Source organism: Rhinolophus sinicus, linkage group LG03, assembly GCF_036562045.2.
Source record: "Rhinolophus sinicus isolate RSC01 linkage group LG03, ASM3656204v1, whole genome shotgun sequence".
Lineage (NCBI taxonomy): Eukaryota > Metazoa > Chordata > Mammalia > Chiroptera > Rhinolophidae > Rhinolophus > Rhinolophus sinicus.
Genome location: NC_133753.1, coordinates 22256675 through 22327671, shown reverse-complemented (window position 1 = coordinate 22327671; position 70997 = coordinate 22256675). Strand labels below are relative to the sequence as shown.

The window sequence follows — 70997 nt, the reverse complement described above, 5'->3', positions numbered from 1 at the left end:
CTCCAGTTCTGCCTTCCTTCTCCTTCCCGCCTAATTCTCCTTTCTCTCCCACATTCTCCCTAGTCTTCTCTCTCTGTCTCCTCTTCACCTACTGGAGACACTTTGAGTCCCCAAACAAACAAAGCCAGGTCAAGGTCATCCATCAAGTCCTCACCAGCCCTGGTCTGGGAGGTTGGGGTCCAGAAACCAAGGTCAGAGCTGAGCTGAGAAAAATCAGAATGGCTTGGGAAGAGTTTCTCTCTGTGCCCAGAGAATCTCTACCAGCACCTGGAACCCTCTCGCTAGCTGGAGATTCCTATGCGAGTTCACCTACTTTGTACAAACACCCTGCCTGACTTCCAGCTCCCTGACGCATGAAAGCTCCCAGTGGATCTGGGAATGTCTGAATCCTGACCCTCCCTTGTTTTGCTTACCTCCTTCCTCTCTGTCCCAGTGCAGTGAGAAGAAGGCAAGAAAGCAACCAGCAGCAAAAATAACCTGCTTTGAACTGGAAGGAAAATGGCTGGGGGTGGGTTGTACATGCATGAGGTACGCATTGTGGTAGAAACAGCAGGCAGCTTTGAAACCAGACAGGCTGAGCTTAAATCTTGACCTTGCTTCGTATTAGCCAATGACCTTGAGCAAGACACTCACTGCACCTTAGTGCCCATCTCTGTAAAATGGGCATAAGAAGAGCGCCTCCCTCCAGAGGCTATTTGGAGAATGCAGCGAGAAAATGCGTGGGAAGCACTTGGCACAGAGTGGCTGATCCTAAGTGCGGACTCCACCCTCCTTAGAGAAAGAAAGGTTTTGTGGAGGAGACGTGGTTTGTTTTAGAGGAATGGATAATAATAGTAATCACACTTCTGTTTTTGTTGACACCAGGCGCTATGCTAAGCACTTTGAATGCATTGTCTCATTTAATCTCCCAGCAACCCTATGTGACAGTTATTATTCCTGTTTCATGGAAGAAGCCGTTGAGGCACAGCAAGGCTAGACCATTTACCCCAAGTCACAGAGCAAAGTAGAGGAGCAAAACTCTTAACTTCTCTGCTATCGATTGGAACCGGCGTGGGAGACACAGCAAGAGTAACCACAGGCAGGCAAGATCAAAATCAGTGCCACCTAAACCAGGCGTGAGCCCGGGACAGCGAGGACTTGGGTGAGTTTGAGGAAATTCTCACCAATGCAAACCCACCTCTCACCCTCGGTCCGACTCAGAGCTTTCGTGTTGCCAGCGTCAGCACTCTACCCTGCCTGAACCCTTGCTATTGAACCATGGTAGGGAGAAGAGGGGTGGGGTCCAGGATCCCATCTCTGGAACACTGTATCCCCGCTGCCCTCCTTCCCCCCCACACACCCTGCAATCCTGATAACCCCTGAGGTTCTGTCCCGCTACTTGTATGGCACAAATGATCTCGCTTGGTTTTTTTGTCACCCTGTGTTGTATAACAGGGATAATTGCTCCTTCTCTGGGGAATCAGGGCAGGACCTGTGGGGCTACTGCCTGAGACTACAAGCTGGTGCAGGGAAAGAGGGCAGTAGCTGTGGGACCACGGGAGGCAGGTAATTTATGGGAAATATAGGTGGTGCGGCCTTAAAACAGATGGCTTCTGGTGGGAAGAGGTAAGCTAGGAGGACACAAGACAAACAGGTGTAGTCGTGCCACCTCTGTGTCCCAGCCCCAGCACCCTTCCCCCAGCCAGCTCAGATTACACTCGTGCTTTGCTTTCAAATAGAACTCCACAGTTTCCATGGCAACTCACCACGTGGTTTCTGCCTTAGAGGCTGAAAGGGGGAGTGGTGAAGGGCAGCTGACAGGAGGTCTGAGGTGCTCCTGGAAGGTGAGGGCAGAAGAATCCCACCCTCCCAATCCCCTGTCATCCCTCCTGCCGTTCACCCCCACCTCCAGCACACACACAACCCACCTTCCACCCCCTGCTGAGGCCACACAAAGTCCCCAAGGAAAACAGTGATGGCGCTCCAGGACAAAGGCAGCAAGATCATTTCCCCAAAACGTGTCCTTGACCTGCAACATTCTGTGCCACTGCCCTGGGGCAGCATTTTGTCAAGCTCACCTTGGTCTGTTCAAGGAGAGGCCAGGAGCATCCAGGGCAGGAACACGCCTTCTGTTGTGTCTCCTTTTCCCTTCCTGTGAAACAGGGTTAGCATCCGCTTCTGGAGCTGGGGTTGGAATTCTTGTTTGGCTGCTTTGATCAGTATGACCTTGGGCAAGGGGCCTAACCTCTGAGACTGTGTCCTCATCTTTATGCTGGGGATGTGCACATTTGTTTCTCGGTGTTGTCAGAGGGGAGCAAAAGAGATGACATTTGGGAAAGTGCTTTGGGAAAGAAGAACCATATGAAAGAGATAAAAGCAGAGATGCTCCTGGTGAAATGAGAGGGCACACAGAGGCCACACTTTGCCTCCTCTCTCTGGCCAAGGGCCCAGCTCTACTGCATGGAACCCTGCAGTTCAGAAACCCTGCATTAAAGCCCTCTTTATTTTAAGCCCTAACCTTCCTGTACGAACTGTGTCTTGATTGATATCAGATTTGACCCCTACCAAGAGCATCTCCTGGCCAAATATCTAGTCAAGAAGTAAGTGTCCTGTGGACTTGCCTTACTGTCCCACCTCCACCAGGCTGATGTGTTACGCAGGTGAGACTTTCCCTGGAGAAGGCAGACAGCTTTCTCTGGGCGTTTCCCACCCTTCTCACCTCTCCTGTCTTTAGACTGGGAGGCTTCCACGTGGTTGCTGGCTGACAATTTTCTCCAGCCCTGCTCTGGGGACTCATCTGGGCTTGGTCCCCTGAGAGACAGCCAAACTCTGGGAAGCCAAGCTCAGCAGAGGGGTGGAGTAAAGGGAGGGGAAGAAAGAGGCCAAGACACCTGCCACGTTCCTCACTCCAGTAAAGGGGCTTGAACTTGGCCATTTGTCTCACTCTTCCTTCCCAATGTCCATGCACTGGCTCCTGAAGACGCCCATAGGCTGCATTCAGCCATCCTATAGAACCAGCGTGTCCCTTCCTTTCTCTCGAAAACCCCTGGGTTTCCCTGAGCTGCTTCCTCCTGCCCTGGGACCCTGAGTGAGGTGCCTGTCCTCGGCCTCCCTCCCTCATCCATCAAGTGGGGGTGATCTCCGAGGCCCCTTGGCTCTACAACACTGACTCAACAATTCTCTGCAGCAGGCAGAAGCACCTGGCCATGCAGCCTCTTCCCCACAGCCCACCCCCTTCTGTCCTTTGTCACCTCACTCAGCAGTGCCCCTGAGTCCTAGAGAGGGTGGCTTTCATTATTTTTTCTTTATTTTTATCAAAGGATTTTTTTTTGTAAAAAATTGTGTCTCCCCTGAGACAGCACAGACTCTGAGCAGGCTCCCCTTGTTTCCATAGCAACAGCAGCTGGCTCACATGTGTGGTTGCTATGGATACAAGGCTGGTTCTCCTCCCCTCTCACTTTCCCTTCCTTCCTCACCATCTCACCACCCACCCACCCCCCTCTTTCCCATCACTTGGGATGCAAGAAAGGCCAATGGGAGGCCCTGGGCACTGTGGCAGCAGCAAACTGGGTCTTGGCCCCTGGCTGGGCCATCGCCCTGTGGGTCAACCCCTATGACCAGACCTTTCTCTGGGGCCAGGGGGCCCATCCTTCCACACACTGGGATGTGGCTTTTCTGATACAAGGCATGGGGCACACGCAGCCTTGAGCACTCTAGACAAGAACCCAAGCAAATCCTACCTCTGACAGGTGGAGGCTGTCTTCTCCCCCCCAACCCCCACAACCCACACTCAGCACAGAGCCCACCCCAGATACGTGCCCAGCACCTTTGAATTGCACATGAAGCCTTTTTTATACCTCGGCGTGAATGTGCAAAAGAAAAGGAAGGCTTCTTGGGGAGGAAATCAATGGTAGCAGAGCTAGAGACAGAGGGGAAAGGGAACATAAAGGGAGAGCGCTGCCTTGTTGTCTGTCAGTGGATGTTATATAGATGATGCGTAGTTTCTACCACTGACATGTGAGCACCTAAATGGTAGGAACCCTGCCTGACTTGTCGCTGATGAATCCTCAGTGTCTGGGGAAGAGAGAAAAAACAATGCACAGCAAAATGCTCACAGCGATTGTTTCTTCAGTGGTGATTCCAACTATAGCCTTTTCGCTGCTCTTCTTCAGCAAACATGTATTAAATGTATAAAAAGAATACACAACGTGTTTATTTGTTTGCTCTTAGCGAACAAGGGAAGGGAACGGAAAAGAGGTCAGAGAGCAGAGCGAGCCAGAGGCTCCTCTCCCCCAGCACTGGAGCAGGTGGTGTGACTGTCTGACCTGGTCTCTCCTGTCACACACTGGGGCCCAGACGGGTGAGGTGATGCTCAACTGCGGCACGAAAGAGGCACCCGGGATCTTAAGGCAGAGCAGGAGGGAAAGGCTGTCAGGCCAAGTAAGGAAAGCCAAGAGTGCGACTCTGGCATCTGCTGGACATTGAGGTGACAGCAATGGTGCTGAGAGGCCCACAGACACACGCCAGCACCAGGACTCTCCCCTTTTGTACCGCAGCCCAGTCCCCGTGTAGCTGGGGACTGGCGTCCACTTCCCGACACCCCACCGGCACCCTGTCTCTCAGGCCTGAGCCTGGGAGCATCGCTCCACTGTGCTAGAGAATCCGTGACAGCTGCAGAAGGGCCGACAGTGCCACAGGGGCAAGTTCCTGCTCCCTGTCTCCCCTGAGTGGCAGGGCAGGAAGAAGGCATGCTCAAGGTCAAAGAAAACAGTCGTGCACATTCTTGGCCTCAGTCAAGGGCACTCTGCTCTGTGTCCTCCCCCTCCGCCTGCTGTCAGCACACTGAGATTGGACCCAGACACCTCAGAAATCTGGAAATCCAAGCCACCTGGATTGTGGGGGTGCAGAGGCCTGTGAGATCATGCTAATGTGCCCACCATCCCCCCATTTGATGGACAGACAACAGGGGAGGTGAGGGCTCGTTCTGCTCATCCCCAGCCAGCTAATGCTGCCAGCTATGGAGAGAGAGAGAGAGAGAGAGAGAGAGAGAGAGAGAGAGAGAGAGAGAACAAAGAGGAGAGGCAGAGGAGGGAGAAACATGAGGAGAAGTGGGAAACTGCTCTCCCTGCTGTCACCCCCACCCAGGAGAGGCCTTGCTCCTCTTTGCAACTCTGCAGTGAGGCCACTGAGGATGAAAGCAGAGGCCCTACAGGTCAGGGGTGAGGGGAGGCCAAAGATGGCTAGGTGGGCATGAAATGGGGGAGGGTCAAGAGATTTGATCATGAGGTGTGGCATTCAGGGCTTGGTAATAAAAAAAAAGCTAAAAAGTTCAGTTAAGTTAGGTTTGTCCTTTTAAGGTCACGAAAACTTCGTGGTGAGAAAACCGCCACATCACGAGATTCTGATTTGTCCGGTCTGCCCAGTCTAAACCTAAGTCCTGAAGCAGTGCTGTCTTTCTACTGCCTCCTCACCAAAGCACAGCAAGAATGCCTCTAGGGTATCGTCTGGCTTCTCTTCACTAAGGTGGAGGAGAACCCAGGGTTAGGGCGCCAAGCAATGAGTAGTAGGTCGTGTTCACTATAAAGTCTCAGAGGAATCACCTCTACGACACCCCTGATGAGAGGTTCCTCACCCTCTACTTGAAGGCCTCCTGTGACAGGGATCTCACCCCTTTACAGATGCCTCATCTCCCCAATCCTAGGTTTCAATTCTCTCTTGCTAATATTTGTGCTACCCTTTCGAGTTTTTGACAAAAGAATTGTGCTTGCTGCCCAGTCCATTATCTTTACAGAGAAGACGAATGACAAATAGCATCTGAGTATATCTGTCAGCCGTGAAGACTAACTTAGCACCCACCCCAAGCTGGTCTTCCTGATTCTAGCAAAACTTGAAGCACTCCCTACTTTTCCTTCCCCCACTTTCCAGAACAGGGCTTTGCTCTTGTCCCCTTCTGCAAGCCTCAGCCCCAAGTGGGGTGCAGCGGACCGGCACTGTGGCTCCTTTATTCTTGCCCTTGGCTCTGCATCCTTCCTCCAGCTTTGAATATGTCTTTCTCCGGTCTGAGCTCATCTGCCAACTCTGCGATGATGCATGTCATCTCTTAGGCTCCTCCCCTTGTCCTTCTCATCAAGACCTTTCATGATGACCCAGGCAGAATTTCGTTTTCGAGAGCCTCCCAGGCCATCTCAACGTTTTTCTTTTAAGGCTCCTCTATTGAATGGTACCTGCCTTTTCCTTCTGTGTTTTGAATGTTACCTGACCATGTTAGAAATGCTACCATGCTCCTCTCTGAGTCTGTTTCTTTCAAGTGGGGTGAGTATATTAGCTTCCTAAGGCTAGCCTAACGAATTGCCACAAACTGGGTGGCTTCAAACAACAGACTTTGATCCTTTCCCGATTCTGGAGCCTGTGAGTCTGAGATTAAGGGGTCAGCAAGGCCATACTCCTTGTGAAGGCTCTAAGGAAGGACCCTTCCTTTCCTCCTCCAGCTTCTGACGTTTGCCAGAGTCCTTGGCATTGTACACTGATTACTCCAGCCCGAGCCTCCATGGTCACGTGACTTTCCCCCTGTGTGTCTCTCTGTGCCTGTGTCCAAATTTCCTTCATCTTATAAGGAGACTGGTCTTTGGACGTAGGGCCGACTCTACTCCAGGATGACCTCATCTTAACTGATCACTTCTGCAAAGACCCTATTTCCAAATAAGGTCACATTCACAGGTTGCCAGTGCACATGAATTTTGGCGGGATACTTTCTGACCCAGGACACTCCCTCGTCTGTGATTTCTCCCTCTCCTTTACCCCCCCTCCCAAGAAGCTTTCAAGTTAGCCTGACTCCTCCTCTTTAATATCCTGCCAGTCTGAGCCATCTTTGCCAGCCTGACAGCCAGGCTCTTTCTATTCCGTGCAGACTCTGGGCCCAGACTGAGTCCTGGCTTCCCTGCTTAGATATGGGAACTTGAGAATGTTACTTTACCCCTCTGGGCCTCAGTTGCCTGGCCTGCAAAATGGGGATAACAGTAGTACCTACTTTATAGGACTGTTGTGATGATTAAGTGAATTATTCTTTGTAAAGAGAAGAACAATACCCGGCACAGACAAGGCGACAGAAGTGTGAAGTGTCATTTCAGGCCGGCATAATTTCAAGCATGGATTACTGCCATGGAGTCCTAACCAGCTGTTTCCCAGCTCCAGTCTCCAGCACCCCTGTCTGTCTTCAAAACACAAATCTTACCATGTCACTCCATGTGCTCTACTGCATTCAAGTTAAGGCACAAAAATTTGCAGCAGAGAACACCAGGCCTTTGGCAAGGTAGCTCTTACTTATTTGTACAGCCTTAGCTCATGTCTTACCTTTCTATGCACATAGGTGCACACGCATGCATGCGTGTACACACATACACACACACACACACAAACACACAAACACACGAACCACTCTCAAGGCACAACGCTGGGATCTAACCATAGCTCTCAGGAAATACCAGGCCATTTCCTGCCTCTGGGCCTTTGCACAACTGCTCCTCTTCCGGATGTCTGTTACTTCTCCCTCAACATAGACTCGGCTGGGTCCGTCACCTCCAGGACACTGACCCCTACCCCCACAGCTTTCTGCGCATCTTCAGAACATTCCCTGTAGCACAGCAGGTGTGGGCACAAATGAACTATGTGTAAATAAATGATGCTTTATTTTCTACACACCATGGAGACTCCTTTGATCCACACTCCTCTATTTCGCATTTGACTTGACACCCACCTGTCTTCACCAGGTTCCTAGGACCCCCTCTGCCTCCTGCCAGCACCAAAGCCTTCTCCTCTCTGACTGCCCTCTGTTCTGGGCCTTTTCCTGCATTCTGGGCCTCTGCAAAGAGCCTGCTCTCTCCCCGTCCCCCCCAATCTCAGCTGAACTTGTTTCCTTTCATCCCCCTTGGGCAGCTCAGGGCTGCCCTTCTCTCTGGACGGCTACTGCTCCTGTAATTGGATTATTTTTGTGCACATGCAGTTTGAGAACATGATTGTGGGAAATCCTTTCCATGGTGCAGTTGTGCGGAGTTGGGCGTCAGCAGGAAAGTAGCCCAGGAGCGCCTGGGGCTGCGAGGCAACATAGAGCATAAACACTCACCCTGAAGGATGGGTGCTCAAGCCCACCACCCAGGGCACCCCTCAGGGTTTGCCAGGGCACCCGAGCCCCCAGGGCTTTTTGTTAATAGAGAAGGAGGTGTGTGGCGGGGAGGAAGACTTTCTCCTGGGGGGTTGCCTGCAGGAAAGAGCCTTATGCGGCTGCTCCAGGGCCCAAACGCAGGCACAGAGAAGAAAGGCCTCAGGGTGCCCTGGGCTTCAGAGTTTGGAGGAGCAAAGGCAGTAGAGGGTCCCCTACTGGCAGGGAGGCTGTGCTAGGTGACCAAATTACCCATAGCCCTAGGCCTTTAACAGTGGACTAGAGGGACTTTCACAGGATCCTAACCTCACCCCTTCCTTCTTGGGGGCTGGGGGAGGCAGGAGTAGGTCACAGCACCCACGGCCTGTCTGTACTCAGGACCCACTGCAGCCACAAGGCCCTGCCTCCTACTCCTAACCCCATTGCCCACTGCCAGCTGGTGGTCTCACAGGGATTTCAGAAACAGCGTCTTCCCTCCATGCCCCAGCTCCAAAGCCTAAGTGTTTCTCTTCTGGATGACAGCCAACCCCACCCATCCAATCACCCAAGCCAGAAAATGGGGGTCTCCTTTGACACCTCTCTCCCACCCTGACCAATCCAGTCACCCAGAGTGGTCACCTCCACTTCTGCACACTGCTCCAGCCTCACACTGTACTGCTTTGACAGTCCCTTAACTCATCCCTGCTTTCCCTCTTTCCCAAATCACAGTGCGACCACCAAGTCAGGAAGCAGAAGTGAGTACAGTATAAATGGCGTGTTGATTTAGCATAATACACGATACAATATTATCCATGTTGCCAGATTTTCTGGCCACCCTGCAGTCTCCACCTAGCAGCCTGAGTGGATTTGCTCACTCAAATCTGATCTTGTCTCTGTCCTATTAAAATCCTCAGTAGATTCCCACTGAACTCAGGAAAAAAGTCCAGAGGGATACCTTTGAGGTCTCCTGGGGCAAGTTGGCTCTGCCTGTAAGGAGAGGTGAGTAACTTTTCTACCCAGATCTCCTGATGGGACTGACTCCTTTGACTCTTAAGCAACACCCCTCCTTTAGAATGGCCCAAATCTCAAACTGCTAGAAGTGTTTCCCCCTTAACTCTGGAATCTCCCTCAGTTTCCCTGAGAAAGTTCATCTCCAAACCTTCCTTCCACCCTGCTTGCCTGCCAGCTCCTCTAAAAACATCTTGACAGGTGGGCACTGCCTCCTACAACCCTAATGAGGTCAAAGGCCAGGCCTGGGGCAAGGCCCAATAGTTGGGCATGGTCTGCTCTGGATGTAACAAGAGGCCAGTGTCGGGACCTGGGCCCAACAGAGGGACAATGGGTCCCGCAGCCCAGAGGCCGAGGGCAGCACTGAGTTCTCCCTCCCGCACCAGCCCCCCGTCTCTCCTCCATTTGTATTCAGGGCCTGTCCCCAGCTTCGATGAAACAGTAACCATTTTCTAGCTGCCCTGTGCTTCTTTCCGCATTATTCATGGGCTCCGCTGTCTGCTATAGGCATGAGCTGATCTCATGCTCCATTCAGAGAGTGAGAAAGTGAAGGCCCCGGGGAAAGGGTGCCCCTCCCTGCCTCTCCCACTGTCCCTTTTCCCCTTGCCCCTTTCTTAAGTCAAGAAGGCCCGTGTCTGCCCACTCTCTGTACCTGCTCCGTTGTCCATTCTTCCCCGATCCGTCCCTGGGCTGCCTCCCCAGCCCCAGCTTGAGCGCTGGGGACACCAGGCAAGTGTGTCAGGGCTTCCTCCTGGAGCAACGAGGCAAGAGAGGTGCCACCTCGTCTGAGGCTCCCCAGTGGCCTGCCTCAGGGACCCACACTGCTTCCCTGGAGGACACACACACACACACACACACACACACACACACACACAGCAGGGTCCAGAGGGCCCCAACTGTGCGGGTGGGGGCAGGGAGTTCAACTCTTCCAGTCCCTGTGCTCTGAGTGTTCTGTTCATATAATTACCACATTTACTCTTAAGCTACTCTTTGAGGCAGGAGATATTTATTTCTCTTATAGATAAAGAAAGAGGCTCAGAGAAGTTAATGTGACCAGTCACATAGCCAGCAAATGGCAGGGCCCAGAATCTCTGGCTCCAAAGCATCCCTTTGAGCCAACTCCTGGCAAGGGGGTGTCCTTTTGTAAGCATTCCCCACGCCACCCCCAAATCCTCCGGTGCCACCTTTCCAAGAGGCAATTCAGGAAGACCTGAGCATGCCACGCCCAGCTGGCTGGGGATGCCGCAGCTCTGCCTGCCCCAGAAGGACCCAACTGCTAATCAGAAGCACTGGTAACCAGGCAACCAGCCTCCCTGGCTTCAGATAAGCAGAAACAGCTGGGAGCTGCAGGCTGGGACGCTGTCAGTGGGGAGGGAGGAGGGGGAGCCAGCCAGCCAGTCAGCGGGTTATTTTGAGCCTGGTATTCTCGCCTTCCCAGACCTCAACTTGAGCTCGGGCCTTTCCCAAAAGCTTGTCCTTGCCACTGCCTCAGGGAGGGGGTCTCCTGGGGCTCTGCCCAGCCCTGAGCATGGCACAACTTGGGGGAAGTAGCAGGAGAACTGCTGAGCCTCCCTCTTTCTGTGAGCAAGGACCAGAAGGGAAGTCGGTCACAGGCTGCCAAGGTGCAGGGGCCCTGGGATCATTTGATAAACTGAAGTAGTAGAGATTCACCTTTCCGGGCCTTCAGGTCTCAATGAAGGGGTTTCCTCTTCCCCCACATCAGGCCAGCCATGAGGACAGGTTCGGCTGAGAACCCCACCCCACCCCACGATGGCAGCAGTAACTGGGCAATGTGGGGACATGGACTGTCAGGCCAGCTACGCTGGGCTCAGTCCCACCTCTGCCCATTACAAGCTCGGCCACACCTCTCTGAGCCACGTTTCCTCCTCTGTGAGAGGGAGATGATAATACCTACCCCGCAGGCAGGAGGTGGGACATAAGTGAGAGAAAGCACTGAAATGCCCAGCAGCGTCTGGTGCGATTGGTGCTGGCATGGGTCTCCTCTCTCGCTCCTGTTTGGGCCTGCCCTGCCCAGCCTGGACATCTCTCCCACAGGTTCTGTCCTCCCCCAGGCTATTTCTGTCTCTGGTTCTAAAGGTCACTGCCTTCCCGGGATATGGCAGCAGCTGCCTCTTCTCCACCTCTAAGCAGTGTTCGTCCCATGCCCTGGGGACAGTGGCCCCAAATGGTTCCCCCCTCCCTTACCTTCACCCAGGACTGGCCTCAGCATGCCCAACCCTTCCCCCTTTATACATGGTTTCCCAAGGCTGTCACTAGGCCTGGAGCAGAGCTGTTTCTTGACTGACTCACTGACCGCAGCTAGTGGCCAGAATGTTCTTGCCACTCGTCCAGCAGCAGGACTAGCAAGGCGCACCGCTGGACACCTAGTCCTCTCTGCCTGTGTTCCAGCCCCAGGTGACCCCTGGCCCTCCTAGGGGCTGATGGGCTTTTCCTGTAAGGAGGTTTAAAGGAAAGGACCCGGGGAGAAGCGTGCTCACGCCCGACAGGAACTCATCACAGTGAGCTTCAGGCCTATGGTCCCCATGCCTCCCCCTCCAGCCGCTGCCCCATCTCCTCTGCTGGTCCTGAGAGCTAAGGTCTGTGATTGGGCCTGGCCTTGCACCAAAAGTGCCCCTCCCCCTCAGCATCAGTGACCAGCACCCCCGTGTTGGGTGGAGGAAAGAGAGGAGTCCGTGAGTGACACCCCCCTGTACCAAGAGCTTCAGTGGCCTCGTGGCAGTGACTGAGGGAGGCTGTGAGGACCGGTGTGGCTTTTTCTAATTTCTGCTAAAAAGATTCCAGGAGACTCAAGCCCCATCAATACCCCACAAGCACCCTTGTGGGATGTGACTGACCCATCAAGCCCTAATAGCACTGGCTGACATTTACTGAACACCTTCCGCATGTCAATAGTGCTTTATATTCACATCTCATGTGGTCCTAAGAGCAGTTCCCTCCTTGAGAGGAATTAGTGTCATTCCCATTTTATACAGAAAAAAACTGAGGCCCAGAGGGACCGAATCAATCTCCGACTTCACACCAACCCTTTGTCCCCAGTCCCGCTGCTCTGTTGTTCATTTTCACATAGGAGTTCCTTCAAAGGACCGACCCGCAGCGCATCAGGACCCAGGGGCCAGGTCCAGGGCTGATCGTTCCTGCCCACCCCACCGTAAGTATGACCTCTCCTGAGGTCCCAGAAGGACAGGTGAGAGGATGGGGCCACCCCAGGCCTGGGCTGACAAGCACAATAGAGACCTTATTAGTGGTGGTGGAGAGGGACGCAGGGATAACCTGGAAGCCCCAAACCCAGGAAATACAGAAAAGAGGAAAAGGGGGCCTCTGGAGCTGGGGGTGGGGCAAGGGAGCAACGCCCACTCTTCCCCCAGCCCAGCCCCAGCCAATTTCTCCTATACTTTCTGGCACCCCTCATCTCCTCCCACCCCCATTTATCCCACTCCTGCTGCAGAATTTCCTGGAGAGAAACAGAGACACAAAAGCAAGATAAACAGAACTGAAGGGGGTTTGAGAGGAACATTCCAGAGCTAAAAATAACAAGGTCAGCTGGCTAGAAGAAATAGAGGCCCCCAGCCTCTGCCCACCCCACCCCTGCAGGGTGGCTCCAAGCTCTCCACTGAGCCTCCAATCCAATCAGACAAGTCTGGATGCTAATCTGCTATTTCCAAACCCAGGGTCCCTTCCCAGACCCCACTCCACCACTACCCCCGGGTGGGGCCACAGCCAAGGGAGGTGGGGCGGCACCACTGCTGGGCCCACCCCCGCATGGCATCCACAGGAAAGTCTGGGCCACTTCAGCGGGTCCACAGCTGCCCCTCCCTCCTGCCTTCTCTATTATTATCATTTGTGACAAACTCAAGTTTGCAACCCTATCAACAAAGGCAGGGTTCCTTCAGATCAAGATGGTTCTGTTCTCCCCTCCCTCCATTGGTGAGCAATCCTACTCCTATAGATGGTAAGGGAGGGAAGAGCATGGAGAAAAACAGACAATTCCAGGAGAAAACTCATTAGCAAGCACCTCGTCTGTGTCAGGACAGTGCTGGGCTTGTCCGGACTGTCATTTCACTCTGTTCTCACAGGAAACGGACCTTATTATATCCCTACTTTTCAGTTAGCTAAAATGGAGGATCAGAGATGCAAAGAAAGAACTGAAGTCATCAGAGTGGTGGCCCGGTGGCCTGGGCCTGCTTCCCACATGGGCCGGGGTCTCCCTCACTGGAGTTGCACTAAAGGCCATCTCTCTCCCTCCAACAGCTGGAGAAATCCACTGCAGCAGCTGAGGCGAGCCCCAGAGCACAGCATTCATGCCTGCCGCCGTTCAGAGCCTTCTGGAAGTGTTAGCCTACTCCCCATCTGCAGCTGGGACCAGGCAGCCTGTGCCTTGGCGTTGTGCGTCTCTGTCACTGGGGACTCCCAGGGGTAGAGTTTTCTCCAGCTAGGGGCACTGCTGCGCTTCTGGTGAGCACTGCTGGGAACCAGGGTGAGGAGCTGGGGTTGCCCAGATTCCTTAGTCAGGAGCACCCCCTCCTCACACCCATGATGCCCTTGGGGTGTCCCTGCAGAAGTCCAGCCTGTGAGTGGAGGAGTTTCAGGGGATCATGACTGGCTTCAATACTTCACAGACATGAAGACACGCTTTCTTGAAAAGCAGGGAGGCCTGGGACCAGCCTACACAGCATCAGCCGGCCCCACTGCTCCACCCACACTGGGTTTTGCTCTTCTCCTGGCCATGGGCCCAGAGGAAACAGATTGTTAAATCCAGAGCAAGCAGGCCAGGCTTAACTGTGACTTAGCTGCTGTCTTCAGCTGGCCAGCAGAGGGGTTTTTGTGCCGGCCATGGGAGGCAGCCGCTGTCCTCCTGACATGCAGGGGAGCTATAGGAAAGGGGTGTTCACAGCTGCAGGAATTCAGTCTCCTCATTGGCCAACTCCAAGTGCATCCTGCCAACCACTGCTTGAATACACCTAGTGATGGGAGGCTCACCCCTGTGAGAAAACTCTGATCATTAGCAAGCTCTTCCTTGTTGTGTTGAACTGGAGTCACCATCCCTGTGCCAAAATCCTCTGGTTCTGCCCTCGGGGCCACAAAACTGCTTCCCTTTCTGCAGGAGGGCCTTTCAAAGCTAGAGTACTGTCTCTCAGATGATTGGGTCCAGACATGCTTTCAGATGCTAGAATTGGGAGACAGCCACGGAAAGAATTAAATGATTCAAAACCATGCCACACCAGTTGATGATATCACTACCCAAGCTCTGCCCCCATGACATTGTGTTTCAAAGGCAACTGCAGGTAAGGCCCCTTTTACCTGCAGAAACTTTTACTGCCCAGCCCATGTAGAATCTGGAGGAAAGATTCTCACATGTCCAATAAACGCAAGGTCTTTCTTTCACAGAGGCTGGACATTGTTTACCAGGTTTATTAGATTCCTTGGGCCAGAAACCTGGGTGTCCTAGAGATTTGTCCCATTCCCTCTTCACCCCGTCCCTTGAACAGGTCCTCTCAACCCCCTCCCAGCCAGGTCTCATTTCTACCTATTTTTCTCCATCCGTATGGCCACCACCCTAACCTGCCTAAGTCGCCCTTGTCTCTCACTGCCTAGCTGTGCTCTTCACTTCCAGATCCTGCTTTCTCCCCCACTCCCTATTCATTCTCCACCTGGATGTCAGAGCATAGGTCAGATCCTGTCATTTACCTGTATAAACCTTGTAACAGTTGTCAATGCACTTCGAATAAAAACGAAGGGCCATAAGGCCCTTCAACACTGGTTCTGCCCCACCTCCCTGCCCACGGACTTCCAGGAGCATGCCAAGCTTTTTCCTGCCTCAGTGCCTTTGCACTTGCTGGTCCCTCGCCCAAGAACATCTTTCCATTAATTCTTCACACACCTAACTCCTCCTGAACGTTCAGGCCTCAGCTAGAGTGTCACCTTCTCAGGAAGACCGCCCATGCCTGCCCTATCTAAATTAGATTCCCTTTTGTTACTCTCTGGTATAGGCTCTTTTCATGCCATCTATACCACTTAAAATGTATTTACGCACTCGTTCATTTGCTATTGTCTGTCTACCACACTGTCACGTAAGCTCCAGGAGAACAGGGACCCTGTTTGTCTTGCCCACTGTTGTACTCACTCGTCCCACATTGGGCCTGGCACCTATAGGCACACAGGGAAGATTTGTGGGATGATAAATAACACCCCTGCTCTTGTATTTGGAATCCAGCCCTCCCTGGCAACAGAGAGATGGACATGAAAGCCACCCAAAGGCCGCCTGAACCCCATCAGAGGAGAAACGCATTTAAGAAAAACTGGCCCGTTCTCATGGTTCATCCATTCACTTATTAATTCCTTTAGCAAAAACTGAGCACTTCCTGACAGTCAGAAACTGTTCTAGGGACTGAAACTTTAGTGGTGAACAATACTGCTTCAAGTACCTTATACTCACACGATAAAACGTTTGATTATAAACAAGTAAACAGCAAAACAATTATAGATGGTGGTAAGGGTGTGGCAAACACTGAAACTGGGTCTTGAGAGCAGAGTGTGAGTGTGGCCGTCAATCAGAGAAGCCGTCAGGGGAGGTCCCGGGATTGTGAGCACAGGACAGGCCTGGATATACATGAACTCCCTTCGCCCCATCCCATTCTGTCCCCCAAGGATCAAGATGTTATGGGTAGGAGGGCTGCCAGGTGGCTCAGTTACTTAGAGCACAAACTCTGCACAACAGGGTTGCCGGTTCGATTCCCACCTGGGCCAGTGAGCTGTGCCCTCCACAACTAGATTGAAGACAACGAGCTGCTGCTGAGCTGCTGGAGGGGAGTCCGAGTGGCTCAGTTGGTTAGAGCGCAAGCTCTCAGCAACAAGGTTGCCGGTTCAATTCCCACATGGGATGCTGGGTTATGCCCCACGCAACTAAATGTTGAAAACGGCAACTGGACTTGGAGCTGAGCTGCGCCCTCCACAGCTAGATTGAAGGACAACGACTTGGAGCTGATGGGCCCTGGAGAAACACACTGTCCCCCAATATTCCCCAATAAAATTCAAAAAAAAAGAAGAAAGAAAAAGATGTTATGGGAAGGTAAGAGTAGGTGAGAGGGATCCAATAAAGCATACCCTTGGCCAGCTAGTTCCCCTTAAAAATGACACAGGTAACTGTGTCCCTGTGAAGCTGTATGTCCACTGAACCCTTTAGAAGCGCCCAGCAGCCACATCAAGGAAAGCTTCAGAAATTCCTTCTATAGAGCACGAAGTCAACACTGCTGGGTCCTCCATGTTAAATATCCACCCACTGCATCTGCTTACTTAAAACGAGGAGGCGCAAACCAAAACCCTCACGGGTAGACCCAAAAAACTGGGCTCCACCCTGACACACTGCTGACACACCTCTGCAGTGAGTAAAAGCAAAACTGAACTGCAATAAATCTGTGATACCTGATTTGGATACTAAGATGACCAAAAATAATAAAATCAATCGCACATGGAGGTGACAAAGTTCAACACGATGCACGTCTGCACGTATCCAGGAAGCTGGTACACATCTCTCTCTCTTATTTGTTTCCTGCACTTTCTTATCTCTCCCCCTTTCACTTATTCATTCATCAAATTGGGCATCCCCACCACAACCCAAGTCCTTAGTAGGTTATGGGGTAGGGGAGAAAGCTGACAAGAATGGTACTGGGGAGTCCTCTTCTCAGACGGTTCAAGTCCCTGTTTTCTGTCTTGGGGAGGCCAGCCCCACCTACTTGCTGCCCTGGGAGATATCCCAGACTCCTCCACTTCCTCAGCCTCTCCTGCCCAAGCACCAGATGCAGTCGTTTCTACCCCTTAAATAGCTCTAGGCCTTAGGCCACTGTCCCTGTGTGTCCTGCATCATGGCACAGCCTCCCCCTTGCCTCTCCATCCCACCGCCTCCTCCACCCTCCATAGGCCCTCTGTAGGCACAAATGTCTTTAACAAACACATCTGATCTTGCCATTTCCTACCAAAGGCCCACATGCCTGCAGGAGCCTGTCCCATCCTCCTTCCGCCCATCTGGCCCCTCCCTCCACACTGGACTGGATGAAGCACAGCATTTCCAGAGGTTCCAACAGCTCCTCCTGTCTCCACTGCTGAGTGCAGCTCGGTGCCTCAAGCACAGTGGCACTAGCTGGTGACACACTGGGCCAAGAGGACCCATCAAAATTTTCCTCCTCATAGAGCTGGGTAACCATGTGGTGGCAGAGAGGCCCCACAGAAGGAACCAGCTAGCTCAGGGGCCAGGCAGCAGCTGGTGTCGTCATGGAAACTGCAAGCAGCGCCACACGGGGCCTGGCCTTTTCACTCTGCCTTTTTGGCAGGCTTCCTCAGCCACCCTGAAACCCATTCACCCAGGCAGGCCAGGGCCTCGCCCCTGCCCCCCACCGCCCTCTGTCCTCTTTGGCCAGCTCTTCCTCCCCCACCCCTTCTTCCCTTCTTCTTCCTCCCAGCCACCCTCCCTTCTGCTGCCTTTGCCAAAGCTCTGGGAGGGGGAGAGCTGGGCCAAGGAAGGACTCAGATTTTCAATTCTAAGCAGATTTCCCCTCCACAGGCAGCAAGCCCTTTCATGCATTTTTTCCCTATTATCATAAACGCAGGAACTTGCATTAGGATGAATGAGCAGAAACTCCTGTCTTTGTCAGAGCCTTGGCAGCACGCCAGGCATAGAATGACCTAAAACATTCAGAACTAAATGGAGCTGGAGAGGGGGTGGAGATCCCTTGTCTGTGAGAAATGAAATGGTGTTGGGGGGTGGCCCTTGTCTCTAATTATAATACTGGTGTTTGCCATGTGCCCAGACACTGTGCTAAGCCCTTTGCACAGATTCCTGTTTAATCTTCACACAATTCCTATGTCCTATTTATCCCCCCCCATTTTTATAGATGATGAAACAGAATCAGGGGTATTAAGGAACAGGCTCAAGATCACACAGCAAATGAGTGATGGAGTAGGATTTGAACCCTTCCAACTCTGGAGCCTGAACCACAACTTCAAGGTCACCCTCCTGAGGGTTGGCTCATGGCTCAGCAGCCAGTTCCCACCACCCAGACCCTTCAGACCCTCCACCTATCCTGTCTCTCCCCTCACCCCTCAGCCTCCGTCATTTCCATTTATCACTATAATTTTGCAAATCAGGCTGATTTATCTACTTGCTGTCCCCCCATGTGATATAGAGGAGAGACCCCCAGGCAGAGGGAAGAAAGGCTCTACAAGATCCAGCCAAGGCCTGTTTGTGCTGCCTAGAGGGCAGAGACCTTGCTCTGTAAACCTTCATGTCACATGTTTGTCTCCAGTGTATAGGCTCTGACACAGATCAGCTGCTCAGCAAATGCCTACTGCTCGTGTGCTGAGTATTTCACATTTCCCCCACCAGATCCATAGTCCCTGTCCTGTGCCCCAGAGCCGGCTCTCAAAGGACGGTATCACAGCACTCTCTTGCTCTCTGGCTTCTGGCTGAATTCAGCCAAAGGGATGCTGCTGCAGGAAGTTAGAGGCAGGAGGAGGAGGAGGTGGGGTTGTTCCCCACACACTTCCCTGCTGGACCACAGGTTGGCAGTGGCCACTTTCCTCTACCAAAGGCCACAGCTCCCATCCTACCGTCCACTTCTATAGCTCAGCTAGGCCACACTCTCTGAGGCCCTCCCTCTACCCTGCCATGAGCCCTGGATGCTTCACCACTCATTGTTAGTTCTCCTTAGCTTGACTATGACTTAAGAAATACAGTAGGGCTCTCATCGATCTCCCCTCTTCTCGTGAAACTTTACCCTTTTTGAGCATGCAATCTTCTGTTTCCTTCCAGGACACAGACAAATGCAGGCTCCTACTATCTGTCACGCCCTCTTGTAGGTGGCAGGGAGATAGTAATGAACACAGCAAACGAAAACCTCTGCCCTCGTGGAGCAGGCATGGAGTAAGACAGACAATAAACAGAAAAACAGAAAATATACCATGTCAGGAAGAGATAAGTGCTGTGAATGAATGAACAAATGAATGAAAGAATCGATGAATACAACCATTTAGATATCATGACTAGACTTTAGAGATGATCTAATCTAAACCCCTCGTTTAACAAACCATGGCAAGGAGGCCCAGAGAGGATGCTCAAGGTCACATGGTGAATTATTGGTAAAAGCTGAGTGAATTGCAGCTGCCCTTGACTCTGCCATGGGGCCATAGCCAGAAGGATGCAGCTCAGCCCATGGAAGTGGGGGCGGATGCAAAAGCCTTTGAAGTTTCTTCTGGTTCTCCTTTTTTAAGGACAATCTTCCAGAAGCAACAGTGGGGGCAGCAACGAGTTTACTGGAAGGCTTAGGCAGCCAGGCAGGAAGGAAAGCATCACCTGTCAGAAACAATGGGAATGCCTCTGTTCAACCTTGGGAGCACCATGCTGCTCATTCTAGCAGAGGCCCATGGGGTCCTGGAGCCCCCAGGACACCAGAGCAGAGGTGTGTGGGTGCAAAGGCTTGTCGCACTGGGACTGCAGAGTGGTGGGCACTGGGGGAAGGGCATGCACCGTGTGCCTGGCTATTTGGGAAGAGTATTGTTCTTTTGTTGCTGACCAAGTCCCAGGCCACATGCAAGTCTTGGCTGGAATCTACAACTGGCCTGGCTGACTGGGTCATTCGTTTCCCAAGCCCCACAGTTCTTCCCATTCCACCCAGCTCACCACCTTGGCAAGGCCCCAATGTCCTACTGGGTGGAGGCAAACAGCAGTGTTGGTGTATTGAGTCTGCAGTATGCAGAGCACAATTCATGCATTATCTCAATACGGGATAGTCTTGGCACCGATCCTATGAGGTGAGTTGTTATCCCCATTTCACAGATGGGAAAATAAGCTTATCAAAGTTGTGTGACTTGCCCAGGGCCAGAGAGCAGGAAGATTGAAACCCAGACTCGTCTAATAGGAAAGCCTGGGATCTTGCCCCGCATGTCTCCCAGACTCCTGCCAGGGGGCTTCCTGGAACCTGCCAGCCCACCCTCCCCATTGGCCCAGAGCGTGGGCTGCAGGCCATACCCCTCTCCCCTTTCCAGTCTCCTAGACCTTGGCTGCCCCTTTGGCCTGCAGAGTCTCGGGTCCATGCCCAGCATAGCTTCCCTGCCATGTGGCCCTGCACCAGGCTCTTGGCCCTGAGGCCAGCCTGGGGTTGCCATGGCAATACCCTACCCCGGGACTGCCTCACGGGCCCCACAAGCCACTGGAATGTCTTCAAAATCCCACCCTTCAGGCCAGCATCCAAACCGCCTCTCCCAGACGGCCACTCTCATCATGAGCAGCAAGAAAATCTTTTCAGATTGTGTCCTGATTTTCAGTTTGGAAAACAGATGGCCACCATTGCAAGGCCCCCATGTGCCCTTTATTTCCCTCTTCCCGTCCATATTGCCCTCTCTTTCTCTGCCCAATATCATGTGGTGGTTACCAGCACAGACAGAGCCTAAGCTCGAATTTCAGTTTTTCTACTTCCCAGACGTTTGACCTTGGACTCATCCTTGGGGCTTGATCTCCTGTCCTCCGTCAGGATGATAATAATCATACCTACATCCTTGACTTTTGTGCGAATGAAAGAGACTTACTGAGTGAGAATCAGTGCCACTTTCTCAGTCAGGTCTCTCTACTTAAAATTACAAACCTGCCCCTACCCCACATGCCAGGCTCCCTGCCTTGTTTATTTGCCTCCATACAGCATACCATCATCTTTTGTACCATTTCACCTATTTCTTTTGATTGTTGACTATTTTCCCTCCTCTAGAATGTAAGGACTTGGATATTTTTTTTCTTTTTCTTTTTCTTTTTTATAAATCTGTTCCCATGACTATGTCCCCTGTGTCTAGAACAGTGCCTGGTACAGAGAGGGCACTCAAAAAATATTTGTGGAATAAATGGATGAATGGGGACAGGCCAATGGCACAAGCAGTTTTTCACAGACTGTGATTATGAGACACCCCATGTTTTACCAGGTAGATAAAGCACCTGGCATTGGGCCTGGCCCGCGGTTAGCGTTGAGGTTGGCTGATGCTATTGTCTGGTTCCTTTCACTTTCCTCCACCCACACATACCTTGAGCCTCCCCGGGATGCCCTTGGGAAGCTCTGGGGAGCCCACAGAGGAAAGCCCCAACTGAGGCAGTATCCTGACCTGGGAGCCGGCCACTCCAATTCTGACCCATCCCATGGGGACAACCCCTGGCTGCCGGGCTGTCCCTCCGCCCTTCTCACCCACACAGAGGTTGAGTCAGGACAGAACATTGGGGAACTGTGCCTCAGACCACCCTCTCGCTGCCCATTCAGGCTGTTCTGTTCTGGGCTGTGGTAGGAAGGAGCCCCAGGCAGCCCAGGGCAGGGGGCCTGGGGGCTGAGGAGCTGTCCTTCCTTTTGGGGTCCCTCTGCAGACTACGCACTCCCCAGGGCACCCCCTCCATGAGGCCACTTTCACTTTCTATTTTCTCCACTGAAGTAGGAACAGCCAGGCCAGGGGCTCCAGCACCAGCTCACAGAGATGGGGAGGGGGGTTGGAAGGGTCAGAAAGTCTGGTGTTTCTCTTTTGCTAGAGCCCTCCGCTGTTCTCAGAGGTCCACCTTTGAGCAGCGTAGCCCTGCTCAATTCTTGTCCACCTAGGAGGAAACCGAGGCATGGGGCCTGGCAGGCCCTGGAGTACAAACATGGCTGACACCTCCGAGACACTCCTAAGGAAAGGAATTCTCCACTTTTGGGTTCCCCCACAGAGCCCAGTGTGTCTGAGGAGCTGGCATGGAGAGGAAGTGACATCTGAGAGGGGACCCAGAGCCATCAATAACCTTGGAGAGAAGTTGTACTCATGCTCATTTTCCAGATAGTATTAATAAATAACTGGCGTAAAGACACGCAGCTAGAAGCAGAGAGGGCGGGAATTCTCAGGCCGGTCTGGATTACTCCAGAGCCTTCCTGTTGGTTTAAGGGGCCAAACCTCCCGTCTGTAGCTCCTGTCCAGAGACCTGCACCCCAACTCTACGCAGGCCGTCCCTGTCCTTGCCATGTCTCCCCAAGGCTTGTGCTGAGGTATTGTGTTCCCTTTCAGGCCTGCCCCTCCTCTATGCACTTACATATTAAGTGGTACTGAGCGCGGCTATATCCCAGACCCTATTCTAGGTGCTGGGGCATAGCAGGGTCACACAAATCATAAAGAGTCTTTGTTGTCAAAAGAAAATCATCATGAAAATATCTTACCAGTTGCTCCCTGAAGAATAAATGAGGGGGGAAAGAGGGCAGAAGAGACAGGCCAGCAGGCAGCTGTGGCCGCTTAGATGTGCTGTGATGTCCCCTTTTACCAGATCCCAGTGGTGGGTGTTAGGGAGTAAAGAACAGTGTTGATGAAGGACGGCAAGGGTCACCCCCTCCTTCCCCCAGACTCGGCCCAGCCCTGGGCATTTCTGAGATGACCCTCCGAGCTCAGGAACCTCTCCTCACATTTCCTTTATTGGGGGGAGAGGGGGAGCCCCCTGCCTCTGTCCCACCTGCATCCAGGCTGACTAGCCCAGCATGAGCCAGAGCCCACCCTGCCTCCCCACAGGAAGCCGGCTGGCAACGCCTGCTGCATGACCTTGGGCTGCAAAGACAAAGTGACTCACTTCCTCCCTAGGGCCTCCCCCTGAGCGGGCAGCCGGCGGCGCGGCGCTCCCTGCCCCCTCCTAACGGGCCTGGGGCTGGCGCTGGCACCACCGCGGATACACTCTGAATGCTAAGTGCTCGTGCCCGAGCCTGGCGCCCAGGAGGCTCATTTGTCACCCGCTGCTGACTCAGCACTTCTGGGGAAGGCTTTTCCCTGTGCCTTAGAAGAGGAAGCTGGGAAATGAGGAGGCCCTGGCTCTTCCTTTCCTTCCCTTCCCTCCGAGATGTGTGTGTGTGTGAGCGCTGTCATGCGAGCATGTCTATGTGTGCCTGAGTCTGAGTGTCACTGGGTCTGTGTGTGTCTCTGATGTGTACCAACATAGGTGTGCATTTCTGGGTCTGTACGGGTCTTTTGTGTGTGGCTAAGTCTGTGTGTGTCTTTAATGTGTGTGTTTATGTGTGTGCCTGTCCTGTGGGTCTTTGTATACGTCTGTCAGTGTCTGTGTGTGTGTTGTATATCTGTGTGTGTGTCATGATGTTTTATTTCTCCATGTGTTGTATATCTCTATGTGTGTTACACGTGTATGTGTGTTGTGTGTGTCAGGGTGTTGCATATCTGGGTATGTGTGTGTGATATGTGTATCTGGTGAGTGTGTGTGGTTCCTCATCACATTGCAGGCCTTTCCCCTCCTTTCTTCCTCAGTCCCACATTCTCCTCTCAGACCTGACTCCCAGAGTGACCCTCACCTTCCCTCCCCTGCACCCCCAGGCCTTCTGCCTCCTGTCCTCTAAGCACAGGACCTCAGGGATTAAAACACAGGCTCTGGAATCAGACAGATCTAGGTTTCAGCCTTGGCTCTGCACTTGCCAGCTGAGTGACCTTGATTGAGATATTTACCTTTTCTGAGCCTCGGTTTCCTCATTTATAAAACAGAAGTGATCATATCTCCCTAAGAGAGATAATCTTGTGATGGAACCTGGTGTGTTGCATGCTGCAAAGAGTGCCTGTTATTTCTCCTTAAAGCAATCTGCCCATTGTCAGGCACACAGCCAGGATCTAATGAACAGTACTCAAAAACAAAAGCACTGAGCTGTAGTCTCCCTGGCTGCTGGAGAAGGGAGGGGTGTGGGAGCCGATGACCTGAATTGGGAGCTGGGCAGAAGCTGTTTGCATGACAGCTACTGCAAGGAAAGACAAGTGGTGACCTGATTTAGTGCTGCCTTGGGCAGGGAAGGAAGGAAGTTGCAGGCAAGGGGGCTTGGAGCTGCTCTCTGTGTCCTTCCCTTCCCCAGATCAAGTACTTGCCTGACAACCCCAGCTCCAACGAGGACCCAAGGGGAGAAACACAACTCCTCCCCACACCCCACTCCCAGAGCAGCCTTCATGCTTTTTCATGGGAGAACACGCATATCTTTCTCTTTGGATCTTCTTAACAACCCAGTGAAGGAGATTCTTAGCATCCCCATTTCTGCAGCTAGGAAAACTGAGGCTCTGGGAAATTAAGTTCCAGGGTCACAGGGCTTACACGTGGCAGAGAAAACCCTAGCATTCCAACTCCCAGTCCAGTACTTCCTGCATATCTATACCACCCACCTTCGGCCTGCACACACACATATGCACCAGCATGCACCTTGGTGGGCCCTACCTCCCTGCCCACCGGCAGAGCTCCCACGCACACTGGCACCACACCCTCCCTACCACCAGCTCTTAGATCAAATTCTTCCCAAAGCCTGCCAAGCCCCATTCCCCTTTGTTAAAGGTAAGACTTACTTCAGAAGGCTTAGTATTTATTATCCCAGGGCCTGCAGTATGGATCCTTACTCCATCCTTTTGCTATGTTTAGCAGGAAGCAGGCAAATCAGCCTGGAATAGGGTCATAGGGCCACTGGCCGGGGATCCCGGGATGAGCAGTCCCACTTCAGAGTTGCTGCCTAGGCTTGGTCCTGGGGGGTGGAGCCAGCTGGAGGGCAAACCACGGATCCAGGCAGGTGGGAGTAGTGACAGAGTGGGGTCTTGGAGGCAAGGGATCCCAGCTCATGCTTTTGCTGCTAACTAGCTGTGTGTCCTTGGGCAAGTCACTACCCTTCACTGGGCCTGAGTGTTCACCTCTATAAAATGGGGTAGATTGCTCTCAGTTTCCTTCCAGCTCACACACAGTCCCAGATGCTTCTAGACCTAGCATAGGCTAGGTCTATGCTATCAGGTGCTACCAAAGACTGAGCCATCAGGAGAGACTCTGCCATCACCAGGCCCTGTCCCAGCCCTGCCTCCTAGCTCTCCCTCAGAAAACCAACAGACAACCGGTGTGCAGGCAGAAGGAGCCAGAATGAGGTGTCTGGAGATGCGGCTTAGAAAAAGCCCCAAGTAGAAGTGGCACCAGAGAGCTGCTGTCATTCTTGATTGGCCTTTCCTGCTCCAGGGACTCCAGCACCGAGCTGGAGACAGGATGCTGGGTTTTCTGCTCTGCTTGGGCCTGGATGAGGTGAGACCAAGAGTCATTTCCGTTTTGGAGGGGCCTGTGACTCGTGAGGAGAAAAGGGATGATAGGCATATCTGGCCTTCCTGATTCCCAGCGTTAGCCGAGCACGAGGCAAAGCCCGTTGCAAGGCAGACAAGCCCATTTCTGTCCAGACACAGTCCGGGCTCTGACAGTGGGCGGCTGCAGCCTGTCCTTACATGGGGCTGAAGGGGCCCAACTACTCAGTGACTCACTGACTTACCCAGACGCTGAAACCCAGACTCCACCCTTCCCTTCTCCTGCTACCCACAACAGCCCTTCAAATAGCACTCTTGTCACACTGAGACTAAGGTAAAGAAGGACATTTTCAAAGGTTCAGAGAAGACAACAGGGAAATCAACAGGCCATGTGATCACTTAATTTACCAACTCTGGAACCACCTACCTCTGGGCTTCCTGGTGTGTGCTTTTATTAACCCCTCATTGTTTAACTTGCTTAAGTTAAGTATTTTATGCTTGCAGGATTCTTGCAGCCGACCAGATATGACCTGGTGGGCCTCCTGAGATGTTAGCCTTATCTCAGACAATCCGCCAGGAGCAGGGCTCCCTGCACCTACCATGGAGGTCCCTGAGGATCTGGGGGTGGGGGTGGGGTGGGAGGGGTCAGCGGAAGTCTCAGTGGAACAGATGGTGTAACCTGATGAAGTTAGTGACTTTGGGGACTATAAGTCTGGTGCGGGGGTGTACTAGTAAGGAGAACATGCAGGGAGGAACATGCAGGAAAATTAGGACCAACTTCCAGCTTTTAGGGGTTGAAGACCCCGCTGAGTGAAGAATTGACCGCCCTTGAGCAGTGTGCTTTCCAAGTGTGGGCTGAGACCCATTCATGGGTCATGAAATCAATTGAGTGGATTGCACCCAGAATTTTTTTGGAAAATGAAATAGAATGGAAAATCATATGCATATATTACAGGTGGTAAAACTTTTGTTTCAGCGTATGTAAACACTCATCTGAGTAATGGGTTGAGACGTCAAATGCATTTATTACCGTGGTTTTAAAAGTTTGAAAGTAACTGCTCTGGAAGACAAAGGAGTGAAGCCTAGAGCGAGCCCTTGGGGTGTGTGAGGGGCAGGGCTGTCTGTCCTAACAATCGATTCCAGCGTCCCCAGGAGTGTCTGTGGGGGAACAAGTACCCTCCACTTTCCTAAGCACAGATGAGCCATCCCTGCTAAGTTTCAATGCGCTCCAACCCCTTTGCTGCTTTCTTCAGCAAGGGAGGCATGGGGCTTTTACCCAGATTCCCTATTCCCAGAATGTTTCCATGTTTCTCAAGAACCTCGGGGCAAGTCAGTCAAGATTTTTGGATACAAGGTCATTTCTGAGCCTCTTCCCAGTGGTGTGTGCCACCATGCCCCATTTCTGACCCGAACAACAGGCAGAGAGGGGATAGGCCAGCTGAGGAAGTTGAGAAAGGCAGGTTTGGCCCCTAGGGAAGTCTATCCTCAGAAGCCTTCCCCTCCCATTTCCAGTATTTGGCAGAATCTTGAATGTAGTGGGGCGGGACAGAGAAAAAACTAGAAAGCTCCACGTCTGCCACCAGGGCCGGAAGCCCCACTGTGGCCCCAGCTGGTGGTTAGCCCCTGTTTGTCATTTTGCAAATCTGGTCTACCCACCTCCGGTGAAAACTCCCAGCATCGCCCCAGGGGGCCATGACTAATTACAAAACACATTTTCTCTCTTTTTAGTCCGCTGCCTCCCCGCCCACGGCACCCCGGCCTATCCCAAAGCTGCCTTGCACTAGGTTCCCTCGCTAGACTGGTTTGAATGAACACTTGGTCCCGCCCCCCCTCCCCAGTTGCACCCTCTGGGGTTCATTCCTCCCCTCACACTTTACTTTCACTTTCTAGTCACTCTCACTTCTCTGTCAGCTTCTTACCCTGCAGCTCAAAGCCCAGGCCCTTTCTCAAGGTGGGGGCCGTCACTGAAGCCCTGGGCTGTACCCAAATAGTTGGGTCTTGGTTCATCCACAGTCAACAAATATTTATCTGAGGCATTCTGTTCCAGGCTTCAAGTATGCAATTGCTAGCACACAGGCAAGGTCCCGGCACACACAGCTTCTAGAAGCCTGAGTGATACACAGATGTAATCAAGTGACTAAAAACAGTGGGTCAAGGCTCTGTAGCTTGATGCACGGTGCTGGTGAGGCACATGGAGAGGGCACATAAAATACATGTATGTACAAAGACCTGGAACTATGTTCCTGGCAGAATGTTAAAATGAAAAAGGCAAGTGGCAAGACAGTGTAGAAGATACCGTGGTTTGCTGGGTTTCCAGGGACACGTCGCTTCCTCCCTCTCCCGTACAGCTACAGAGCACATATTCTCCCTGGCCTTGGATAGTGTGGTTTAAAGATGGAGGTCTGGAGCTGTGGCAGCTTTTTTGTGCCGTGTGGGAGAACCCTAGAGCTGGTGGAGGGTGCAGGGCAGCAAACACTGAGTGGAGCCTGAAGAGAAAGTCCACACATCAAAGGACAGATCCATCATTCCATGAAATGATATACCTTGGGTGGGGCTGCTGGGTCCCAGGCAGTGTGCTGGCATGGGAAACCCCTTCATGCCCCTCTAGTAGCTGAACCCCTTCCCATGACTACCTCAAGGGTGGCAGCACAGCCTGTTCCTCCCTTGCATGTTGCTGACAGAACTATTCCCCTTTCCCTCCACCCTTTATCTCACCTGGAAAGGAGGAAACTGGAGGCTGAAGGGGGCCCCAAGGGTCACAGTTTGTTTAAGCTCTATTTACACACCCCATTTACATTGGGGAATGTATAAAGGATTCATAATACCTAGTGCCAATGAGGTTATGAGAAAGAGGGTGCTCTGGTGGGATTGCAGTATTTTGGGGGGACAACTGGATAAAATCCATCCTATTTAAGAGGCACATACTCTTAGAAGTAACCATTCCACTTTTAGGAAGGTATCCTACAGAAATACATGAACAAGTGTGCTGACAGCAGCATTCCTGTAGATTCTAACAGGTGATGGAATTCCTGCAGCTGTCAGAAGGAATAAAGTAACTCTGGCTTACAAACAGGCACAGAGGATGTCCATGTCATACTGCTTAAAAAAACAAGCTGCCAAATAATATGTGGAGTAAAACCCAAGTGTTTTTTAAAAAACAAACAACAAAAAAAACCAAAAACACAATGTGTATAGAAAACATGTATACATAGAAAATGGTCTGCAAGGATATACAGTTGGCCCGAGCAACATGGGGTTGCAGCGTGTGGGTCCACTTATACTGGGTTTTTTTTCAATAAATATTCAGTAGATCCTCCATATCCCTGCATTTCGTATCTGCTGATTTCACCAACTGAAGATGCAGAGGGCCAACTGTAGACACTGTTCTTTACGGTTTTATAGAAGGGACTTGAGCACCCACAGATTTTGGTGTCTGCGGGGGATCCTGGAACCAATCGTTAAGAGACTATAGTTACATTTTTGGGGAGTCAAAACTTATACACAGATTCTTAAGTGCACAGAGTGTTGGCACCCCTAACCCCCACATTACTCAATGGTACACCAAAGTGATGATAGAATTAGGAAGGAAATGAGAGGAGAGGAAGAATTTTCCTTTTTTTTTTTAATCTGTATACTTCAATATTGTCCACATTTTTATATGGATAGCTCAGTTTTGTAATTAAACTTTAAAAAAATAGTAATTAATCAACGAACTTTTCATGGCCCAAGCAGAGCTTGCCAACTGTCCCTCTCCTTCGTCTCCCCCTCCCTTCCCCACAAAATCTTGTCTGCTCCTTGTACCATTTGCTATCTTTGGACCTCCTGAGCTGACTGTAAGACTCCAGATCCCCTCCAAACCACCCTCACTAATCCACCCCTAATCCTGGCTCCCCAACAACTCAAACCGGCAGCTGTCTGCTCCTGTGGGAGGTGGGCAGGAGTCCCCTTGGTTTATACCCATCATAAAGAGAGAAGCAGCTGTGGCCCCATGGATGCTCAGAACTCCAGGACGTGTCAGCCTCGAGTAGCGGGGTCCTGGCCTCTCCCCACAGAGCATATTTCTTCCTCTCCTTCCTGGACACATTCATAGCAGTCCAAGCATTTCCAAAGACTTGGGTAGGACTCCAGTGATGGTATTGTCCACTTGTCTCACTGTGCAGGTGAGAACACTGCATCCAGGCCAAGCCTTTGCCACCTGCTTCTTTGCAAGTGCCTTCCCTTAACAATCTCAGAGTCTGAACGCTCACCCTTGTTAACTGCACAATAAACGAATTCCACCAGGCAAACCACCATCTCTAACAGTGGTTCTCAGCTGTGAGAGCACTTTAGAATCACCTAGGGAGACTTGGAAGCTACTGACACTGGGGTCCTACCCCAGATGTTCTTTTTCATTTTAACTGAGGGCCTCCTGAGCACTGGGATTCTTGTACTTCCTACCTATTCCCAATGTACAGTCATGGTTGAGGAACACTAGCCAATGTGATGTGATGTGATGTGATGTGTGTACAAATGCTGTGTGTCATGCAGGGTCTCTGGTCCCGCTCCCCACACAAGAACACAGGATATGGTGAGGTCAAAAAGGAACAACAACGGAGCCATATATAGGGGAGTCATAGCACCCTATTCTCACTGGCGGCCAGGCGAGATACAGGAAGCAGGATCCGCAATCCGCCATCCACGCTTGCTAACCCCACTTGCTAGCTGCAATCCACTGTCCGCTTCTCTGCCAACCAACCAACCAACCTCCCTCCCAGCATAGCCATGGCAGCTATATTAGTGGCTAATGGCTAATGGTAACAGCTGATGGCCACCCAACGACAGCTGATGGCCATCTGATCACAGTTGATGGCCAACTAATAACCAAGCCAGCACCTTTCCACGTGAGTCCGAAAGCCTGGAAACTGCTCTCTGGGACTCTGTCCCCACACTCCACCCCCCAGGGTCTCACCTCACAATCTATGTGACAAGCATCTTTCGCAAGGGGCCCTGTGTCAGGAACCCAGATCATGAGAAAAAGCTTCAGTCCAGTTCAAGTAATGTCCCCGGGGGTGTCCCTTGATGTCCACCCACCCTCTGGGCACAACCAGGGTTTCTCAGGGCACCGCCAGTCTTTCTGGGCACAGCCAGACTTCTTGGGCACAACCAGGGTTCTCAGGGCACCGTGCTGGAACAACAGTGGCTCACAGCCAACGTGCTTATATACTCGATGGTGGCCGATCAAGACACAGGAAGCAAATATCCACCTGCATCCCAAAAAGGGGTCTTCCTGCACCACAGTCTCTCTAGTGGCTGGGTGAGACACAGGAAGTAAACATCCACCAGTTCCACCACATGGTGGTACATTCCTAAGCAAACAGTCAAGCGGTCCATCAAATCAGGGATGGAAGGCAATTCCCCACAGTCCACAGTCATTTACCAGGGCTGTGCACCGGCCCCACAACCTGTGCCCTCTCCACAGGGCAAGGGCTCCAAGTCTTCCCCAACCCGGGGGTGAAGGATGACCTTGACCTCACCCACATCTTCCACCGAGGACTCAGGAAGTGTTTCCTCCTGGGACTACAAGTCCCACATCTGGGCTGCCTCAGCAAGCTCTTCCCAGGCCACACGGCTACAGTGACCTTCGCTTCTCCAGCCTACGCTGGTTGGAAAACCATCCACATCCTCCCACCCCTCCACGGGGGTCCAGGTCCCAAGAACAGTGGCTACTGGGCACCACACACTGTGTGGGGGTCCCATGTCCTCCTGCCCAGAATCAGACATCATTCCTACCTGGTTGGAATCTTGCTTGCCGCGCCAGGTATCCGAGTGGGTGGTGGCCTCGGTGTAAGATGTCCACAACTCTAGGAGCCTATGGCAGCAGCAGACTACCAAAAAGCAAACGATGTCTGCCATGGTCAACAGGGCAGCGTGCCATCCGGAGGCTCGAGAGGACCACCGATTCACCGAGGGGTCACGTTTCTCCCAGGCAGTTCGCGTTTCCTGCTCCCGGTGCCACTCCTCATGGGCTTCCCGAGACTGAGTGTTCATACGCACAAACTGCTCCACCATCCTTCAGAGAGCTTTGGCCAGCACCACACCCGGCTTGCAAAACTGAGCTTTCATATGTATAAACTGCTCCATTACCCCTTTGGGGATTCTGGCCGAAGCCGTACCCTGCTCGCTGAGCCATGTGTCATGCAGGGTGTCTGGTCCTGCTCCCCACGTAAGAACGCAGGATATGGTAAGGTCAAAAAGGAACAACAACGGAGCCATAGACAGGGGAGTCATATCACTATATTCTCGATGGTGGCTGGTCAAGACACAAAAGCAAACATCCGCCAGAACCCCAACAGGGGATCTTCCTGCACCCCAGTCTCGCTGGCGGCCGGGCAAGACACAGGAAGTAGGATCCACACGATCCGCAATCTGCCATCCATGTTTGCTAACCCACAGCAGCTATATTAGTGGCTAATGGCTAACTGGTAACAGCTGATAGTCAACTAGTTACAGCTGATGGCCATCTGATCAGTTGATGGCCATCTAATAGCTGAGCCAGCACCTTTCCATGTGGGCCCGAGAGCCTGGAAACTGCTCTCTGGGACTCTGTCCCCATACTGTGTGCATACGTAACCCATGAATGGAAACCTGTGCACACACACAACATATAAAGCTCGATTTCCCAATCCACAAAGTAACACACACTGCTGAGGTCACCAGAAAAGCAAGACACCAAAATAAGTGAAGACATTTTTAGAATGTGATATTTAAAAAATGAGATGGTCATCATGGGGAAAATCAGAATCTTTATTGGACTTCTTTACTTATTTTTGGATGTGGTTTTTCTTGTGTTACATGTGGGGGGAAGAAGCTTCACGATCCTTTCCTGGCTGAGCCCTGATCTGGTCCCCCATATCCACAAAGAGTGCTTTTTGCCCAGAATCGTGCTGCAGGTTTTCTGGTTGAAGCATTCAGTTCCTCTGGATGTGGCAAATCATCATCTGTTCCCCCAGCAGAAAGTCCTCAGCAGCCAGGATCCTGGCACTGGGCTGGGGGTCAGAGGGGCCCAAGAGAGCCAGGTTCCCAGTCACCCAGGAGCTCCAGGCCCTGCCCTCCCTCCATAGGAATGATGTGATCAAAGAAACTGTGCTCCTGTCCCGGAAGGTGGCCCCAGGTTTTGGGGGTTCTGGTCTCAGAGCAATGTATGTACACACATGTATGAGATGTACAAGCACATGTAGGCTTGCCTGGAGTAGAGGAGATTCAGCCAACTTCAAGGTCATTTCCAAATCTCACTTTGATGAGTCAAGTATACAAAGCAAATCCAAAGGAAATCCCTGCAGAAATTTATAAAGAACTTGGTAGGTTTTCATCTCGGCAATCAGAGAGAGCTTCTTGGAGGTGGTAAAATTTGAACTGTGCCTTGAAAGATGAGCTGGATCTAAGGGGGAAAAGAGAAAGAGATAGAGCTGCCCCATTCTGTTACTCCTCCTGGACCTCAGAGACGTGAGCTCTGCCCCAGGAACCCTCTGCAGGTTTCAGGGGACAGAGGGTTCTGGCAGTGGCCTGAGAAGGAGGTAGAGGGTCACCACCTCCACAACTGAACGTCCACCTCTGGATCTGCTGGGCTGCGTTCTGCCTCCTCTGATGTGCTCAATCTCCTTCAGAAGCTCCTAGGCCCACCCTTCAATGCATCACAGCTCCCAGTCAAAACTCAGGGAAAGCGCCCTTAGGTCTTTCCTGTTGGCCCTTGGTAGAGCCAAGATGTCAACCTGGAATTGCCTCAGAAAGACCTGAAAAGCTTAAAAATATCCAGAGGCCAGGACCCTACCCCTGCACCTGCAGAATCTGACCATCCTGGGGAGGGGGGGAAGGCTATGCTTTGTGAAGGTTCTTCTGGGCTGTGGATGGCCATCCAGGACAGAGAACCATGGCCAGTGCCCAAATGTAGGGAAGAGAGGAAGAAGGACAAGATGGAAGGGAGGGACAACTGCCCAGGGAAAACATCCAGAGTCTCTGGGACAGGTGGAGGACTAGGCCCAGCAGAGAAGGGGCTCTACAGAAAACAAATGTTCACTGACCAGCGTTGAATCCTGCCTCTTGTTTCCCTGGCTCTCAGGATGGGACCAGGGACAACTGTTCACCATCAGTAGAGGTAGAAAGACACAAAGGCCCCCAAGGAGGGCCTCCTGTTTTCCATAGTCAGTGCCTCCATGAGAGCAAAGACTATCTCATTTGTTCACTGCTGTCTCCCCAGCACCTGGCACACAGTAGATGCTCAATAAATACCTGTTGAATGAAACGACTGAATGAACTTTGCCAGCCCTTTGCCTGTCAGGACTCACGATTTTCTCAGTCTGTGGGTTTCTTGCACAGAGCAGGGATTAAAATGGTGGTGCTGAGGAGAACTTTGGGAAGGGAGGGGAGAAGGATGTTTGGCCCCACTTCACTTTCTTGGGATTTTGGAATCTGGATGTAAGGGAAGGGGATGCAGTTGGCTGCCCACAGCTGCCCTTCCAAATCAGAAGGTTGGAGGAGGGCGGAGGGGAAGAGGAGGAAGAAGAAGAGGGAGTGGGGTGGGAGATAAACAAGCTGAGAAGAGTGTGCTAGGAGCTCGCAGTGGCTGCCAGCAGACTGAAAGGGGCTGGACCTGTCCAGAGAGAAAGGGACGAGGCTGGGGAAGGCGCCCACGCAGTCACTGAGCTCCTGGGGTCTTACTTGAGCTGCCACACTCCCCATACAAGTGCCTTCCAGTGTGAGGTGAGGGCTGTGTGGAGAGGAAGTGGGAAAGGAAAGGAAAGCATCGCTCTCCATTTGAGTAGCACTGGGCAGTTTCTCTTCCCACGTCTCCACCTCAGTAAGAGACGACTGCGTGATATTGACATGCGCTTTCTATCACCGTGGATGCCTGAGTTAGAAAGCTGGGTGGGCTTGGGGCTCAACTATATGCGTGTGAGGTTGCATACCAATGCAGACGTGAACATGGCTTGGGTGTGCTCACAGGGGCCGACACAGCCTCCGAAAATGTGGTACCTGCAGCCACAGGCCTGGAAGCAGATTCCTCAGGTCACAGGTGAGTGTCTATTTAAGCTCTATTTAAGTTGTATTTGTGTGTACTAAGCAGGGAGCACAGTGCGCCAGGCCCTCTGGCCAGGAGTTCATTCTAAAGCCATCTTGAACGAGCACACTGGCGTCTCCATTCTGGGGTACTGGAACCCACTCCTCAGCACACCAAAGCAAGGGTGTGGCCTCTCGGAATTACAAGGTGGGGCACTGCCCTTCACATTTTCCCCTCTTGAAACCCCACGCCTGTCTGAACACTGAGAGGTGTTTGAAAGTAACCTGCAGCCCCTCTCACCTGTGAGGTCTGGTTGCAGGCCTGGGTGTGTACCTGGTCTAGCTGAGCTCAGACAGTGAGGAGGGGAGGGGACGAGTCAGAGGAGGTGCTGACTGGAGGCTGCCCAGGCCTGCCCCCGGAGCCCTCCAGCTGGCCAGTAGGCAGGGTGGAGTGAACTCCTATCTGCCCAGAGCCGAATTTTGCCCACCAGGAACACCACCCACCCCGCTTCTATAAGCTACCACACTTCCTTCCCAGGAGTGCATGTAGGAGTGGGGACAGGTGGAGGGCATTACTGGGCAGGTTCTCTTCCTGCTGATGCTTCCAACCCTTTGCTTACCAGAGGGATAGCCTCCAAATCACAGACCCCACATACACCCCAGAGGACAAGTGGGGTCCAAGCTGAGACCTATCTCCAAGAGGCCATGGTCATTGCCTCATTGCTAGACCACCCCATCCCAACTTGCCTCACCCTCCCCTCCCACAGGGTGCTGACCCTGCCTGTCAGACCGCCACTCTATCCCAGAGCACAGCTCAGGGCCTGTCTGGACACCCTCTGTTTAGAGACATGAAAGGAAAATGGTCCTTTTGAACCCCTCCAGCTCCTCCACTCCACCCCCCACCCCAACTTTCTGTTGGAGATTCAGACTCAGCATGTTTAGGTGGGGCCGGAAATCAGCAAAAGCATCTGGGTGGGCCCCATCCACTTTACACTGACATGCTCTTGTCCCAGGGCTATCCTCTGTGGTGCATGCATACCAGAGAGAGGGTGGACAGCTGAGGATGGAGTTTCGGATAGTGGAGTGCAATGGTTATGAACCTATACTCAAGAAGTTCAAATTCCCAATCTTGGCCTTGGGCAAGTTGCTTAACCTTTTTGGGCCTCAGTGTCCTCATCTGGAAGGTGAGATGGTAAAACTCTTGAGGGAAATGTGCTCTGTCACAGACGGCACCATGGTGGAAGCCAGGACTAGCCAGACAGAGCTGGGCCCATGCCTGGAACCAAGCTCCTGACCCATACCTCTGCCTGGCCCTCCCATAAGGGGGCAGGGAAGTCCAGGCCTAGCCAGTGGGAGTGTGGCAGAGGATAAGCTGAGTGGCTATAGCCATGAAAAGGGTCCCTGGAGCCCAGTTTTGCAGTACCAGCCCCTGTCCTATGCCCTCTCCTGGATCATATTTGTGCTGCCCTAATTTCGAAGAACCTAGACACTCCTTTGGGGACCAAATGCCTCATGGGAATAAAAACTCAATTCTCCACTAAAACCATTTCCTTCATTGAGACACTTTGCACAGATGTTGGATTCCAACAAACCCAAGTTTGAATCCCCATTTCACCAGTCACTGCTGGAGCAACATAGAACAAACCTTGGCTCTGAAAGCCTCAGTTTCCCCAACTGGAAAGTAGGGAGATTCATTTCTGCTTTGCAGGCTTGTTGAGATTAAGTTAATTCTGTCATTCATTCAACGAACTTTTACTGAGCACCTATGATGTGCCAGATATTGAGACTACAGCTATGAGCGCAGGAGAGACAGACAGGGGCACATACTCATGGGTCCTTCAGACAGATATTAACCAATAGTGACCCCAATATCTATGTTACCAATAGTCTTGAGCATCATGGAGGAAAAGTGCTCATGAGGCATTTGTGTGAGCTCAGTTTTGAAGGCTAACTGGGTGTGATCCATTTCATTGAATCTAAAACACTACTGATGGTCAACACACTATTATTTTAGATAACACTGAGAAAGAAAAACTCTGCCAATTGACCATGACACCGTGCCTTCTTACCCTTAGAAATGTTATTTTATGCTTACTGAAAGAGCTCTTTTAGACTTTTCCTTCAGCCCCAGAGGAGTTTCCTATCTCCCACCCAATGTAAAACAAAGAAAGGTCTGTAATGGCAGAGATCAGAATAGGGTGAAATCAAGAGAAATCTACCTTGTCCTGCAACAAGCTTGCCTGGTAGGAAACTCCTGAGCTGGTAGCAGGTAGGCTCCCAGGCTCTGGTTCCATTGAAAGAGAAACAGGACAAGAGGGTCATGTGGACCAAGCAGAGAGAAGGGCAGGAAGGGGTCCTGGTTGAATTCTTACTGCTGGGCTCAGATTCTGGCTGAATGGAAGAGTGGCCAGGAGGAAGTGAGTCAAAAGCCAAGGTGGGGGCTTGTTAGACACCATAACGTGCAAAATGCATCCTGCTGTCAAAGATTTAAACGATGCATCTTCCCCAGAAGCACAGAGCACCCCAAGTTTCTAGATCTTGGTTTCTAAATACCATTTTTCGCTAAAAGGAACCAGAGCACTTTGGGGAAACAGCAGATTCCAGGGCTGTCTCGGGAAAGTACAAGATGATCTTGTTGTACCAGAAAGTGACAATGTGCTAAAACGAATTAATAAACAATGGGGACTTGACAGTAGGGATGAGAGCCAGCTTAAAGGGGTTTCTACTGGACAGATTTGGCATAATTTGAACACTGAAATAAATAATGAGAGTTATAGATTATGTATAACCCAAAGAATAAAATAACAATCCATGAGGCCATCTGACAAATAAATATTAATACACAAATAATCAGATGAATGGAGAAGAAAAGAACACTTGCTTAACAAAGAATGCTAAGGAACAAATGTAGAAAAATGATGGAATTGGAAAACTATCATTTGCCAGTCATTGTCATACTGTTTTAGGCAAGAGTCATAAATGGATGCTACCAGTGGGTGATAAGAAAAAGAGATTTACATAGTACATTGAGCAGAAAATGTTTCTTCTTTTGCTATAAAGGACATTTGTGGGACAACTGGCGATGGCTCTAGTATCGGGCACACCAATACAAAAGTAAATATGGTAAAAAGATAACATTTGGGGAACCTGACTGAAGGGAATATGGTAATTATTTGTACTGGGTATTTTTGTGTGTGTGCTGTTATTTTTTTAATGTAGTCCGAAATTATTTCAGAGTAAAAAACTGGTTTTGTCAAGTGTGTATCTTATTGATAAAATACCGTAAATGAGCATTCCAGGTAAAAACACCTGTGTGTGCCAAAGCCCTGATGCTGGACAAGCGCATTCATTTGAAAACAAAAACCGAAATCCAAGAAGCCTGAGTACTGGGGTCTATGTGGCTGGGAGTTCAGCAAGAAGCTGAGAGGTGGGCAGGGGCCAGGCCATGCTGAGGGTTTGGGTCCTGGTGACGACAGCAGGGAGAGGCCATCAAAGTGCTTTAAGCAGTGAGAAGGGGAAATGTGGCCTTATTTGTGTTCATCACTCTGGCCCCTGGTTGACCCTCCATAAACAGTGGCCATTAATAATGCCTTGTCTGCTGGCCTCTCTGCTGTCACTCCCCCTAGGGACCTTTTTGCTCAGTGGAGTTGACAGCAGGTGGCCCCCTACCCACAGAGCATCCAAGCCCTGCCCCATCTTCTCCCCCTCACCCCACTCAGCACAGCTCTCTGTGCACCCCCTTCTCCACCAGCTTCCTTCTGTCTGTCTTGTTTTCTCGTCTGGGAGTCCCAGAGCGCAGCAAAGCCTGGAGAGGGTTAGTTCAAGGTGAATGAATGGGCTGTTTGATGGGAATCTCCCAGGGCAACCTCCAGTCTTGATACCATTCAAGTGGCTGTAGGCTTCCTTTTCTCCAAATGAATCACTGCTCTGTGTGTCTGTGACTGTGTGTGCCTCCCCCTGACATGCCTGGGGCCGCGCAGGAGAGGAGCAGACTGTCTCTGAGCACCGAGCGGCGACGTCTGCGACCAGCATTCACTACAGCTCACACTCTGCCAAGTATCCTGCTGGGCGTTCCTATCCATTCCTCAGCCAACCTTTACAGCAACCCTGTGATGGAACACACCATCACGTCCACTTTGCAGAAGAGCAAACTGAGGCTTCGAAGTTTTATTGGCATGTTCAAATTCACACAGCTGACTTAAAGATTCAACTCGGGTTCTCTAACCCCTGAACCCAACACTTCTGCACAGCCACTTCTGGTGGCCCGTGGGCATCAATATAATGGGTCTCCAGGCCATGTGGACAGGCGAGCTGAGCATAACTGAGGGCCCTGCTGTGCCAGAAAGGGGTTAATTGGGATGCCCTCAGCAAGCTCTGGTTTGGTGAGGCTGGTTGCCATGGCAACGACATGGATTTTGGGAAAAGGGAGGCCAGAACAGCAGAATCTTCTGAATCACTGCATGTACATCCCATATGTTTATTCTGAAGTAAACACCTTCCTTGGGGACTGTATGTGGCCACCAGAAGTGGCTGTGCGGGGCAAGGGTGAGGGCAAGGGTTCCCTGTGCAGGCCAAGCCAGGAGGCCCTGGTCCTCCTGCAGCCCCTCACCCAGGGCGCTCTCCCCGGCTCTGCCCTAGGAGCCTTTCCCAGCCAGAATACCCAGGGCTTCTGCTTTCAGCTCCCAGATCCCCACACTAGGTGCAAACCAGGAAAGAACACAGATATGGGGCCAGAAGGCATTCGTCAATCATTTGTTTATTCATTCTTCTACTAGATATTTGTTCCTTGCCCACGGTACACCAGTCACTGACTAGGTGCTGTGACCCGGAGCAACAGCCAACTGCCAGCAGGCTTTGCATGCACGCAGCTTCCCCCTTCCAGTGGGCCAGAAGTCCCGCCATGCACTTTCGGTGTCACTGTGGGTAAGTCCCTTTCCCTTTCTAAGCTCATCTGCAGAATGGGGCCCATCAAACCCACATTGCAGGGATGCTGTACGGATGAGACGATGTATTTGAAACATATGCGGTACCTGCGTGCCCAGCACATAGTAGGTCTAAATGTGCCATTACGACATAAACGTCTGTAGGCTGCTCACTTTTCCCTCCAGCCTTGAAAGGAGTCAGGTGAAGATAAAATTATCAAATGAGAAGCCCCAGGCTCTGGGCCCTGGGGGGGCACTGTGAAGCAAAACCTCCGTACTGACCCAGTGACCTTCCATCACCGGGCATGTGACCTTGGCTTCAGTTTTCTCTTTCATAGTCCTCCACCACTTGCAGGAGGGAATGGACCTGAGCTGATGAGCAGCATCCCAGTGGATACTTGACCAATCTGTTCTACCATCTGAGCCACTCCTAAGACAGAGGAGCCCAAGGCCATTTCCCCAGGCCTAGGACTCCACTCCCAGCTTCCCAGTCCTGGCCTTCCACTCCAGCCAAACTAGTTTTTTGCCGACAGTATGGACTTCAGTGGCGATCTGTTGATTTGATTCAAGTGTGATTTTCTAAGCTGGGCTACCCTGCCCAAGGAGAATGCCCCCTCCCAATGGCCATCCAGGACTGTGCCCTCTCTGCTGCCTACTTAGCTCATCCTCCGTCAGCCCCAAGCTGGTGTGCTGGGGAATATGAAGTAAGAATTTGACTGTGTGACCCTCCCCACCTCACACCAGCCTATGTTCCTGGAAGAACCCCGAGGTCCTCCAGGTCAGCCCTGGAACCACCCTCTGTAGCCTTAGCACCTGGCAGGCCTGGGCAGGGACAGGAAGGTCACACAGGATGACAAAGAAGAGCAATGTGCAGACCCAACCCGCACTTGCAACCAGCAAAGAAGGAGAAAAACATTTAAGAATTTTGTATTTGATATTTCAAAACATACAAAACTTCAAAGCAGTCATCGTAGGAAAATTCAAAATGTTAAAAGACTTCCTCATACTTATTTCGTGCCTTAGTATTGATTTGATTTTGTCCTGCTCATGGGGGTGAAGATGGCTTCCTCTTTTCAGAGCTTAGTGCCTCTAGAAGTTTTATTCAAGGCCTGGGAGATGGAAGTAGGACACACAGCCTGTGGGCTCCCCTCAAGTTTGTCCCTGGAGGGCAGAAAGGGAAGAATGTTTTCCTCTTGCTTCAGTCTGACACCAAGATTACGTTTGGTTGGAAGTAGTGCTAATGAGTTATCCAGGATTTTCTTCTTCTCTCTCCCATCTTGAATTTTCTTCTCCTAGGCCGGGTGTCAGGGTACCTATTTATAGCAGGACAGGGCTTACGGAGCAGATCTTAGCTGTCATTTGTTGGTGAAATTCTTTGCAGAAGGTCAGTGGGCTGGGAGGAGGCTGGGGTGGAGGTCTGCAAGGTTGGCAGAGGAACTGCAGAGATGAGATAGCTCTCAGCCAGGCCAGCCCCTGAGCTGGAAAATCTTTAACAAAGGATCCAGCCAAAGCACAGAAGCAAAGGACAGGCAGACAGACATGCCTAGCAAACACATCCCCCTGCGAGGAAGTCAGAAAACAGTTGGACAGCAGATGGAAAGGGTGCGGATGGGAAGAGAGGAGAAAGGAGCCCAACAAGAACGTCTGAGGATATCTTTTCTTTCTTCCTTTTTTAATAGACTTCATGTTTTTAGAGCATGTTTAGGTCCACAACAAAACTGAGCAGAAAGTACACAGATTTCCTATAAAACACGCACCGCCTACCCCACCACCAACATCCCCACAAGAGTGGGACATTTCTTACAAGTCATGAACCTACACTGACAACGTCATTATCACCCACAGTCTATAGTTTATATTAGGGTTCACGTTTAGTGTCGCACAGTCTATGACTTTGAACAAATGTGTAACGACAGACATCCACATGTGTAGTAGCATACAGAATAGTTCCACTGCCCTGAAAATCCTCTGTGCTCCACCTAGTCATGACCCCCTAACCTCAGGTGACTGGTCTTTTTACTGTTTCCATAGTTTTGCCTTTTCCACAATGCCACATAGAACCTTAGAGCATGTAACCTTTTTAGATTGGCTTCTTTCATATTTAAGTTGTCTCCATGCTTTTCAGGACTTGACAGCGCATTTCTTTTTAGTGCTGAATGATATTCCATTGTCTGGATGTATCAAAGGTTGCTTATCCATTCACCTACTGAAGGCCATCTTGGTTGCTTCCAAGTTTTGGCAATTATGAATAAAGCTGCTATAAACATCCCTGGGCAGGTCTTTGTGTGGACGTAAGTTTCAGTTCCTCTGGGTAAATACCAAGGGGTGTGATGGCTGGATCGTGTGGGAAGAATATGTTTAGTTTTGTAAGAAACTGCTAAACTGTCTTCGAAGCTGGCTGTACCATTTTGCATCCCCACCAGCAATGAATAAGAGTTCCTGTTGCAACACATCCTAGCCAGCATTTGGTGTTGTCAGTGTTCCGGGATTTGGCCCTTCTAATTGGTGTATAGTAGCTCGTTGTTGTTTTAATTTGCAATTCTCTCATGACATATGATGTGAAGCATCCTTTCATATGCTTGTTTTCCATCTGTATATCTTCTTTGGTGAAGTGTCTGTTCAGGTCTTTGGCCCATTCTTTATTTTTTATTTTATATTTTAAAATTTTTTATTGGGGACGGGGAACAGGACTTTATTGGGGAACAATGTGTACTTCCAGTACTTTTTCCAAGTCAAGATGTTGTCCTTTCAATCTTAGTTATGGAGGGCGCAGCTCAGCTCCAGGTCAAGTTGCAATTGTTAGTTGCAGGGGCGCAGCCCACCATCCCTTGCGGGAGTCGAACCAGCAACCTTGTGGTTGAGAGCCTGCATTCCAACAAACTGAGCCATCTGGGAGCTCAGCAGCAGCTCAGCTCAAAGTGCTGTGTTCAATCTTAGTTGCAGGGGGCAGAGCCCACCATCCCTTGTGGGAGTCCAAATGGCAACCTTGTGGTTGAGAGCCCACTGGCCCATGTGGGAATCGAATTGGCAGCCTTCGGCGTTAGGAGCACGGAGCTCCAACCATTTGGCCCATTATTTTATTGGGTTGTCCATTTTCTTGTTGAGTTTTAAGAACTCTTTGTATGTTTTGGCTAACAGTCCTTTATCAGATATGTCTTTTGCAAATATTTTCTCTGTGGCTTGTCTTTCTCTTGAACCTCAGCGTTTGAGTTGATGATTCCAGCCCTTGATGGAGCCAGATGTGGTACAGGGTCTAGCCATTCCCACCCAATTCAGGACTCCTCTAATGGACAGTCTTTGCTCTGGGCACCCCAGCGGGCTGGCAGAGATCTTACCAGATTTGCACTGTGGTCTGATGGTCCCACCCTGCCCCTCCCAATCGTCATTCTCCCCACTAACCCCTGTGCACACCTAACTCTGTGTCAGCATCTGCTTCAGACCCAATTGACCTAGTGATGGGGAGGAAAGAAGTCAGTGATGGGACAGAGGGAGGTGGGAGATGTTGATTTAAATTGCAGGGTGAGAGAAGACCCCACTGATAATGTCATCATATTGGGCTAAAACCTGGAGCCAGGACAGCACCCGGTAGCAAAGGGATCCAGGGGAGGGAACATTGGATGCAAAAGTTCTTGCCTACGTGGCTGAGGCAGGGGGTGCCTGAGGAGGAGATAAGGCCACAAAGGTTCAAAGATTGGGGTGAGGGCACATCGTGTAGGCCGTAGTCAGAAACTTGGATTTATTCCAGATGCAGTGGGAAGCCACTGGAGGGTTTTCAGCTTAGAAGGGGCATGATTTGATTTGCATTTTAAAGGCTCACACTGGCTGCTAGGTGGAGAATGGATGGTAAGGGAACAAGAGGGGAAGCAAGACCAGTTTGACATTTTATTGCTCTGGTTAATATAAATATCCCAGCCCAACAAATTCTCTCCTGCAAAGACAATCCTGATGGCCAATTGCACAGAATCTCACGCATACCGCACACACACCTCACAGCCCCCACACTCTTAACCACCCACAGACTCTCCTGGACATAGGTTCACATGCATACATCCATATTCCCCAACATGAACAGAGGCATACAAGTCTCATGCATATATGTACCATACATGGCACCAGCAGAGATATTTTTATTCACGTGCAAGCACACATTCCCATTTATACACTTCCTCACACATTTATGAGATATTTTCATGCACACACACACATAGCTATACACATTTCTACACAGACACACCATTTCCCATTTTTCAAAGAGAGGCAGTTCTGAGCAGGGGAGGTGGCTGAGGAAAAGGTGTCAGAGGTTTTATAAGAGGGGGAGGTAATTGCAAACCTACTTATTCATTGGAGAAAGAAAATGCCCAAACAAATGCCCACTTTGCCCTAAATTGCACCTGATGGTTGGGTCAGCCAGTTATTAAACTGGTGCAGAGACTACATTAAAGCCTTCATTCATCACGTTGGGTCCTCCCCCCACCTGCACTCTGCAGTTCCTCACTCAACCACTGCTGCCCACCTGCCCACCCCTGGCATTAACCAGCTCCCACTACATTCTTAATGACTCACAGGGCATGGGGGGGGTATGTACTTTGGGTAAATCTGGACTCCTCAGGACCTGTCCCCCCGAACCTCCCCACCCCACAGCTGGCTCCTCTGCAGCATTTCCTTCCTCCCAGCTCTGAGTGACCTGGGTTATACTTGTCTGTCTCCCCTTCAGGGCAGAGAGCATGTCTCTTTGGTGTACTGCTGCCTGGCACATAGAAGGTGCTGTGCCAGGGGAAGTGGCTCAATGGCTCAGGCCCTGGGCGGTGCTGGTGGGAATGGACTGTGGCCAAACAGGATCCTGGCCTTTCTGACCCCAGCAGAATCCTACTTCTTTTCCTAAGGAGCAAAGAAATTTGAAAACCGCCCATAGTTATCATTGAGTGTCTATTACAGAGAAGGTAAACGCATCTTACTGCCACTTCCCTGTCCACATTGACAGACATCACTAATCAATAAGGAGTGCACCCATCGCCCCCAGGCCAGGATAAGGTATCAGAATTCTTCTCAACATGGTGCTCCAAGGAGTCATTACTGATCAATTGGAGCCGGCACAGAGGTGGATCCTTTTTGCCATCACTGGTCCCCTAAGTGCCAAGTGCTTAATAAATCTCTCATTCAGTTCTCACAACAAATCCATGAGATAAAGATTAACTTTTATTTCCCAAAGAAGGGTCAGCATGGTTAAGGAACTCAATCAAGTTCACAAACGCAATAAGAGTTGGGCTGAGAATTCCAAGCCTAGTAGGTCTGTCTCCAAAGTTCATGCTCTTGCACCTTTACCATGCTGCCTGCCCCCATTGGACATCTGTACCACCATGTGTGGGCATTTGTTGGGCCTCTGTTACCCCCCAATCTCTGAACTCCTGTTTTGAGGAGGTCCCCACTGGAAACAAGTGTTACCCTCCAACAGGGCAATTGAGGAGCCTTTCAAAAAGGGACTATCTACCAAGGGTGGACAGAGCTAAGGGGAACCGAAAGGAATGGTGAAGACCCTGATGGGGCAGGGAGGGAGATGAATGGAAGCTGGAGCGAGCCATAGCTGCAAAGGAAAGAAGCAGGGGAACAAATACCCCCGACTTCTCTCCTCTTGCCCTCCAGTCTCCTTTATGGGGCTTTCTATTGGAGAAACCTATCCAGAAACCAAAAGGCATGGGAGTTCAGCTGATGCAGCCCACACAGCTCAGCCTCCTGGACTTCAGAGCTGGGGGGAAGGCTAGGAGAATAGAATTCTGGAGGAGCTAAGTGAGAAGGCCATCCAGAATGCTCCTTTCCTGTTTGGGGCTGAGGGTGGGAATGGCCCTTCCTGACGAGTACTGATGGGCCAGTGGTGTAAGTTTCAATCTGAATTTGAAGGACTGAGGACCAGGCCAAGGGCAGGAGATGACCAATGTCTCTCCTCTAGTCAGGCAGAGAGAGAAAATTCCCCTTTTCTCTGCCTTTTTGCTCTATTCAGGCCCTCAACTGACTGGACGAAGCCCACCCACCTTGGGGAGGGCAATCTGCTTTGCTCATTCTATGGATTCAAATGTGAATCTTGTGACGGCCCGTTAGCTCAACTGGTTAGAGCACGATGCTTGTAACACCAGGGTTGCCGGTTCGATCCCCACATGGGCCACTGTGAGCTGCGTCCTCCACAACTAGATGGAAACAACTACTTGACTTGGAGCTGATGGGTCCTGGAAAAACACACTTAAAATAAATAAAAGTTTTAAAAAAAACCACGTGAATCTTATCCAGAAACACCCTCACAAACATACACACACACACACAGAATAATGTTTGATCAAACATCTGGGCATCTTGTGGCCCAGTCAAGCTGACACATAAAATTAACAATCATCATACCATAGATGGCAGGGGCCTGGTGACAGCAACGGCATCCTAAGCAAACTGCCCTGTGGCGTGACCTTGGCAATGATGCTGACCCCCTAGCATCTCTTGGATCCTGCCCATCTTCCAAGCTAGGTCTCCAGACTTCCTGCTGATGCTGTAAACATCCCCAAATCCCTCCAACAAATCTCTGCATAAGAGTGTCAGAATGCATTCTGCTGTTTGAAATAAGAACTCTGAGTGGCACAACCAGTGCTGGTGGGAATGGACGCTGGTCAGGACACACTCATGATGCACACAGTGGTGGGTGGTCCCCTGACAAGGGCACCAGCAATGCCCAGGGAAGGATACATGTGAGCTGCGTGACAGGGAGGTCCTCAGGGCCTTTCAGTTCCCCTTCTGGATGTCACCGTTTCTGCCATTCATGAAATTAGGCAAGCTTGCTCTGAGGTCATTTGTGTTTTCAGCTGAGCTGCTTCTGGGACACCCTAGGGGAGTGAGTCCCGCTTACTATGTGTGCCCCACTCCCAGACATGGTTTGTTTTCAGAGGCTGCAGAAAGACAAACTGCCCAGCCCCAGAGAAGACCCTGCCACAATCCATGTGTGGCTACTTTGGAAGGCCACAGTCATGGAGGGATCCTCTGAGGGAAGGGCCCCTTCCTGCCCCCTGGGCAAACGCTCCCACCTCCTCAGCAACTTCCTCCTGCCAGAAGCCTGCAGCTGATGTATGTTTATCTTGCCTGAGCTGCCCTAAGGAGTAGCCAACGGCATTGCCACCTCAATCCCCACCCCAAGGCCCAGGATTCGGATGTTTCTCTGGATATTCCATATTTGCTCAGGGAATTAGAAGACAAGCAAAATGGCAACTGCTAAGGTAACAGGCTGGTCCATGAGGTAACTGGGGCTACATCAGCCCCGGGACAGGAGGGGCAGGGGCCAGGGAGGCCTGAAGATCCTCAGCCAAGGGCCGCCTGAGGATGGGCAGGAAGGAACCAAGTGGGGTGCGTCTGACCCCTCCCGCTCCGGCCCACTGGGCGTGTGCACACATCAGCACCAGAGTCTGACCCTTCTGCGAAATTGATGCAGTTGGCTACTCCTTAGGAGCCAGGGCTCATGCCGCCACTAGGCTGTGGTGAGAACAGCACGTACATGTTCCCTTAGTAGGCCTAGGGCTTGTGGGGCACATAGCTGGATAAGTGCTCCAGTGGGAAACTGGGAAGCACAGGCATGTTGCAGGGGTGCCTTGAACCAGCTCCTGTCCCCCCGAGACTCCCGACCCTCCTCTTCCTCCAGCTCCTATGGCTCCTGAGGACAAGCCTGTGACTGAGCCCCCAAATGCCTCCACTCGCCTCCTCCCGCCACGCTCAGAACTGGGCTAGAGACACATCCTGGGAGGTGACCCAGCCAGCAGTCCCCAAGTTCTTGAAAAACGGCTCCTTCCCAGGCCAGCTGGGTGTGCACCCTCTCCCAGGACGGAGAAAACCCCCAGCACCCCCCACACCCCCACAGAGTCTCGCACCAAATATAGCTTGGAGATCTTTGCTGATGAGGTGTGGAACTGGGCCCCAGCCCTTGGTGGAGAACAGGAAAGGCGGCCCATGGCCCCACACGCAGGGACCGCCTCATCAGGCCTGTGCCCTGCTCGCTGGTATCTGGGCCACCTGTCAGCCCACCAGGCACAACCAGCCTGCCCCTTGTCTGATGCAGCTGAGCAAAGCGGGTCCCCTAGGGCAGCGAATGCACTACTGCCCACCGTCTCCTCCTGCCCCACTGGTCTCCCCAAACTTCCCAAAGCTTCCCACTCAGAACTCAGCTCCAGACTGGCCAGGACAAGGGATGGTGGGTCTAAGCATTTGTGAGCCTCTCTCTCACCTGGGCTCTGTGGGTCAGGAGGGAGGGGTGGGGTGGGGTGGGGTTGGCTGGGGCTGGGAGGACCAAGGGCTGAAGAGTTAGCGTTCATCCTGACTTTGTAAAGCAAATAACACCCCACCCCCAGCCAAAGCTGCCTGGTATTACACCATGAATCTCCAGGATGCTGCAGCTGTGACTGGATTATTTATAACTCCAATCTTACATTTCTAACACGAAAAAATCACACAAAGGGAAAGGTAATGAAATCTCACCTCTCTTGCATGTCCCTCACTCCAAACTGCAGGGCTTTCCAGAAGCCCTTGTGGCTGAGGGAGGGAAGAGAGAGACCCCCTGACCCCGACGCCTGCCTGTTTCCCTCTCCCTCCCTCATTCTGTCAGTCACACACGTACACTGCCCCTCACCCTACATTCTCTCTCAGACACATCCCCTCACGTTTTCTTTCTCTCTCACACATACATTTCCTCACAGATGCACAGACAATTCTGCTCCCTCTCAGCTCACCCTGCCAGCACCCTTCCTGTCCCCCAGACATACTCCACACATTCTTGCCCTTTTTCTTCCACCACCACCACCACCACCACCACCGTCTCCCTGTGTGACTCACTCCCTTCACTGTGTGTTTGCTTTTTTGCTTTGTCAATGAAGACGCTGGCACATTAATTACCAGGCCTGTCCTCAGTGAGGCACGTCAGCATCTGTGAGGCATGTCAATAGTGGGTGGAAGTGTCAGCTTACATTTGTCTTGCTCTGCCTTTAAAACTCCCATGGGCATTGTCTCCCCAGGGGGACCCATTTTGTGGCACGTGGCAGTGAGGACATGAGTCCCAGGCTTGATATACACAAACACACAGAAAACACAGGACCCAGAACACATGTCTCACCCTGCAGGTGGGAGCATCTAAGGATGTGCTCTGCAAATCGGATGCCAGGCTGGGTGAGGTAGTTAGGGTGCAGAGCACAAGAAGTTCCTCATCCTGCCTCCTGTGTTCCTGAATTGGTGGTGTTGTGTAGAATCAGCCTTGGGTTACACCGTCCCACAGGCACAAATCAGAAACTCGGAGCCCTATGCCAGCTCTTACGGAGAGCCAAGGTCCAGCCCTGTCCCTGCCTGATTCCCCTCAGCCCCTCTGCCCAGGCCCATAGAAGAATGATCAGAAAGCGGAACTTCCCACTGTAGCCCAGCCTGACATGGACCACGACACGTCTATCCGGACAGTCACAGTGACTGGAGACTCTGTGTGTACATGTGTGTGCTGGTATTTGGGAAACCACAGACAGTTCACCCTGGTCTGGGGGCTGGAATGGGGACCTGGAGACAGAAACCCTGTAACCTACCATCAGGATAGCATTTCTTGAAAGTCTCTCCCCTTTTTAATCTTAAAAATTCATCTGGGGTTTGGTGTTATTCACTATAACATATCTATCATCATCAGAGTATAAAAATGTCTTAAATTATCTATAATCAAATATTCAATTCTTTTCTGAATCTTTGCTTAATATTGACCTTCTTGGCAGTTGAGTCTCAAAAACCCTCTGGCTTATCCCAGAGACTGAGGGCACAAACATCCCAGTGAAAGATCTAGGGAACCGTCTATGGGTTAAGGATATGGGGTATGAATCTATGGGGTGAGAAGAACAAGGACTCAAGTTTATATCCCGGCTTTTCCAATTAGCTGTGTGATCTTAGATAAGTCACTTAACCTCTCTGTGCTTCAGAACCTTGGCCTGTAAAATGGGCACAATAATAGGGCACCTGTCACATAGGGCTTTTATGAGGATTAAATGCATTCATGTATGTAAAGTGCTTAGAACAGTGACCAGCACAATATAGATGTTTATAATTATTTTTCTGTAGAAGACCGACACAAAGCCACAGAAATCAACCACACGGACTGAAATTGAAGATCACGCCTGCCTCCCTGCTAGAATGCGCTTCTGTCCTGGTCCCTATCCCACCCCCAGCTACAGGTCTCTGATCCTGCAGTCTATCTGCAAGGCATTCAATCAGCAAACATTCTCCAGGCACTGTTGCTGGACTGGGCATTCAGTGTCACAAAAGACCTTCCAGACAGGGAGGCAGAAACATGCAAACAGCATTTGGACCATATTCAGAATTGAAGATACAAAGATGAGTAAATGTCATTTCTTCTTTCAAAGCGGTACTGCCTAGCTACAGGAAGTTGGAAAGAGAGGCAGGCAGATTAATAGATTAGTATTTATTACAAGTGCAGTGCCACGTGATCGTGATGATATTGTCCAGTGGCTGAAGCACTCTTGCCTCGTGTATATACCCGGTCTCTTTTCTGATGTCACCTCACCTGCAGGGCCTTCTAGAACCACCTGTAAAAAAGAAAACACTCCCCATCCTGTTAATCACTCTCCCTGACCTACTTTATCCATCTTCTTAGCGCTTACCACCACCTGACACATTTTGATATATATATTTGTGGCCTGCCCCACCAGAAGGTAAGCTTCCTGAAGGCAGGAACTTTGTTTTGAATCCCCTGTGCTTGGAGTAACAAATGGCAGGTAATATAAGTGGTACATAGATGTCTATTAAATAAAGAAACTGGGCAAATCACCCTTCAGTGTCTTGACTTTCTCTTTGGTGAAATAGGTGAGGAAGCCCCACCCTCACTTGCCACGCAGGGAAACTCTAACTTGAAAAGAGATGACACATGATAATCGGACATGTGTTTGACTCATCCACAGATAGAGTCACATAAATTCAGCTAAAACCAGATCTGCATGTCTGCATTCCCTGCTGTTTAAGCAATGAGGGGCTGTGGTCACAAACAGCCAGGTGTGCCCACTCCGCGAGCTCTGCCCTGCAGTGGATCCACCCAGTCCCGGAAATGGGAACACAGGCTTGGCCATGTTCAAGTGGGTGACCACCTGTGGGCACAGAGCTGGTCTGCGACTGTGGGCTTTTGCTATCCAACAGGATTTTTCTGTGAGTCCCTTAGGGGGCTGCAGAATCAATCGGGTTGTTTGTGCGAGGTCAGGACCTAGGGAATGACTGGAAATAACCATGTAGGAGTCTGGCTCCTACACCACTGAGCCAAATGAGAGGTCTAGAAAATGGCAGGTCAAGGCCTCAACGAGGCTGTTTCAGGACAAGGCAAGAGCAAGTTCAGAGAGGCAAGGATTCCTGGAGGGTGTGATCAGGGCAGGTGGGCAGGGGGCAGAGAGAGGCAGGGCCTCCCACCTGTGTACTGACTTTCTGCAGCACCACTAAAATGTCCTCCCTTGACCTCTGTGCTGTGGCACTGCATGGCTCACTCAGAGAGAGAAATTGGACTTGGATCAAATTTTCTTTAAGCCGAGGCCAGGGAGAATCTAGAGGCCTGATCAATGGGGCAGAAGCCAAAATTACAGTATCTGGGAGACTCACCCTCAGACCCAGAATGGCTTCCTTCCTGGGTCATGCTTTCCTGGGACCTTAGGACACCTCCCAGCACTCATGTATTCTGTGCAGGAATGATTTCGTATCTTAAACCGACAGACGAGTAAGACCTAGGACTTTCCCGTCCCTTCTCATTAAACTCCCATTCACTTGTCAAAACCCAAGCCAAATTGCCCAAGCTAAAGCAGTTGCTCCTTCATTACCAGTTTGTGATTTCTGGAACTTTTCCCCACTAGACTCTGAGCATACCAACAGCAAGGACTTTGGCTTATTTACGTCAACATTCCAAATGCTGAATAAATGATAATTGACCAGATGACCAAACAAAGCAAGGACAATCCATGTTTCCTAACTCTGAGAGCCTGAGTACATCTCTCATTCCTCCCCCATAACCCAGGCGTCCGCTGGGCAGAAGGGGTAGGACATTCCTGTTAGGCAGGGAGTCCGTTCCAGGTTAGGCAGGGAGTCCGTTTCAAGTTTTCATAACCTGCCTCAACCAGACTGATATCTGTTCCAAGTTATCCTTTGTGTGTGCTCTGCAGGGGGCTCAGGGAAATGATTATATAATCCAGGGAGACTGTGTCATTCTTCATTCTGTAGCAGCTCCCTCCTCCTATAGCCATGGACCCCTGGCTCCATTTAGGGGAAGGTTCCCCCAGTCTCCAATCTCCCCACAGCCATTGGGATGGTGGGAAACAAGAATCCCTGACAGGTGCAGCCTGTCAGCTCTCCAAGCAGACCAGGGGCCCCTCCTCTTTGGGAGGCCCTGGGGGTGGAATCAGCTGGGTGGGGACCATCATTGCTCCAAATAGGCCCTGGGGCCTTCCACTCTGGAAGGGCGAATGGTGCATTCCACCCTGAGGCCATGCGAGCACCTGCTCCTCCCTCAGCAGCCCAGGCAAAGCTAGTTTCTTGATACCCCCAGGGCACAGGTAAAACAAATACCTGACCCATCTGGAGCCTCTCCTGGAGCTCAGAAGGTCTCAGGGCTTGGGAACAAAATTCCCTTTACCAACAGCATCTCTGCCTTCAGCTTGTCACCCCCACAGCTGCTTACACAAACCCTGAAACCAACTTTTTCCTCTAGGAAGATAATAGCATCGATGCATCATCATTGACAACTACAGATGACCTCTCCATTTACAATAATCTATTGTCTCATTTGATCTCCTTTCTGATGCTGAGCAGGGCTGCTGCGGACAGGACGCTGTGGACCCCACTCATTCGTAGGGTTGCCAGAAGTCAGAGGATTCAAGGGCAGGTAACACACACAATGCTCTGAAGGAGGCACTGTTCTCTCTACTTGACAGGAAAAAAATTCAAAGCTCAGAGTGACTTCTGTGAGATCACTAGTGTAGAAGAAACGTGAACCCCCTTCTGTCCAATCCCAGACCCTGAATGAACTCTTTACAAACCCCCATCTCTGATTTTACAGCCTTTTCTGGGGAAGCACTTGTTGAAGAAGGAAACATAGAACCTTACTCCCCCAGAGCAATGGGGACGAAGCTAAAACTCTAAAAAAGGGATAGAGAACAAGACACAAATCTCAAACTCCACTCTCAGCCTTTAACCTTCCTCCTTCCCCAAACCTTTAACCAGAGTGGCTATTGGTAAACACCAGTTTCAGAATGAGAACCCACAGCCCCTGCCCTCCCCAGGGAGACCCCTGGAGGCTGGCCTGAAACCCACTGTCTCAGACTGTAGGCCAAGGGGATGAGGGGCTGGAAGTGTGGGAAGGGCTCAGATTGCACAGTGATTGAGAACACAGGCCTGCAGCAGTAAGGCCTCGGGTTCAAATCCCAGCTCCACTTCTTATGTGAGGGTTGTGAGGTGTGGTGCTGCAGGATCAAGGGGAGAGACTGAGCAGAGGTGGGCGGTAAGGGACATGGAAGTGCGTCTGTATCAGCAAGTGCTCAGGGGAGAAGCAGACAGGAGGGGACGGTTGTCTTCAGGTCTCATGCAGGGAAAACGGAGGAGTGAGGCAAGGCCAAGAAGCCTCTGTTCCACCTGCCACTGGTGTGCTGGTGACTTTGTGGAAAAGGCCTGCTCTCCCCTCTCTAGGCCTGTTTCCTCTCTGCGAAATGAAGTGCTCTGGAAGTTCCCTCCCACTTGGAATTTTCTAGCAGCTCCAAATCAGCCTCCTCTTTCCCCAGGATAGTGCCTGATTATGCGAAGGAGGCCTGGTCTTCCTGCTTGTCCATAGCCTTCTGCTGACCTTCTTTGTCTCCAACCACTGCACCCTCCTACCCTTTCTTTCTCAGACATGTTGAGTTTATTTTTAACCAGCGTTTACAAGCAGGATCTGGAAAAGCCAGTCTGCAGAAGAAGTTCTAGCATTTGCTCATTTCCTCCCCCACGGGGGTTGGGTGAGTAGCTTGGGGCAGGGAGACCTGCCCACAGGTGTAGAGTGAAGGGCAGCAGACCTGGGGACTCACACACTCCAGCCTTCCTTAATCAGCTGGAAACTGGAAGGGTGCCCGGGCAGGTCTTGGTTGTGCTGGTGGCGAGGAGAGGGTGAACCTGTGGCAGGGGTGGAAGTGGAATCTTCTGAGCTTTACTGATGTCATATTCCCAGCAGGGGCTGATTGGCCCAGGGCTTCCTCTCCCCTGGGGAGTCTCTGGGCAGAGTGGCCCAATGCCCTGTATTGCAGGCCAGGCCTCTGTCCTGCTCTGGCACAGGGAAGGGTGCAGGCGAGGCCAGGTTACCCAATAGGCAGATTAAGCATGTGCTTAGGACACTGGCAGTAAAAGCACATCAACAAAGTGTTTGATTTGGTTTGGGTTTTTTTAAGGTCTGATTCTTAGTATTTTAAAAATAGCAAGGAAGCAGTCACCCTGGAAAAAATCAGAACTTTGTGGAACTTCCTCGCACTGATTTTCAGGTTTGGGGTGGCTTTTATTTTGAATTTCACGAGGGTGGGTAGGGGGAGGTGCACTGCAGCCTCAGCTCTCAGGGCTGCTAAAGGTCTTAATCCAGCTCAGGGTAAATCAAGGATCTAAAAGGGGGTGGGGACAAGGAGATGTTGAGGGGGAGGGAGCATGTGACCTCAGCCCATAACTTTATCCTCTGGAGGGGGAGGCCTTCTGGACAGAAGGGGGCACTGCACTATTACACAGGGAAAGCTGGTGGAGCCCAGCTATTTGTCCCCTGAGGTATGAGGCCTGAATTAGAGAGACTCTGGGGAAACTAAGGTGTGAATCGTGGTGTGATCGAGGGGCAGGATCACTCAGGACCCTGAAACAAGGCCCAGCAGCCTGAAATTCCCACCCCTGGGCCAGAGCTGGATTTGGTTCTCCCTCTGCTCCCTCTGGAAATGGCAAGGCTCTTGGTCAGAAGTGGCCAAACATGGTGACCACTTTGGAGGGGGAGCTGACATCCCTTTTTCCTGGACGATGGTTCCAAGGATGGCACTTGACCTTCTGAAGCCCCTGCAGGGCATGGCAGGGACTCGTGTCTGCCTCATCTCCTGTGGTCTCCTAGAGTAGGGCCAACGGCCATCCTGGCTCAACCAAGCACCCAACACCAAACATTTGCTAAGCAGCTAGTGTAAACCAGGCACTTTCCATATATTACCTCATTTAACCCTCATCCCGCCCTGTGCTTCGATCACTCAATCCCCATTGGACAGAAGAGGAAACAGGCTCACAGATGCCCAGTACTTGCTAAAGAGCACACAGTGAGCTCATGGCAGGCTGTGGTTACAAACCCAGTTGTCTGATTCTGTCCCACATGCTTGACTCAGTACCACAGGTCTCACCTCTGTTCCAGGCCTCTGGAGAGACAAAGCCACAGGCTACTTCCTTCACCCTTCTCTGGCCCCACTAAGCACCTCTCAACTTCTACAGGGCCAGATACAGGTAGCGGACCTTTCACATGCATTATGGGCAAGGAGACAAACAAACACCCCAGGCCCCAGAACCAGGACGAGCTCCGTAATTAGCAGGTCCCAAGGCAAAACGAAAATGTGGGGCCCCATATTTTAAAGTATTACGAATTTCAAGATGGCAACAGCAAAGCATTAAACCATCCCTGTTGAATGGGGGCCTGCTGTGACGGCATGGGTCCACGTCCATGATGTCATTCCTGCACAGAACCCATTTTGTCCTCAAAACAAACTCCTCCTTTACCTGGGAAATCACATAACCAAAGAAGGAGGGTTGGATTTCAAGGGCTCCAGGAGTACAGGCCTTGGGAAGCAAATCGTCCCCTGGCCTGGAGGCCCCCTGACCCATCCTCGGGTGCTCAGGACCGTGTACTCTCATCTTCTAGGTCACATCTGAATGTAACTAGGGATCTGCCAATCTATATCCCATAATGTGCTGTCTTAGCCAGGGTGAGGCAAGTGGGCCCTGAGGATATCTGACGTACAGGTCATAGAACAAAGCCCCACTTCCCTTTTGACTGACTAATCCCAGCGCCTCTTCCTTCACCTCTTCCTTAATCCTTGCTCTTTCCTCATCTGACCAACATTTAGTGAGCCTCGAGACACTGCTGAGGATTCGAGAATAATACTAATAGTTTCACTCTAGAATAGTACCTGACCCCTGTTCCATCAATGTTTGCAGAAGTGGGACAGGTAACTTCTGCACGTTGTCACCTGTGGGCCCAACATTGTGCTGGGCATGCCTAGTCACACACGTGATCTCATTTAGTCCTCTCCACAACGTGGGAGGTGGGCATCATGACCCTTTTGGCCGGGGAGGGGGCTGAGGCTCTGAGAGTGACTTGTAGAAGGTTCCATAGCAACAGCATAGAGCAAAGAGACTGGGATCTGCTCCCAGGGGTGTCTTCAATTCTAGCACAAGCTGCTTCTAAACCTGCCTGCAAGGAGCCCTGTCTGACCCAGGAGAGAGCCCAGAAATAGATAAACGCTGTACAAAGGGCCCTCTGTCAGCCCCGTGCCGGCTTCCTCCCTCTGTTAGAGGCACCCAATTCTGTCCCAGGTGAGTCCTTCCTCCTGTGTGTTCTATGTACCAGGCCCTACTCTGAGTGTTTCATGGGCATTTACCCAGTTAGTCCACTCAATAGCACTATGAAATAGGTACAGTTCTCATGCCCGTTCTCCTGGTTGAAAAATTAAGGGACAGAGGAGCGAAGCAAATAAATGGAAGAGCTGCGAGTCAAACCCAGGCTGTCTGGCCCCAGAATCCATGCTCCTGATATCTACGCACCTGCCTGGGTTCAAGTTCCGGCCGGCACCCCAGCAGCACCATGTTACGTGGTGCTGTGCAACTTTGGGCAAGCTACTTAACCTTTCTATGTCTCGGCCCTTCACCTATAAATTATGGATAATAATAGCACCTAGTTTGTAGGGTGGTTGTGTGGAGAGCATATGTAAAGTACTTAAAACAGTGCCTGCACTGAGTAAGTGCTATGTAAATGGTGGCCATATTCACATGACTCTTCAATGCACGATACTGCCTCTCCTGGATGTCTCCTCCCCTCTGTGAAGCTGTTACCCATTAATTACTGTCCCTCTTCTAGTATATTCAACTTCTCCTTCTCAACTAGGTCTTTCCCTGTAAACATGCTTATGTCTCAACTTGCATCAAAGAAACTCCCCCTCCCGTCCCCTCCCTACCAGGTTCTCTCCTTCCCTTCGGATACAAGACCCTGGGACAAGTTGGACCTTCTGCTATCTCCACACTTTACTTGCTGTCACCTCACCACCCTGTGTCCTAGCTTCTGCCTGTCTCCATCCTGCACATACTGCTCTGGCCAGGGTCTCGAGGGACTACCCTGTTGCCAAAATGAAGTGACACCTTTCAGGCCTTATCTCCATCCTGTGGCATCTCCTTTGGCAGGCAGGACACTACTTCTTGTGATTGTCCTCCCATCTCTCTCAATACTCATTATCCCTGCCCTGGGCTCCCCCCGCTCCAACCCTGGCAGGTAAGACGCTCCAAACGTTCCACATCTTCTCAAGCTGCCCCCTTCCCCTCCAGGACTTCATCCAAATTCATACCTCCCACTACCACCCACAAGAAGACAACGCCTCTCAGTTCCTGCCCAGACCTGTCTGCAGAGCCCAGACTGGCACGTCCACCTGCTTACCTGGCATCTCCCCCCCCCACCCCCGCTGGCCCACTGCCCCTCAGGCTCATGTCAGGCCCATAACTGACAAGACCTTTTCCCCTAAACCTGCTCCTGTGCTGCCTTCCGAGCTGAGGGCTAGCCCTGCCTCCCTCCTTTCTCTGTCTCTGCCTCTGCCTCTGCCTCATGCATCTGGACACCAGGGCCTGCTGTCTCTTCTCCTACCAGCTCTCAGATCCTCCCGGCACCGTAGCCCCTCCTGAATTCGCCTTCATCACCTGCCTGGATCACTGCAATCACCTCCTAGCTGGCTTCCCAAACTTGGCTCTCTTCCTCCGCTAATCTAGTCCCCACACTGCTGCCAGAAGGCTCTTTTCAAATGGCAAATCAGACTGTGTCCCTCTGCTTACATCCTTCAATGGCTTTTCAAGATTAATTCCAAGCCCTTCAGCTTGCCCGTCCTGCCTCACTTCTCCCCAGACTCCAGTCAAACCAACCTAACTCCTTGCCCTTCTCTGGCAGAATCTTGCTCTCCTACCTCCTAGCCCCCATCCTCCTCTCTCTCTCCTTCCTTTATGGGCCCTACCTTCTGGAAGGGGTCTTTCCCCAGGGCTGCATCTATGCTCCTGTAGCCCCATGGTCATAGTACTTACTCATCCCCTTCCCCTCCTAGCACTGAGAGTAGGGGGGTGAGGGGACACCAGAGCCAAATAAGAATAAGGGTGACAACAGCAGCCAACATTCACTGAAATCCAACGAATGAAGCTGAGACGGTGCTGACACTGATATGCACTACGTGTTTTAATTCTTCCAACAACCTCATGAGGGGTATTCCCATTTCACAGGACAATGCGGCCCTGAGACATCAAGCAACTTACCCAAAGTTCACAGCAAAGCCAGGATTCGAACCCAGACATCAACCAGTCAATGTTTGTTGGGTAAATGCAAATTGTCACTGAAGCATGGACCTTTGGTAAGTGTTGAAGGAGAAGCAGGGGTGATGAGAGGGATAGGGGAGCAACCCTGCAGACAAGCAACAGCCTGTTCTACGCTTTTCCAGCCACCTCTGCCATCCTGGGGCAGCAGAAGCCCTGCTGCAGGCACTTAGCCTCCGTGGGAAGGAGGGAGAGCCCTGGGAAGAAGCCATGGGCAGGTGGGACAGGAGATGAAGGGCTAAGGAGGCCCGCTCTGACTCAGCTGGTTCTCAGGGAGAAAGGCTTGCCCTGGGCCAGGTGGGATTAAGAAAAGGAGGCCCAGGCTGTCAGAGGCCCTCCCTGTTTCCAGTTGCTGGAGGCAGCTGCTGTGGCTGACAGACACCTGCTGACCCCATCAACCTCCATGGGGGAGGGACAGGCTGAGGACAGGTAGGAGTCAGTGGCAAGGCGCGGGCTGTGCCGAGGGCTGATGAGACGCTGCAAGTGCCGGATCCCCGCGCTAGGGCCGGCCCTGCCTCCCCCAACCCCAGTTGGGTTCCTCCACTGACCAAGGTGGCATGGAGGCCCTTCTGGGGTGGGACAAGCCTGGAGCCTGAAAAGCCGCCTCCAGTTGGATGGCCTGGCCAGGTTGTTTAACCCCAGGCAGGAGGGAGGAACCCATAGCAGCTTCTGCTCTGGTCTCCGCACTTCTGTCTTACCTTGGGAATCTCCCAGTCACTTCTCTCCCATCCCCTAAAACGATCCCAGTTCCAGAGGGTTCCCTTTCCCCCAAGTGGGCATGTTGGCAACTCCTAGAATCAGGAATCAGTTGCCTTGTCCTAGCAGAACAGAGCATTGCAGGCCTACTGCTCCAGGCAGACAAGGGGGGAGGGGGAAGTTTGTAGGAGGTGGTCACATGACTGTCTGGGCCGAGACCCAGGGGCACAGAGTTAATTCCTTCATGTTCACGTGGCTCAGCATTCCAGAGCTGCCTCTCCCGGGGTGCTGGCCGCCAGCTTTGCCCCTAGCGCACACGCAGCGCGGCCCCAGTGACCCAAACCTGTTCTCAGAGGCAGCCTCTGAGACCTCCTGGAGCTGTGGCTCCTGAGTCACAAACCGGTGGCTCCAGATTTTAAATGCTCACTCCTCCTTGCAACAAAAACCCAGGCCTCCCCAGCAGAGGTTGCACTGGTAGAGAATGAGATGTGGGGGGCATAGGGCTAGGGGAGCATGTGAATGACCTTCAGATGTGAGAGAAGGAGTCCTGCCAGTCAGGGGCAAGTTATTTCCTGTTCTGTGCCTTGGTTGCCTTGTCTGTGAAATGGGGGTAATAATGGTACCTACTATGGGTATTTTCCATAGTAGGAGAATAAGAGCAACAAGTGGCCTCAAAGTTTTGCCATAATAAAGGAGAAATAATATATGGTAATACTTAACGCACTGTCAGGTCCAAAGTGACACTCAGTAATGTTTCTCCCTTGCTCTTTTCTTTTAGCCACAGTTTCCAGGTCTGTCACCTAAGAAAGCAACTCTGCCAGCTTCATCAAACTGTCATGATAGTGAGAGAGGGAGGGGACTGCAGCTCTTGGAGAGGAAGGCACTAGACACTGGAGGTGGTACCTGCTCTCCATGGCCACCACCCTACCTCCCCCACCTCCATTCCTTCCAGAGAACCATCCCCAAGCCACATAGGGGCTCAATTAGGGAGCCCAATGCATCACAGCGATGTAGGTGGAGTGGGTATGGGCCAAGCAGACACACACACACACACACCCCTTATCCAGAAGCCTATGAAGAATAATAGCTAATCCCTGACTGTGGGGGTAGAGGACATCGCAGATCCTGATTGGGCTTCCTTGCCCTGGACCTTCTTTCTTGTCTTTGGTTTGTCCCGAGATCTACTCCCAGGAAATATAGACTGGGAGTACCAAAAAAAAAATGTATACGCCTTTTAAGAGATGATCAACGTTGCTCAAGCAATAGTTCACCATACTCAGAAGTGTCTGGATGCTGATGGTAACCACTTTGAGCACCTCTTGTAATTGCAGAAGTCAAACATGATTTGTATTCATCTTTCGTTATCAGTATATATTGAATATTACAATGTTAATCGTTTTTTTCCTTTCTTAAAATGTGTATACATATTTTTGGCACCCTCCGTATATTATAAATCTGAGCTTCTTTGGGAATCCAATACTGCTGAAAGTGTACACAAAATAACTGTCAGCAGTGCGTCTCTCAGTGGAGGGGAACTGAAGACCTGGAACGGGAAGAAGACTATTCACTGAGTATCTTTTCACGCTGCTTGATTTTTTAAAAATCATGTATATGTAATACCTTTTTAAAAATTAAAATACTCTACCCCTGGGATGGAGCAATGGTGGAGAACTTTGCTTCCTATGCTAAGGAATTTGGACTTTATCCTGTAGGCAACAGGGAGCCAAAGAAGGTTTCTAAGCAAGGACGTGACATGCTCAGCTGTGTAAAAGAATTGACTGCTACAGAGCCATGGCCTAGAGTGGGCAGAGACTGGAGCCAACAGACCATTGAAAAGGTTGGGACACTTTTCTCTTGAGTCTAGCCTGAACTGGGGACCCAACAATTGTGCGTCCACAATATAGTACCCACAGAGAGGTATAGTACCCAAAAGAGACAGGACAACCAAGCCAGGCCCGAGTTAACTGCCACTTCTTTTTCCCTAAAACAAACAAGATTCCAAGGACAACGGAAGCTCGTAGAGCTAATGCTCCCTATAGAAATAATACATCTTAGAAAATAGAACCCCGTCTGCCTTCTGCCCACCTCTCTGTTCAGTCAAAGCTGAGACAGAGGTGGGGTTATTCTTTAATTCAGCTTGGGGGTAGCAGGCAGCTGAGGGAGACTTCAAAAGAACAGCCTTGCTCCAGAACCCCTGATTGGACATTCTGCTTGGACAGCACGGCCATGTGTCCCCAGAAGACTGAGTCTAGGAAATGCCCTCTCCTTAGGGGCTTCCTCACATCCCCTCATGTGAACAGCCTCGCTCACTGGCACTGGCCAGGCTCACACTGAGATTCTGGGAGACGGGGAAAGGGCTGAGGGATGGGGCTCAAGCTCTGAGCCTAGGTTTCCCAGGCCCTCCGGGTCAGAAGTCAGAGACCCTCTGCATGGACCACATAGGAGTCCAGGCTCCAGGCTGCCTCGGGCTTGGCTTGCATACCACGCCTGGCCTTGGTTATTTAACCTCTTTGAGCTCAGTTGGCACATTTGTAAAATGGAGGTCATCACACCCTCTTCATAGGCTGGACTAACACTTGGCTGGTGTAATGTGCAGCTACCCTGCACATCACACAGCACCTGGCATGTCACTTGTCTCCTTCAGTTCCCTCTTCAGCAGTGGGGATAGACCACCAGGCAGAGGTTGGTGACAGGGAGAGAGGAGAGAAGCCTCAAGCTCAAGGTCGGAGAAGTTCTGGTTGATCTTCCTTTCTCTCTCCCTACATACTTCTTTTTTGTTTTCCCCTTCTTTCGCCTCCCCTCCCCCACTCCGTTTCAAGCCGTTGTTTTTCATTCTAGTTGTGTAGGACACAGCTCCCTGGCCCAGGCTGGTATTATGAGCCTTGCGTTCCACTGCCAGTCGTCGGTCGGCCGACCGGCCATTCACAGCAGCTCACAGCAGCTCGCCGGCTACTGGCTGCTCACTCGGACTGCCAGCCACTGGCCACTCGTAGCAGCACACAGTAGACCGTGGTAGCACACAGCAGCACACAGCAACCCATGCCGACCTTCCGCTGCTCAGGGCAGCCCAGCTCCAGGGAGAGTTGTTGTTCACAATCTTAGCTATAGAGGGCGCAGCTCACGGGCCCATGTGGGAATCGAACCCGTGACCTCGGCATTAGGAGCACAGCACTCCAACCACCTGAGCCACCAGGCCAGCTCTCCCTACATACTTCTATGCCCTGATGGCTGTTTATCTGACTGTCTTTAGACCTTCAGAAGTTTCCAGTCAGCAAAGGGGGACGTAGTGAGAAGGTCCACAGCTCAAACGTTGAAAAAAGACTCCACCAGTTCAGGCCTACCTGATATTTACAGTAAGAAACCTAGAAACTTCTCTGATCATCCCCTTCCCCAAAATGTCTAGCTCCGAGAGACCAAGGGACAAGTGCTTATTCCCAGTCCTCCAAGAGTTAGTGAAAATACCAATCCCCACCCCACAAGGTGCTCTTTTGCTCACCTTATCATCACTCTTTCTCAAATACAGCTCTAGTTAAGCCAAGTATCCTTAAATTTTTTTAAAATGTCTATTAGAGCTGTTCCCTAATAGGGATCTAGCACAGGCTCTGCCACTGTGTGACCTTAAGCAAGTTACTTCACCTCTCTGTGCCTTGGGGCCCTCATCTCTACAAGGTGGACAGATGAGACCTAAGTTCTAACTTCAAGTTTCATGAATGGGCTTTAGATGTGCATGAACCCCTTTAAAACTGGGTAACACTGGTTGCATCCCAGAAGGGAACTGGGTGGCAGAAGAGCCAATTGTAGAAAGGAGACCATACAGTTGTACTGTGTTCTCCTTTGTATGTTTTGAATTTTGAACCAAAGAAACGTATTATCTATTCAAAAATAAATACATAAAATTTATATTAAAAAGCAAAGAAAATATATGCAAACCCATGTGTGTGGGAACACCTGAACTTTCTGGAGAAGGACTCATAATTTGTATCAGATTTTTCTAAGGCGTCTAACCTCATAAAGGTTTAGAAAGCATTCCACTAGATGACGTTAAGAGTTATTCCCAGTTTGAATTTCCTTGATTTGATGAAGTATGAGAGAAAACCAGCACTCATTACATTAACAGCCTGGGCTGGAGGCACGTGAATCTTACATTTAATAACGTAGGCATGTGTGCCCACAGTAGCTGAGCAGGTTCACAGGTGAGTACAGGACTTGACAGGGTGGCTCTCCTATGGGGCAGCCTTCAGAAATCAAGGTCAAAAAATGCCCCCCATCAGCCTATTCTCTTGAAACTCTCGTTGCCCTACCCCGGTGCCCTACAGAAACATGCAGCTTGGGTTAGCTGTACAAACAATGCATAGAAATAAATACAACATGGATTTTTAAATGTCGGCCACTTTGGCTCTGAGGGGGAACGGAGTGAAAAGAATGGGAAATGGAGGAGGTGGGGCAATTGGGGTGAACTGGGGATGAAGGAAACTCAGACTCACCCAGAGACATTCCACCTGAATCTCTGAAACCCACAAAAATCCTCAGGAGAGAAAAATGCTTCCTAGGTATGCAGTGTGGAAGGCTTCAGGAAAGGCGGAATCTAGCTGTGGGATCAAAGCAAGATTGGATAGGGCAACCAGACTAGTGGCTGAATGGGTCAGAGCAAAGAGAAAGGTCACATGGTTCCAAAAAAAGAGAAGGGAGCAAAAGCCATTTAACAAATGGCCCCTGGCTATGGTAAACTTTAATTAACTGCATCATTATAATTCACTTCCAGCCTAAGTTCCACCCCAACCTGCTCTCTCCCTCCCACTCTCTCCCTCCTCTCCCACAGGTCTCATCAAGGCAGGTTTCCTTAGTGAAACCCACAGGCTGCCTTTGCTGGTGCCTCATTATTACAGCCACTGCCTCTCCTGTTCATAATGTACCCAGAAACAAGAAAGGGGGCAAGCTACACTGTTCTCAGCACCTAATGACAGGCCCTTTTCCTACCTCTGTGCACCAAATCAAGGGTCTGGTAATCCTAAAAGTTCCAGAACGTATCACCAGAGCAATGAAGCAACTGTGGCAGGCCAGCAGGAGCAGATGTGGACACAGGGGCAGGTAATAGGGCTGGCTCCCACTTGGAACCACTGGAGAGTGCTCACAGGTTCCATACCTGGACAGGTAATCCACACATCAAAATTCACATGCGCAGTTCAAGGCTGTGGCTGAATCCACTGCTCCTTCATTCAATGGTGGTTAAATTACACCCGTGATACTCTATATATTCTCAGGCTGCTGAGCTTTTCCCATTTTAAGAGTGTGTGCGTTGGGAGAGGGGATTGGGAGCACCTTAGAGGATCTTCCAGGCGAAACATGCTTGGTTTTTATTAATGAGTTTATGAGAAAAGCCAACCCAGACCTTTCGGTGAAATGTGTGATTGGTAGCCAGGCAAGGATGGGTTTTAGAATTAACTCTTCCTACAGTCTGCTATGCATTATCAACCCCAAGTTAATTACCCCTGAGGATGAAAATAGGTTTCATGACTCATAAGCACCAATACAACACTTGGCAGCGGATGAAAATCCAAGGACACATTTGCAGGAAGCTGACACGAATATCTATTTATATGTGGGGAGATTCTTAAAGAGGTGAGACAGGCACCTCCCATGCACCAGGATTAAGAGGCTGCAGCAGATCTATCAATTGCCATTTACACACACACACACACACACACACACACACACACACACACGATTTCCACTACTTCAATGATAGTGATGGCAAAGCAGGAACAGAAACTAAAAGGGTGTTATTAACAGCAAGTCCCAACACCAACCCAACCTCCACACCGGTGTTCTGGGCTAACCCGTGATTTGTTTTTCCTCCTCAAACGTGCTGGTGCCCATACCACGGCCCTACCCTCCTTCTCCCTCTTTGATGGGAGTGTGGGGGGACACCATGTCTCTTCCCTTATTCGTCCATCCTTGGTAGGGACTGTCCTGGTCCAGCTGGACCCCAACCAGGAATGGGGTGTGGCAGGAATGAATTTCAGATCGAATGGCCGGTTGTTTTGCTTCCTCCCTCCTGTTCTCTCCTCTTGCTCCATTTGCCTCCCAGGAAAGTACAAGGTTCACACCAGGGTTGTTTGCCTTCCCCGAGCTCTGGGAGGGTTCGTCTTGTTTCTGCCAAGGGGGCTCAGAGCTCTAAAGGACATTGCTGTCCCCAGTCTCCTTTCCTATCGCTCTGTACTTCACAACTGTATCCAGCAAGTTGATTAGGTAAATAATTGCATCTCTTCACCAGTGGGAATGGTTTTTATTTGGTGTCATAAGTTACCTTTGCTCAGAAACTGGGTTTGGGTTTTTTTTCTCTCTTCCCCATTCCCCACAATTATCTTCTGACCAGCTAAGTGTCCTGCCTTTAGAAATACATAACAAAAGAGAAGGAAAGAAAAAACGTGCAATGAAAGGTGAAAACTGCTTTTCCAATGCATCAGCTAGAAGCTGCTGGGAACTCTCCTGGCTTAGTACATGCATTTGTTTCCCAGTTGCCCACACCCCTCCTGCCTCTACTGATAGCTCTCAGCTCTGTGGCATTTTTGCTTTAAATGTGCAGTAACAGTGATTTCTGCCACATCTAAGAGGCAAAGCACCCTAGTTTTTTCCTACCACTTGCACAAGTCACAGCTGTTATTAGGTATCAGCATATACTCAGGGCCACAAGGCGAGCCACCAAAAAACAATCCTGACAATGCCATTTGCAGCTGGGGCAGCACATCCGGAAGAAAATAGAGATGCCGAAGAGTAAACAGAATCGCTTAGTCAGCAACTGTCCTCGCCCAGAGGTGAATGTAAATAGCCTGGTAGTGAGGGGGAGGGGCAGCCAGCCAGCACAGGGCTTTCCACAGATGCCATCTCTGAGGCCTTTCAAAGGCACCAGCATTTGTGTTCTACGTTGGAGACAGGGAGGGTGTACCCCATGTTAGAACGGTGTGGCCTTACCCCTAGAAAAACACACTTGCTGACTCGGGGCAGAATTAATATCAATTGAATTTATTACAAGTTACTAAGCTCCAAGGCACATTACAGTGTTCTGTTAACTACAGAAATGTATAAAGGACAAACAGAGCAGATTCTCCATGTCTAGCATTTCGCTCTACTGTTCAAAAGCATCCGTGCATCAATAAAGCAAAAACAAAACAACACGTGAAGATTCAACACATTCAGGTCAGTAGAAACAAACCCAAACATTTTCCCTCACAAACTTGCAACGAAAAACACCCCGCCCCCCCGCCCAACATCCCCCTTACCATTTTGCAAACAAAACAGAAAAACAAAACAAAACAGGACAAAATAAAGTGAAGACTTCAACACTTGGGGCTGTTTAGAAAGAAGCTGTCACCATTTTATAGCATCATTTTTTTAGGCAGCAACACTGGCCTTGGCAAAAAAAAAAAAAAATTTTCTTTTGTGTGTTTTTTTTCCTTTCAGAGTGCATAACATTTACAAAAATACACACCAGCAGCAGTCGTTGCTAAGGGTTATTAGTTCTGTACCTAGGCAAACACTCTGCCACCAAATAAATGCTAACAAATATGATGCAAATGACCCAACCAATATTATACTGCTCAACACAAACCAGCTTATCCTTCAAATGAAGAAGTTACATACCTTTGTTTCAAAATATAGAAACATACGACGAAAATAATGTCTATACATAAGACTAACTTTTTGCAGTTTGTTATATTCACAATTCTACATCTTGGGGGTGAGGGAAGGGAGGGTCGATGTGGGTGGGGGAGGGGCCCTCTGCATTGGAGAGGAACTGGTCTGGGGCAAAGGAGCTGGCTGTCTTGTGGTTCAAGGGTCTCTCTCCTTTTTCACTTTAACATCCCCAGCTAAAATCGTCGCGATTTCACCCTGCATGAAGGCCCAAGGTACATTTGACCCTACTAAGGGACATTTCTCTCCGCTGGGGCAGTACACCTCGCCGGTGGCCCCCTGGGCCTTGATACTCTCTCTAGAGCAAGGGAAGCAGAATTTGTGGCTGGGGACGGATGGGCACTGAACAAAATGCGTGTCCTCCAAACGTTCGTGGCAAATGGTACAGCAAAGGGGCCCACTGTTGGCCATAGGGGAATCCGGAATGTTTTGGGGGTGCACTTGGTCCATGCCTGGGTGGGTGCTAGGTGGCGGGGGCGCCACCTGCAAATTCAGGTCCCCGTTCCGTGAGGCCAAACGGCGCTGCCCGGGCACAGAAGCCGGCGACACTGGGCTGCTGCTGTTGCGCCGCGCGGACGCAGTGGTGGAGTGCACAGAACTGCCATCCTTGGGCGAGTGCGCGGTGCCCAGAGTGTCTGCCACCGACATGAGGGCGGCCATGGGGGATGGACCGTTCTGAGGGGCCGACTCAGGCGGGGTGGTCCGATTAGAATGGGGTCCCAAGGGTGGGGGCGGCGGAGGCGGACCCCCGGCCGCATGCCCTGGCGCCGCAAAGCCCCCGGCCGACATGGTGAGCTTTAGTGCCTCGCTCTGGTTCGCCATCCACTGCTGCCTCTGCTGCTCCTCGCCCAGCTTCAGCGCGCCCTCGGCAGAGTCCGGAGGCTCGGGGGACGCCTTCCTCTTGCGCAGGTTGGCGGCTGTGCCCCGACCCGAGGGGGTGGCGGGCGGCAGGGCCCCAGTCCCCGGGGGTGCACTGGGGGCGCGGCTTAGACTCACGAGCGCCGTGGGCAGCATGGGGCAGCTGGCGTCCAGGTAGGGCTGGGGCAGCATGTCCGCGCCGGGCACGCCCTCCTTAAAGAAGCGCACGGCCTCGGGCAGCAGGTCTCCAAGTAGGCGCCAGTCCCCGGAACCGTGTTTCTTCTCGTACTCCAGATACTTGAAGCCGGAGGATAGACCCCGACCGAAGTCCTTCATACAGTCCTGGTACATCTGCTTGGCCACTCCAGATGCGCTGGAGTACACGTTGCCCGAGCCCGTGGGGTACTCAATGAATAGCTTCAATTCGTAGTCCATGCCGGGCTTGGAGACAGCGTCGAAGGCGAAGACGCGGCCCAGCAGCGAGTGGTCCTTCTTGAAGCGAACCTCGTAGGGTGTGCAGCCAGCCAGCGTGAGCAGCGTGTCGCGGACCATCTTGGGCTTGTTTGCCCACTCCTCCGCGCGATTGCGCAGGCTCTCGCTCAGCTCCGCCAGGGCCTCGGCGTTACGCTGCTTCTCCTTCAGCTCACGCTCTTGGTCGGTGCTCGACACCGAGCCGGGCCTTTTGCCGCCAGCGCCCACGCCCACCTCGGCCACCGACGACGAGGTCGAAGACGATGCCGAAGACGACGCGGCGGATACGCCCGGCGCGCCCCCAAGACAAGCGGGGCCCCCGGGGGCCCCTGGGGGCGCGGGCGTCGGGGGCCCACGGCTGCCGAGGCCGTGGGGAGGCGGGGGGGGCAGCACGGCGGCGCTGGCCGGGCCGTTAAGCAGCGTCTGCGGCAGCAAATTGGGGGGCACCGTGAGTTGGGGGCCTCCGCCACCCCCTGGGTTGGGCAGCCCCGTCACTAGCCCACCGTGCGTCCCGCGCCGAGACGACGCCGAGGACGAGTTGGGGCTCTGGCGGTTCAGCTCCGGGGGTCCCTCCTCTGGTGCCGACTTGGGGAAGCCATTGGGGCCCCCCAGGCCGTTGGGCAGCCGCGCGGCGTGGCTGCTGCTTCCCAAGCTCACCGGCGGTGGCGGGTACTCGAAGCGGCTGCGCTGTTCCACCGCGGCGGCGGCGGCGGCAGCGGCGGCTGCGCTGAGGCCGTAGCGCTCCAGGCCGGACGGGGCTGCCAGCACCGCAGGCTTGCTAGAACCATCGACGTGGTTAAGCTGTTGTTGCTGCGGCTGCTGTTGCTGTTGCTGCTGTTGTTGCTGCTGCGCGGCCGCCGCGGCTGCCGCTGCCGCCGCCGCCGCCGCCTCCTTAGCCGACAGGGCCACCGTCTTGACCCCGACGGGCGGCGGCGGCCCGGGGGAGCGGCCGTCCTGGAAGCAACCATGCGCCCGTTTCAGCTGGCGCGCGGTCTCTATCACGAACTCAATGCGATCGGCGCCCTCGTAGTTGACGCAACCGCGGCATACGGGTTCCGAGAAGTCCCAGATCATGGCCCAGGGCATACGGGGCAGGTCGCACAGGTAGCAGGATTGTCTCCGGGACGAGGACACCTGCGCCGCCGACATGTTGCCAGCCCTGAGAAAGGTAGGCCCCCGCCCGGGCTGTCTCCGCGGCGCCTTCTCCTCTGGGAGGACCAGCAGGCTGGGGAGGGAGTCCGGCAGCGGGGGAAGCGGGGGGGGGGGGGCGAGAAAGTTCTGCCCCAGGGGCTGGAGGGAGAGCGCGAGTCTCCACCGCCGGCGCTGCGCCTCTCTGCGGGGGCTCCACCGGCCGAATTCAGCCCGCTCCTCGCCCCCACCTCCTACTGCGGCTGTCTCGTCGGGAGGGGAGCTCAGGCGCCTTCTTCCTGGTGCCGCGGACCCGGGCTGGATGCTCCAGGACCGGGGGGAGGGGGCGAGGGTGCCGGGTGCTGACCGCCGTTGGCTCTTGGCCCCCTCCCCGGAGAGGCTGGTGCGTGGAAGCTCGAAAGGGGCTGTCTCTTCCTCTCCCCTGGGGGTCCCCCTACGAGCTGCGTCCTCTCCCCGCCAGGCTCCCTGGGGCGAGGGCTAGAGGGTGCAGTGCCACCCGGTGCCCGGGTCCAATCTTGCTGAAATCGCTGCTTCCCAGGGCTGGGGTAGGGAGGGGGAGCCCAGAGAGGAGCTTCTCTCCTCCGCTGCGTTGGCTGTTCCGCTGGCGGCGGCTGGGTTTGCACGGCCGGAGGGAGCCACCGCGGCCACTGCTTCCAGGACGCACGAGAGCAGAGAAGACCGCACGCACGCAGGCTCCCGCCGCCCCCAGGCCTGGCCGGCACCCGGGCCGCACCGGCTGGAGGCGCTCACGTTGGCTGCAGGGCGCTCACGCGGCGCCTGGGCCCGGGTCGCATCCCTTCCCGCTCGCACTCGCCCGGAATGTGGGGTTGTGATTGTTACTCTACGTTCCGGAGGCGCGTCTCGGCGCTCCCGCTCGCGCTGCGGCTCGCGCTGTCCCCGGCTTGGCCGCGCGGGATGCCGCCCGGGCGGAGCGCTGACGTCACCGCCATGCTCTGCACCAGCTCTCCCCCCCCCCCAACCCTCCGCTTTTACACTTCCTCTGTAGAGCCCACTTGTTGCTCGGAAAAGGCGCATGCGCGGCTGGATGCCCAGATTCCTCTCAGTGGGCCCCTCCTCCACGCCTCCGCCCTCCCCTCCCCCCCTCGCCGTGTGTGTACAACAGCTGAGGCCTTCCGAGCTAATGCTGGAAGTCCAGCGCTGGGGGTGGAAATTAAACAGACGATGACCTTTACTTTCCCCGCCCGGCTTTCCCAAGTAAAAACGCCTTTAAAAACCACCAGCGTCCTTCTGATCCCGCTCCCTCCCCCACCCCACCCCACCTCAGGCAGTGAATTTAAATGTCCGGTTTCAAATTTTCGCTGTGAATTTCATATAGGGTATTACCTATTTCATCTGCAGTCAAACCTCTTCCCCCCGGTATGGATTTACATTCATTGCTACCACTAATGCTGAAGCACCTGCAAAATTAGCTGTTTTCCAATCTTCCAGAAACTGCCTTTCCGATTTGTTTTGTGCCCTGGTCTAGAACCTGAGCTTCAGCGCTCCAGCCAAACGAATTCGGGGTGAGTTACCCCCTCCCCCCAGCCTCAGTCTAAAAATTTTGGCTGAGTGTCTAAAGAAGCTACGAGCACCCAGAGGCCTTTAAGGAAAAACAGTCAACTGGCTGCGCACAACTGCAGTTGGGGGCAGGGAGGGGAGGTGCTGGAGAGGCCAAACAGGTGAGAGGTTTTTCCGGGTTGATAAAAGAAGGTGGGGGCAGCGTTTAATAATATTGATACCTCTTTGTAAAGCGCAGAGCAGTTTACAAAGTTCTTTCTCCCGGGCTGTGATTTCATTCCGTAGTGCCCCAGAAGGCCGAGCCAAGGCCGTGATTTCTGTTACAAGTCACTGCTCATCAGTATTGCTTATTGTAAGAACAGATAATGTTGGTCATAGCTCTACTTGGGGCATTTCAACTAGTTCTTCTAAGTATTGGATCTGTTTGGGAGGGTTTTGTTTGTTTTGTTTTCTTCACCCTCATAAAAATTGAGAGAATCCTGGGTAAGGCTGGAGGAGTGGAGACAATAATGGGATTTCAGGTTCTGGAGTCTGGCAGATCAGGATGGAATTTCCTTTCCATCACTTACAGTAAGTTCGCAGTTAATGTGGTCAATATGTTCTTCTACCTTAAGCAGAAACCAATTTTACCATAGGCTAATTGATATAAACGAGAGTTAGGTTCCTACAGCATTTCATCAATATCAGCGTTATAACGAAATGACCTTGAAAGAAATGCTGTTATTGGAGGACCTGCTGTATTGGCTTTGTGACCTTGAATTAGTTACCCTCATAACCTCTGTTTTCCATCTGCAAAATGGGGTCATAGCTCCTAACTTATTAGGACTGTTTGAGAT

At 51.8% G+C, this 70997-nt stretch overlaps 1 protein-coding gene and 1 long non-coding RNA gene across 3 annotated transcripts; one reads left to right on the top strand and one right to left on the bottom strand.

The window, feature by feature from the left end:
* The first annotated feature begins 33789 nt into the window (after window positions 1-33789).
* LOC141570524 (uncharacterized) lies at window positions 33790-60055 on the top strand. 2 transcript variants are annotated; one of them, XR_012494586.1, is made up of 5 exons: window positions 33790-34250; window positions 39010-39157; window positions 51997-52069; window positions 57688-57815; window positions 59252-60055. It is a non-coding gene; the product is annotated as an uncharacterized LOC141570524 (long non-coding RNA). The 2 variants fall into 2 exon arrangements; XR_012494587.1 differs by lacking the exon at window positions 51997-52069.
* Window positions 60056-65475: 5420 nt separating this feature from the next.
* Window positions 65476-69579, bottom strand: IRF2BPL (interferon regulatory factor 2 binding protein like). Its single transcript, XM_019733651.2, has one exon. The coding sequence runs from the start codon at window positions 68641-68643 to the stop codon at window positions 66304-66306; it is 2340 nt and encodes a 779-aa protein (XP_019589210.2). The 5' UTR covers window positions 68644-69579; the 3' UTR covers window positions 65476-66303.
* Window positions 69580-70997: the final 1418 nt, after the last annotated feature.

What these genes read in the sequence shown, in the direction of transcription:
- IRF2BPL (XM_019733651.2), bottom strand. Translation starts at nt 68,643, where the DNA reads ATGTCGGCGGCGCAGGTGTCCTCGTCCCGGAGACAATCCTGCTACCTG.